This window comes from Pipistrellus kuhlii, unplaced genomic scaffold (genome assembly GCF_014108245.1).
Source record: "Pipistrellus kuhlii isolate mPipKuh1 unplaced genomic scaffold, mPipKuh1.p scaffold_m20_p_13, whole genome shotgun sequence".
Taxonomy (NCBI): Eukaryota; Metazoa; Chordata; class Mammalia; order Chiroptera; family Vespertilionidae; genus Pipistrellus; species Pipistrellus kuhlii.
In genome coordinates, this window is record NW_023425438.1 from 48,265,247 (window position 1) to 48,326,194 (window position 60,948).

General features: G+C 53.0%; 1 protein-coding gene across 6 annotated transcripts; it reads left to right on the forward strand.

The window, feature by feature from the left end:
- The first annotated feature begins 11,076 nt into the window (after positions 1 to 11,076).
- Positions 11,077 to 60,652, forward strand: PAX8 (paired box 8). Of its 6 annotated transcripts, none has more exons than XM_045580974.1 (12): positions 11,077 to 11,192; positions 11,521 to 11,623; positions 37,841 to 38,006; positions 39,526 to 39,726; positions 40,995 to 41,083; positions 41,317 to 41,442; positions 41,712 to 41,887; positions 46,031 to 46,151; positions 46,541 to 46,747; positions 52,973 to 53,074; positions 58,016 to 58,102; positions 59,570 to 60,652. In XM_045580974.1, exons 2-12 carry the CDS (start codon positions 11,599 to 11,601, stop codon positions 59,644 to 59,646), a joined length of 1,377 nt encoding a protein of 458 aa, XP_045436930.1. In that variant the 5' UTR covers positions 11,077 to 11,192; positions 11,521 to 11,598; the 3' UTR covers positions 59,647 to 60,652. The 6 variants fall into 6 exon arrangements, with proteins under 6 accessions (XP_045436930.1, XP_045436931.1, XP_036291870.1 ...); XM_045580975.1 differs by having other exon boundaries at positions 46,620 to 46,747; XM_036435977.2 differs by having other exon boundaries at positions 39,529 to 39,726.
- The last annotated feature ends 296 nt before the right edge of the window (positions 60,653 to 60,948 follow it).

The following is a 60,948-nucleotide window of genomic DNA, read 5'->3' on the forward strand; positions in this document are numbered from 1 at the left end:
GCCCTGCGCCTGGACCCTAACTTCCTGACTCCCAGACAAGACTCTGTAAGGGGCCTGTACAGACAGAGGGGCAGACATGTCCTGTGTGACTTTCCACCCTCCTTCCTCCTGCCAACCTTGCTCTGTCAGGGCTAAGATGGGTTGGGATTTGATATCCAAACTCAGGGCAATGTTAGGCCCAATCTCCCCATCCTGTCAGCCCACCTGTGCACTAGGTCCAGGTCAACACCTGCCTCCTCTTTCGCCTGATCTGACTGCAATGAGACAGGTTTCATGGCCACAGGAGGAATGGGGGAAGATCCAGATCACCCACCCGCAGTGGCTACCACTTTGGGGGACCGAGCTCTGTTGTCAGAGGACAGGAAGCTAGGCAGGGCCAGAGCTTAAACTGAGCCTGGTCTTCACACCACTGCATCCCCAATCCCGACCCAGGGGGACAGTGAAGGCCATCACTGACTCTGACATTTCCATCACGCCATCACCATCATGGCTCTCCCACCCCCAACGCTCCCATAGGCCCTCAGGGGATTATGGGAACATCGCCTCCCAGCTGCAACCTATTCTCCACACTGCAGCCAGGGAAACTGTCTAAAACATAAGGCTGCCCCTTCCTTTCCCTCTGATAAAACACCCTTTACACACTCCCTTTTGCTTTTCAGGGTAAAGCTCACATTCATTAACTTGCCTACAAGGAATTCATTAGCTAACCCTGCATACTTACCCAATCCATCTCTCCAATCCCACCATACCTTATCATATGGGATAATTTAATACACCATATAATATCTGTATATTACCGTATTTTTCGGACCATAAGACGCTCCGGACCATAAGACGCACCAGTTTCTAGAGAAGGGAAATGAAGAAAAAAAGATTCTGAAACAAATAGTGTCCTAAAATATTTTATGTGCATTAAAACCCAACATCACAGTCATAAACACATGTAATCAACCCTGTAAAGTAAACAGCAGCATTTAGAACCATTTTAGAGCCGGGCAAGCACACAGAGACCACACAGAGCTGGGCAAGTAAAAAACTTTTTTTTTAAAGTATATGTGTAGGCTATATTTGGACCATAAGACGCAGGGACTTTTTCCCCTCACTTCTGGGGGGAAAAAAGTGCGTCTTATGGTCCGAAAAATACGGTATATTATATTATAATATACCAGCATGCACACGTGCACGTGCACACACACACACACACACACACACACACACATATATATACTCACACACATACCCTGTAACATCACTACAGTGAATTCATTCCCTAAATGTGCCTGATTCCCTGGCCGCTGGACCCTCACACATGCTTGGTTTTCTTTCCATACCACAGTGTTCTATCTTCACTCCCTCCCGGCTCTACTTGCCCAGTGGGTTCCACCTCTCCCTTCTGGCCTCTGCTTTGAACAGCCCTGTGTGAGGTGCCTGCTCTTTGAGGTGGGGAGCACTCCCACTGTCCACTTCCACCCCATCACTGCTTGCAGCACACCCCCTGCAAGTCCTTGTCTGTTTGTTCCATGAGGACATGGCTCTTGTTTTGGTCACCGTGTTCTGAGGTTCTAACAGAGGGCCCAGCACTTAGTAAATGTTCAATAAATATGTGTACAATGACATCCATGGAAAAGAAGGCAGGGAAGGAGAGAGGGAGTGAGGAGGAAGGAGAGAGGAAAGAGAAAGGACTCCTCTGGCATTATATTCATAGTCATAATGGCTCCAAATTCATCATCCCTCACATTTCTTACCAGTTTATAATCCAAATTCACACCACCCTGCTGAAAGGACGTGATATATGCCCTTTTCTAAAACCTGAGAAACCTGGGAATCAGAGCAGGTGAGTGACTTTCCCCAGGACCCACAGCTGGGGCATGGCAGGGCAGGGCTGTGCCACAACCTGGTCTCTCTGACTTCAAGTTCATGGCTTCTCAGGTTCGGGAATAAAGATTACTGAGCCCCAAGCATGGGGTTCCAGCTCTCTCTCCTGAATCTTCAAGGAGAGACTATAATGCTGAACTCAGACACGCAAATTGACCTGTGGGGGTGGCTTTATTTTGGGATCCCAGACACTGAGGTCACCCCTCCTTCCCCTGCTAGCTCAGGGCAGTCAAGGATGATCTGGGGGAAGGGCATTCCCTGCCAGGTCACCTGCCCTCAGCATATGCACCATGGTCACTGCCTGGAGGAGTAGGGAACCTCACCAGCCCCTCTTCTTACACCTAGCCTGTTCATCTTCAATCTCCAAAGGGATGTTCCAGAGCTGCAGCTTCATCCTATTTTAAAGGTGCCCAACCTGTGCTCCTACAATCCCATTTCTTATTTCCAAGTTCTCCAAGAAAATACTCATTCTTATGCACAAAGAACTCATTGCAGAATATTTCTAAGAAAAAGATGAGAGAAATACCCGTGGGAAGGGGGACAGTTACTGAGAACACATTACATCCACGTTTGGTACTCCGATGGAGAAGCTGGAAAGAACAGGGCAGCTCTGTGCTCTGAGTGGAAAGATGCTCAGGACATTGGCTAAGGGAGTTCCCATTGGCTAAGGGAAGCACCTGGCAGAGCCAGACTTCCATGCAGTTTGCTACTGTGCATGCCAAATGCACACCCTGAAAACAAAGTCCTCATTTCCAGGGGCACCGACATAAGATATGAACGGGAGAGGTCTGCAAGGACAAATACAAACAATAATAGGGCCACCTCAGGCTAAGGCTGGGGAAGGGAGACATTTATCACTACCGTGTGAATTATTTATGATATATTATGTGCATAAGCTAACAATAAAGAAATAAAAATAGGAAGAAAACTGCAGAAGACTGGTTTCTGAATGAATCAGAAGGTGGCAGTAAGGTCAGACATCTGTCACCAGGAGCCTGCCCACTCCTGTCCTCCCGGGAAGGATGTTACTTTCTGACCCCACCTCTTCAGCCACAGGAATGCAGTCCAAGAGGAGAGATCTGAGGCTGAAGATCTTGGTGGTCCCTCTGAAGAGAAAGCAGGTTCCGTTCCATGGTGTAGTCTTGGGCATACAGAGAACCACTGGGTGAGTGCACACCCAGAGGTGGGCCAGGGGAGTGCACACCCAGAGCTGGGCACAGGGGAGTGCACACCCAGAGCTGGGCCTGGGGAGTGCACACCCAGAACTGGGCACAGAGGAGTGCACACCCAGAGCTGGGCCAGGGGAGTGCACACCCAGAGCTGGGCCTGGGGAGTGCACACCCAGAGCTGGGCCAGGGGAGTGCACACCCAGAGCTGGGCCTGGGGAGTGCACACCCAGAGCTGAGCCAGGGGAGTGCACACCCAGAGCTGGGCACAGAGGAGTGCACACCCAGAGCTGGGCCAGGGGAGTGCACACCCAGAGCTGGGCACAGGGGAGTGCACACCCAGAGCTGGGCCAGGGGAGTGCACACCCAGAGCTGGGCCAGGGGAGTGCACACCCAGAGCTGGGCACAGGGGAGTGCTCACCCAGAGCTGGGCCAGGGGAGTGCACACCCAGAGCTGGGCACAGGGGAGTGCTCACCCAGAGCTGGGCCTGGGGAGTGCACACCCAGAGCTGGGCACAGGGGAGTGCACACCCAGAGCTGGGCCAGAGGAGTGCACACCCAGAGCTGGGCCAGGGGAGTGCACACCCAGAGCTGGGCCTGGGGAGTGCACACCCAGAGCTGGCCTGGGGAGTGCACACCCAGAGCTGGGCACAGGGGAGTGCACACCCAGAGCTGGGCACAGAGGAGTGCACACCCAGAGCTGGGCCTGGGAAGTGCACACCCAGAGCTGGGCCAGGGGAGTGCACACCCAGAGCTGGGCCAGGGGAGTGCACACCTAGAGCTGGGCCTGGGGAGTGCACACCCAGAGCTGGGCCTGGGGAGTGCACACCAAGAGCTGGGCCAGGGGAGTGCACACCCAGAGCTGGGCCTGGGGAGTGCACACCAAGAGCTGGGCCTGGGAAGTGCACACCCAGAGCTGGGCCAGGGGAGTGCACACCCAGAGTTTGACACAGAGGATTGAACACCCAGAGCTGGGCACATGGAAATGCACACTCAGAGCTGAGAGTGGAATGAGGACTCAGCTCCCAGGCCTGGGATCTTGTGCTCTGTTTTTGGAGCAACCTGCAAGTTCAGCTCTCCTCCCCATCTGCCCCGTCTCCTCGTGTCCTGAGCATGGTGACAGTGATGCCACCTTAGGTCTGTGAGCAGCACTCCATCCTCTTTATCAAGGTTAGTTTAACTGTCAGTCACTAACATTTACTGAGCACCCAAGTGCTCCAAGCATTTTGTCTGATTAATCATCCCACTTAGTCCCACTGCTCAGATTCAGACAAGGCAGATGACTGCACAAAGTCACACAGCAGGGGAGACTGTGCCAAGATTTTAGCTTTGGTGCCAGATTCCCAGCCCCTGGGTCAGTAGTTATCAGTTGTGACTCCTGCACTCTCTGTGTTATGGAAGGACAGATGTGCCAGGACTCAGGTGGGAAAAGACCCCTCTCCCACCCTTTGGGCCCCTCCACCCCCCACAGGAGTGAGCCCAAGGGAAGTGACTGCATGGAAACAGAAGTCATGGAGCCTATGGCACCAAAGTCCACCAAGTGACTGGGAACGTGGGTGAAGCAAACAGAAGCCATCATGGCACAGCACACTCAAGAGGCTCAGGGAGATGAATTTAGGACCAAAATAAGGAAATTCTCCTGCATAGAGGATATGCCTAAAGATGAAGAGTTCTAAAACAAAGTTTAGAAAAATGTATAGGCAAGAGTGGGGAACCTTATTTCTGCCGAGGACCATTCAGATGTTTATAACATCATTTGCTAGCCATACAAAATTATCAAATTAAAAAGTAGCCTACTACATTAGTTCAAACTTTCAATTAACCCACCCCTCATGCTTTGGCAGGGCCAGACCAAATTTTTTTGCCCCCTGGTTTAAGGTCTGAGGAGCTGATGTAAAACAAGTTGGTAAGACTGTGTTATATTATTAAAATTTGCTAGGAAATTAAAACTTAAATGTTCTCACCATTAAAAAAAAAAAAACAATAAAAAATGCAGTGACAGAGGTGTCAATGAACTAGAGGGGGACTCTTCCACAGACCATGCTTTAAATATCCTACAATTTTATCAATTTTACCTCAATGAAGCTGGAAAACAAGAAGAAGAAGAAGAAGAAGAAGAAGAAGAAGAAGAAGAAGAAGAAGAAGAAGAAGAAGAAGGAGGAGGAGGAGGAGGAGGAGGAGGAGGAGGAGGAGGAGGAGGAGGAGGAGGAGGAGGAGAAGGAGAAGAAGGAGAAGAAGAAGGAGGAGGAGGAGGAGGAGGAGGAGGATGAGGAGGAGGAGGAAGAGGAAAGAGGAGTAGAAAAGAAAGAAAAGAGGGAATGTACAGGTATACAATTCACTCATTCTTGCCACCAGGGTGCCCAGTGTCTAAGCTTTGCCAAGTGCATGGGAATTCATTTGGGGTAAGTGGCCTCAATTTTCTTCTGTCCTTCTATCCATCTGTCCTCCCTTATGGCCTGGGAAACCTAAGTCTCCTCACCAAGGATCAAGCTTCCTCCAACAGGCCAAGGCAACTCCTGAAACTAACAGAAGACTTTCTAGTTTGCTTTCCAGTTTGTTCCGATGGTTTTCTTGGAGCATTTATTGGGTCTTTGCCCTGGAAGCCTGGGTGGTGGAGAGAATGCTGGCTTGGGGTTCAGATGAGCCTGAGTTCAGATTCTGACTCTGCAGCACTGGAATGACCCAGAGCAACCTCTACGTCCCAGCTGTCTCCAAACTCAGCTTCATTGAGTGCCATGGAAAATAAATGGGTTGTGGGTAAGGCATGCCACAGTACTCAGCATTTAGTGATACCAGTAAGTAATAGTAGAGGTGGCTGCTGTTGTAGAAGGAAGCCAGAACCATGCCCTGAGTTCCCTCAAGATGAGGGTGTGTCCATCCTCATGTGTGGGCCATGCAACACCAAGGATGGCCCTCTCGCTGGGCACTGGGCCTGGAGACCAAAGCGGGCACAACGCCCTAACTCCTCCCAAGCAGAATGCAAGCCACCTGCTTGGGAGGAGAGCCCAGGCCCAGGATCACTGAGCGCCCATGTGCGCCTGCCTTCCTTCCTTCCTTCCTTCCTTCCTTCCTTCCTTCCTTCCTCCCTCCCTCCCTCCCTCCCTCCCTTCCTCCCTCCTTCCTCCCTTCCTCCCCCCTTCCTTCCTCCCTCCCTCCATCCTTCCCTTCCTTCCCTTTCTCCCTTCTTCCCTTCCTTTCTTTCTTCCTTTTTTCCTTCCAGGGCAGGAGCCATCCCACCTCCCTGCCACCAGAGGCCTGGTTCTTTCCTCAGGCCCCTAGGCACTGCCCAGAGCCAGGGGAGGGCAGGCTCTACTCCATGGTTGGTGCCAAGAACAGGAGCCTCTGGCATTCCATGGAGAACAAAGCCAGCCAGGAGTCTGATGAAGGCCTGGGCCTGGGTTTTTTCCATGGCACCTCCCCGCGAACAGTGCCAGGAAGGCCACCACTCAGGTGCCCAGCGCTGACCTGGAAGGATTCCTGTGGCCTGACTAGGCTGCTCTGGCTGGAGGCAGGGGCCTGGCTGAGGAGAGGGCATTCCTGCAGAGTGAGCTGCACCCTCTCCTGGCACAGGAAAGTTTTCTAGCCACAGGGTCAGACCTCACCTCACTCCTGGCCACTCCCTGGGTTCCAGAACCTTCCTCCTGAAGGGAGGAGTTCGAGTGCTGTGGGGGAAGGGGAAGTAATTAGGCTGGGAGAGCAGAATTCCCATCATTTTTAGGGACGGCCTGGGCCACCAGTGCGCCCTGACCTTGTGTCATCCGCCCACGGCTAACTTTCCTGGGGCTTTGTCTTCCCGACTGCAACACAGGTCGCAAAAGGGCCTTGCTCATTGCTTATAATTTTTAAAGATCCTCTCCTGAGGATATGTTTATTGATTTTTTTAAATATATTTTATTGATTTTTTACAGAGAGGAAGGGAGAGAGATAGAGAGCTAGAAACGTCGATGAGAGAGAAACATCGACCAGCTGCCTCTTGCACACCCCCTACCAGGGATGTGCCAGCAACCAACGTACATGCCCCTGACCGGAATCGAACCTGGGACCTTTCAGTCAGCAGACCGATGCTCTACCACTGAGCCAAACCAGTTTTGGCTGTTTATTGATTTTTAGAGCGAGAGAAGGAGAAAGGGAAACATTAAGTGGTTTGCCTCCTCTGCGAACCCAAACTGGGGATCGAACCCATAGCTTAGGTTTGTGCCCTGACCAGAAATTGAACCTGCAACATTTGTTGGCTCCAACCAACTTAGACAGGAGTCTGAGTCTTTTTAACTTTTTAAAAAACGACTATTACCAGAAAAAAACTGACCCGTGTTATCCCCTCTACACGGGCCCTTGCCTCTCTCTCCCCAGTAAGGCTCCTCCGCAGCCTGCAGACAGCAACCTCCCAGCAGACTGGGGGCAGCCGCCTGCTCAGGGGCTGCCAGGGGGCGAGGAGCCCCGGAGAGATGTGCCCAGAACACCTTTCCAACCTGACACCACTGGACCTCTGCCACCGGTGGCTTTTTCCAAAGTGCTTTCCACAACCGGTGGCCCTTTCCTTTCTCCTGCCAGGACCTGCATTTCTATTTCTGGGTTTTGAAAGCCTGAGTGGAGGAGGGGAGGAGCACAAGACAATTAATGATTGATTGTCTGGCACAACCACCCTGAGGCCTCAGGGCCTGCCCTGGCCATGTCCTGAGGTGTGGGGACAGGGTACCCTCCTGTGTGGCCCTGGCAGCGGTGGGCAAGTCTGAGGGGAGGAGAGACCCTGAGCACTGTGGAGTCATCCAGGCTGGAGGCTCTGCCCACCTGGGGCCTCCTCTGCCTTTGGCTGTGCTCCCTCCTTCCGGGTCCCCTCATGGACACCCCAGCCCCCATGCAGCCCACAACCACCTCCACCCACAGCGCACTCCCGGCCCTGGCCCTTTCCTGCCAACAGGAAATCACCTGTCCATCACCTCAGGGCTCAGGTGGCTGTTTGAAACTCACAGTGCTTTGGGGAAAGGATTAAAGGAACCGACTTCTACAGCAAAATTTTAGAGCAGTTCCACTCTGCCCTCTGGAAGTGCTGCCCTGCCTTTGTTGTCTAATAATTAACTCTGTGCAGAGCTGCGGCTTTCAAAGGGCATTCACATCCATAACTCTATTCACCTCACAACAAAGCCGGGACAGGGCGTCTTCCCCTTCCCCCCTCCCCCCGCCCCACTCCCCACCTGCACCCACACCCCAAAGCAGAGGAAACCGAGGCTCAGAGAAAGGAAGGGCCCATCCCAGGGAGCCAGGGCAGAACAAAGGGTGTACATGAGTCCCGGGAGGTATTTATCACACAGTGGAGGGCAGGTAGCCAAGGAGGGTTCTTGGGGGACAAAAACCTTCCCCCAAGGCTGGCCTTTCCTGGAGTACATGGGCAGAGGGAGAGGCCCATGGACCACGGGGAATTCCAGGGCTAAGCAGGTAGGCCAGGAGGTAGGATTCCAGCTGCACAATGACCGGCCCCCAAACCATCAGCTTCCCATCAGCTAGATGGCCACCTCATCCTGGTTTGCCAGGGACAGTGGTCTAGCCCCCAAATCCCACATCCAGGGAACAAGCGCCCTGCCAAGCCGTGCCACCAGCTCAGAGGATTTCAGCTGGGTCCCGCGGGAAAAAGACCTTCTTGGGAAGGCTCAGCGGATCAACCTGAACTTTAAAAACCACAGAATACTCACTGGACCTGGATGTAGGCAGTTGCCTGGGGTGGATGTAAACTCTTTGAATGTTAAACCTGAAAGAATCTTCATATCCACAATGAAACACGCAGGCCTGTGGCCAGGTCTGTCAAAACCATAAAGACAAGTCAGAGTTACTTTCTCTCCTCTATGTATTTTCAAATTGGCAACTAAATCATTTTTCCTGGGTTAAAAAAAAAAAATTATAAGAGGTTTCAACCACAGGTTGCTGCAGGCACCGAATCTGAAAAGAAGCGCTGGGGAAGAAGGTGTTGGTTCTGAATTTCCCATTGATCCGAGAGTCTCTCACTCATGATGCTAAAATTAGTTAGAAATTTGAAGAACCATCGAAGAAAAGTTTGGGATTTTCATTCTTAACTAAGAGAATCATGGATTCTTAAAAGTCTGAGAAAAAACTGTGATAAAAGACATTTAAAAAATATATATATATATATATATATATATATATATATATATATATATATTCAACCTCTTCATTTTGCAGAGAAAGAGGCCGGCCTCAATGAGTCGGGATGCTATTAAACCATTTCCTTGGCCTTGGCTGAGGAGAAGTGGGAAATGGCAAGGCCCCTGGCCTGCTTCCCACGGGCATCAGAAAGCAGGGCCAGAGCAGGAGGCAGGCTCAGTCCCTCCTGCCTGCAGCCTGTGGGCTCCAGAACTTCTCCGCAGAGTGGCCTCCTGTCCCCTCACAGATGACACAAGGACGTTTTGATCACTTACCAGTGGTTTTTGTCCTTTGACAACTTTTCTCTGAAGAGTTTGTTTTGTTGAGCCAGAGAACAGCATAGGCGGTGCCTGAGTTCCATGGCCGCTGGTATCTCTCAGCCCCGTAGTTGGGTGGTCCCTCTGAGGGCTGCACAGCTGTAGGGATGAGGGCTTGCCAGACTCACCCTGGAGCACAGCCTCATGGGTGGGAGGGGAGCCTCTTGGTGGCTTTCAGGCTCCCCTAGAAGTGGCGGGGGGGGGGGGGGGGGGGGGGGAAGAGTAAGGGGGAATTGCCAGTGGTGGTGGGACCTATGCTGAGGCCCATTTCCATCTCAACACCCTACGAGGGAGCATCTCTCCAGGCTCTGAGCAGAGAAGTGAGTGTCCAGACATCTGGAAACCACAGAGCAACTGTAAACTACAATTTTAGAGGAACTTTTAAAATCATAAAGCACCTACTGTTTTTGTTTAGAGACATTAAGAAATGGAAAGGATCAGTTTGAGGTCATATATATTCTTTCACAAAATAATTAATTTTTGATAAACTGAGAACCAAGAAGGGAGGAGGAAGTGGGTTAGCCTGGAAAATAGAACTATTTTTTTAATTAAGAAAAATATTGTGAATTCTCTCTCTCCCTTTCTGTCCCCCACACACATACACCCTGAATACACCGTCTCCTCTGCCCTTTCGCTGCTCTCTCACCCAGCAACTCCACCCTCTGTTCCAGAGCCTTCCCAGGCAGCACAGCCCTGGGGGACCAGGGAGCACATTGTCCTCTGGGCTGTTACCTCGAGTCCCAGAGCCTCGTCTGAGATTGAAGAAGCATCAAGGCCTTGCCCCACCCCTCACAGCGTAGCCTGTACCCCACTTTTGCCACACTAAGACTCCTCAGCCCCCCACCCAGGCCCTCACTTTCCAAAGCTGCTGACCTCTGCAGACAAGAGCACAGGTGGGCTCTGTCCTGTCCCTTTCTAACACCCTCCTACGGTGAGATCTAGGCTCTCAGCGCCAGGCCTGTGGACTCTTCTCCCAAGTTCAAAATCCTCCAGGAGCAAGCAAGAGGGCTGGCGATGAGTGTGTGTGTGTGTTGGGGGAGAGAGAGAGCCTGTGAAATGGGTTTTGTAACCATTGTCATTAACCTAGTAGTGTGAGGGTGAGGACCCTGTCTGGTGGTGAGGAGGGCATGGGCTCAGGGGCTATTCCGGGTTCTGTCCTGGAAGAGGCCCATACCAGTGCTGAGAAGGCGGCATATAAACAAGATCCTCCTGCACAAGAAAGGCTGCTTGCCCAAGAGCAGACCAGGAGCGAGAGGGTATGCCCAGCAGCTGTGTCTCTCACTTCTGGTGGCCAGTGACCTGGGAGGACCCAGAGACCCTCACCTCCAGGCCTGAGGTCTCCATCGCACTCCTTGAATGTCTCCAGGCCTGCTGAGGTAGGGCTCAGCTGCCTCCCTCTCCTCTCTGCTGGAAACAGAAGCTCCAGAGAATGTTTCTAACTCCTGAGTCCACTCAGCCATGTCCCCCTTGCAAAATCCTCCCCTTCCCGCACCCCCCTGCACCCAGCCAGCCAATCCGCGGGCTGCGAGCCTCTCCAGACCCTTGTCTCAGGGCCCTGGCGGGATAAAACCGGTAGCGATGCCTGGTGGATAGGAACAAACTTGGGACCAAGGAGAGACGCAGGCACAGGGCACCCTCGCAGCAGCGGACAGGGCACTGAGGGCCAGAGGCCGCAGGCCAGGTAAGCTGCACTGAAAGCTTCCTGCGGAGAAGGATGACGACTGGGGAAGGGAGAGGGTCCCAAGAAGCGTTTTTTCCTCCCAAGTTAAACTGGATGGGGTCGGCGAGGCAGAGGAAGGGGGCCCCCCAGGCTGGAGTTGGGAGCTTGTTGGCAGACCCCCTATCCCGGACCCTCCCGTCCCACATGTGCTTGCTAGGCCAGGCTGAGCTTGGCCACACTTTACTAAACCCTCAGACTCCTGTCACGAAGCGAAAGTCAGGGGGACAGGGCCTGGGTGAAGGACTAAGGCGGCAGACGCGCTCTCACGCCCTTTCCCTTGGGCCTGCAGGGCAGCGGCGCGGCGGATGCGGCAGGGACCTGCGTGAGGACTCCCTGAGCCTCGCACGGGCCACGAGTGATCCTCAGGATGCCTCACAACTCCATCCGATCCGGTAAGGACGCGAGTGGCCGGACCCCAGCCCTGGATCGCCTTGTGTCCCTGCGTGCGCTGGGGGCAGCGGGGCTGGGGGCGTGCGCGCCGGACTCGCGGGACCCCCCTTCCTGAGGACTCGCAAGGGGTGCCTTGGGGCCTGGCTCTCCGCGGCGGCCGCCTCGCTGTTTTCTCCAGCTCTGAGGTCCCCTCACCCCGCGGTGCTGCCAGTGCAGGCCTGGGTTTCTGCGGGCCACACGGAGGGGTGAAGAGCTCTCCGCGGGTCGGAGAGGTGTTCCTCGCACCCACCCTGGCTGGCATGGCGGTGAGGGTGGGCCGGCCGTGCGCTGCTGGACTTGCAGTTCCCTTGTCCCGACCACCAAGCGCTTGTCCGGATGCGCGCAGCTCTCTTGGATCCCCGGGCGCGACTGGGAGCCAGCACACCTCTCCAGTCCTTCTGAAAGGAGGCCGTGTTTAGGGGCCTGGGGATTCTGAGTGAGCTCGGGGTGCAGACTCCTGGCCGAGCACGGGGCAGGAGGGGAGCAGCGGGGGCGCGGGGCGCCTGGGCTTCTGGGACTGAGCTCCCGCGGAGGGAACCTCTTCCCGGATAGCGCCTGGCCTAGGGCCTTCAAAGGCGCTCAGTGTCCCTAGCCTCCGCACCTGCTCTCTCTTTCTCCTGGGCCGAGCTAGGCCGGGGCGGAGTGAGGGATGAGGGTCTCTGCTGGGCAGGTGCCCTAGGATCGGGCTGGTGGGCTCACTGGGCACGGCCTCGGGGCGCGCAGCAAGTGCGGGCAGCGGCCTGGGCCGGCCGCGGTGATGGATGGAGCCGGGTTGGCCCCCCGGGAAGGCGATTTATGGGGCCAGGGCGCAGCGCTATCGATTTGGGCCGGCGAAGTGAGAGGAAATCAATATTTCAGATGAATTCTCAGCGAATATGAAGTCCGCTCGGCAAACGGGACATTTGTTATAATAAGGAGGTCGGGTCCGAGCAGCGCGGGGCTGAGATCTCTATTTAGCGGAGCGCTCTGCGCGCAGCCTCCAATCCGCCGGCCCAGGCTCCGGGGTGTGGGGCTCGGGGAGACTAGGGGTGGGAGCGCAGGTATCTTACTCTGGTTGGCTGCCTGGCGGAGACGAGTCAGCAGGACCCCACCCCCACACTGCTGTCAGTCCTGGGGCGCAGGTCCAAAACCTCGAGACCCTTCCGGAGCCCGGGTCCGAGCGGGTCTGCCCAGCACCGCTTGCCCAGCGGCGCCCGGGAGCCACGCGCGCTCCTGGGCCACTTTCGGGGGCCAGAGAGGTATTTGGCCCTTTAGCCTTCAGCCAAAACAGGTACAATCCTGGGTGTCGCCCCGCGAGAGCAGGACCGGCTCTCAGGCCCAGCGCCAGGGTGCGGGATCTCGCCCCAGGCTGGTCCAGCCTTTTCAGCTGGGCTCCGAGTCATTCTCCAGTCCGAAGCCAGCCCGCCCGCCCCACTCTGCCCCGACCTTTCTGGAGGCGGCAGGAGTGGGTGTTCTCGGACCCCGAATTTACTGCGCCGGACCAGACCCTTTGGGAAATAAGGCAACATTGCCATTCCCTGGGCTGGCTTGATTTTGTTTTCGCTACTTATTTCCATTCTAGAAGCAATCATTAGACTAAATGGAAATAAAGGAAAGAAAAAAGGACACAATTTGTTTTCATTGTAAATCATCAAGGAGCCCAGATGCTGCTCGGATTCCCGAGAGCTTAGAAGCAACTCGCCCTCGGTCTGGGGAGGGAGCGGAGCACCGGCGGGGGAGGGTCCGGAGTTTTCCCTCTGGGGGGGTGGGCGAGAGGGACTTCTTTTCTCTTTCCCCCCCCCCCCCCACACACACATACACCAAAAACAAAGAAAGAAAGCCGAGCGGAAAGGAGAAGGAGACTTTTCCCTTCCGTTTAATGCAATAGTAACACAACAGAAGAGAACTGCCTAAAATGCGGCTCAGAGGGTCTGGCCACCCTGCTTCTCTTATAAATTCTCTGTTGACTTAGCATCGAGGATCCTGTCTTTCTCATCAGTTTACCGGACGGTGTTGCCTTGTCTGTGGAGCTCACTCAGTTCATACTCTGCCATTCCTGGTTTTGTACGCCTATTTCTGGCTTCGGTGTTAGGTGTTATCGGCTTCTGTCTCCCTGCACTTCCATTTCTGAGGGGCTTCACCTGGAGACTCCCACCTAGGTTTCCTCTGGGGAAGACAGAGCTCAGGCCTCCGGCAGCCCCTGGAGCGGGGAGCCAGGCGGGCTCCCCTTTCCAGCGACACTGGCGCACGCGCAGGTTTCTGCGTGTCCTGTGCGCCTCTGCCCTGGGCCACCAGCCCACCCTCGGCTTTCTCTGGGCTGGTCTTACTTTCTGTAAATATCTATGTACATGTTTTTCACAGCTTTATGCTGAAGGGATGTGGAGAGCGATAGCGAATTATTCTGGTGTGCACTGCTTAGCAATGGGCTGAACCTTCCCTATAACCTAGTGGGAATTTTGTAGCATCGGGGACCAAAGATCCTCTCAAGCAAAAATATTTTTTAAATATTCAAGACGGGTGGGAAATGATAAATGCCACATAAATATTAAAAGGCAAACAATACTGTACCTTTGAAGAAGAGAGTTTATCAAGCAGGCCGTCATTAAAAGTTATGTGGAACTACTCTGGCAACCTTGTGTGCAGGGCTCCTGAAAACGGGATATTCAAGCGATGAAATGAGACCAGATGCTGGAGGAGCATGCCTCTAACGCCCCAGATTTGAGGTGGGAAACCCCGGGTTTTAGAAAGGAGCAAATTGCATTTGGGGAGGGTGCGTTTTCTTCCCAAGTTTCTAGCCTGGGATGAAAATAAGGCCTTCTGGGATGGACGCTCTCTGGAAGAGCATAAAGAGGTATTGGGGTTCCCCAATTCATCTTTGTTTCAAGGCGGTCCATCCTCCCACCCTCCTCAATGCAAGTTAATTAGGAGATAATTTAGCTACCTTGCGAATTAGTTTTAAGATAAGTATCTTTTCAAGCTTTGTCACTTTAATTGCCCCACTGATGGATAAGAAGTAATTATTTCTAATTGACACTTTTTTGATGTCATTGGAAGCATTTATTTGGGACCTTTTTGGGGGGCTGGGAGGAAAGTTAATTAAATTTATCGGTCTGTACCCAAAAGGACTCTGCCCAGTTTTGCTAAAGAGGACAAAGGAAGGGAAGGAACACAGCACAAAAGTCAATCTCGTGGAATTTTAATTATGAAGAGATATTTCTGTTCAAAGGAGAGCATCTGCCAATATAACAGTGTGTCAGAACTTTGTATTAGGTCTCCGATCTCCAGTTTTAACGGGTGCACTTTTTGCGGGGTTATGTTTCCCCTCGGCTATGCAGTCCTCACGATCCCTTTATGTGCTGACTTCATCCTGGCAATTACTCTGCTTTGTAACTAAATTTTATAAAAAGTAAAGTCAACAGAACTCAGGGTGCTTTGAACAAATGGCATTATTTTTGTAAGAGCGAATTGCAAAAAGGATATACCAATGGTCCTCCTTGTTCTGTAATTATTGATAGGGTTGAGTATAAAGGTGAAACTTTACTTATGGTGTGACATGCCTTTTCACATCCAAACCTCGGAGCAAACAGCTTAATCATTCACATCCTCCAGAATATGTTACTGAGAAAGGCAAAGAATTTGAAAAAGAAAGAAAGACTCTGGAAGGAGACCAGGGGAGAGGACTCAGGAGAAGGTGGCCGGAAAATAAAAATGAAAGAACTTATTTGAGAAGCAAAGGTAGCCAGGTGCGAGGAACCATGGCTATTCTAAGAAAATTGAAATGCTACCTCAGAGCACATCCTTTTGAATAGGATTCCTACTGCCGCCCCTAAGTAACCCCCAACCACCACTGGAACCCCCCACCTCCTGGGCATAAAAAGAGGCAGCATCTTGGGGAGCCAGCTGGTCTGGATCTCTGGTGTCTAGATTGCAGAATCCTGATTTGTGTCCGTGAAAAGGAGCAGGAGCTGTGCACTGAGCTGGGGGGAGCGGGGGCTTATAAACAGATTTGCGTGTTTTATTATTAAAGCCCCTTCGGTCTTCTTTCCTACTTGTGTACCCACAATCTTTTTGTGGATAGACTTGTGACTCGCTGACATAGAAGGGTATTTCCACACTAGCCCAGAGCACACACCTGGACTGAGAGCGGACTGAGAGCAGTACAATCAGACAAGGTTTCCCCCACCCCACCCCACCCCCGCCACACACACACACACACACACACACACACACACACACACACCCTAGTCAGGCTAATTGCAGCCCATGCCTTTTTCAATCATTTATGTGTAAAGTCTTGTCTGCTTTTAATGCCGTTTCTCCTGGATTACGTGGAGCTGCAAGAATGAGGAAACATTTTAGATGAAAAAGAAATTTAAGACATACAAACAGCAGATAAAAATCACATACCAACCTCACTGTTAGTGAAACTGAAAAATATATAAATAATGCCCCCAAAAAAATCAGCAAGGGAGAGTTTAGTAATGGAAAATTCCCCTGCAATGAAAACAGTAATTCAGTGTAGATATGCCTGAATGAATTAGCATTTATTAATTGGTTCTCATAAAAACAATGTATGTGTGTGTGGTTGCAGGTGTGTTTAGAGTATCGATTTTTCATAGGAAAAGTTTTTCAAATCTTCATATTAAATGATGCAGTGATCACATTCTATTTTGCAAAATGTCCCGGTTCTCTCACTGGTGACTTTCACCTGCACACAAGGAATCTGGGGGTAAGGAGAGGAGTCCCCTTTAGAAGAGAAGAATAAAGCTTCCCCTCTTATCTTAGGACATTTCCCAGTGGCATCAGTAAGGGACATACTGGTAGAGAGTCTACTATGCTTAGAGACACCCAGACTTGTCCTAGGTGGCTTATCTGCTGTGGGGCACACCTTCTTGAGGCAGAGGGCTGCTCCGCAAGTGCCCCACCCCCAGCCTGCACCGGTCTCCTCCCAGCTCAGGCAGCAAGTGCCCTTTGTAATCTCCGGAGGAGCTTGCTGGGCTTGACTGTGAGGGATGTGTTTCCTCTCTCGCCACAGTTGGCCTGTCTTCAGTTCTAAGCATTTAAAGCTGCTGTATTTATTGGTCCAAGAGGTACCGAGCTCCCAGTAGCACAGAGGAAGCTTTGAGCTCAGTGCTTCTGAATACACAAGGAACCGAAGGATAAAAGAAACAATTTGTTTACGGAGAAAAAGGTGATTGAAAAAGGAGGGGGCAGGGGGATGCGCCCTCATTCAGGACTGCACTCTGCTTTTGTTGAGACTTGGGGAAAGGCTGAGTCTCCACTCTCTTCAGAGATAGAACTTGAGGATGCAAAACACCCTCTAAAGAGAGGAGAACGCACCCACAGGCAGCCCAGGTTCACAGGACAGGGCGCTTAAGGACATTCCGCTTGGGGATGGGATATGCGCAGTGACTCTTTTCAGCAGAGGGGGTGGGATTCTCTTTGCGGGAAGGGGTACAGAGAACCAAAATCCAAGGGTTTCTATTCCTGAACACTCTCCCAGCCCATGCTCAGTGACGGGGTGGAGGGTCTGGTCAGGGTTGGGCAGAAGCAGCACCCTTCCTTATGAGTCTGTGGCCAGGGCACCTTTAAGGAGATCATTGAAGGTTTGTAATTATTTCCTCACGGCCAGACTGGGGGCCCGCAAGCCAGTTTGGATTTATGAAAGCTCCTTCCCCAGCCGGTGGGGGGACATGATGAGCAGCTGTCCCTTACACAGGCTACGCATCAGAGCAGTCTTCCTGGGGCAGTTTCTGTTTTACATGCACAACTCGCGTGCGTTGCTGAGTCTGGCTTCACAGTGACCGCGGCCCCTCTCCAGGCATCTCCTTCCTGAGGCGGTCAGTCCCCCAGGCATATTTGGGTTCTGTGTCTGTGTTGATTCCTAAGCATCCTCCCATTGCCAGGAACCCCACATAAGATGCCAAGAATGGGGGAGGGCTCAGCAAGCCAGCCCCCACCGCTCCAGCTCTGCCAGCATCACGTATACCTATGGAAAGAGCTCAGTGTGCCCGGCACCAGCGAGCGGCCAGCAAATGGAAGTGGGTATGGGATTCTGCTGGAGAGACGTGCCCACCCTCCTCTCATTCTCCGGACACTCCCAGGCAGGAGGTGTGACTGTCGCTTGAACAGAAGCAGAGGCAGTTGCTGCTCACTGCTCCCTCCCAATGCCCAGCTGGTCACAACTCCCTGCGGTACCAGATGGTTTGCACCTGCAACTCCATTGGGAACTCTGGCCACAGCCCTTGTATGGCAGCAGGTGTGACAGGCAGGGCCTTTGGTCTCTCAGCTTGATTTCCTCATCAATGTCCCCAACTCTCCAGCTCAACCAAAACACCCCCTTTCCAGTGTCGTTCTCAGAGAAATGATCTCTATCTGGGCATAACTCCCAGAGGTCCCTATGAGGAGGAAGGAGAAGATCAACCAGCAGGAAAGGCAGAGAGAGGGGCTTTTTTTCTTTTAAAATATATTTTTAATGATTTCAGAGAAAAAGGGAGAGGCAGAGAGACAGATGGAAACATCAATGAAGAGAATCATTGATCGACTGCCGCCTGCATGTCCCCTACTGAGGGTTGAGCTCACAACTCGAGCATGTGCCCTTGACCAGAATCGAACCTGGGACTCTTCAGTCCATAGGTCGACGCTCTAGTCACTAGGGCGAGAGGGGCTTTCTTTGAATACATCCTCCCAGGGTGCTATGTTCCCACCTGCGCATGCACACATACACACACACACACACACACACACACACACACACATACACCAAAAAACAAACAAACAAACAAAAAAAACTACCCACAAGCACCTTAATAAATCACAGGCCATACTCATGGGGAGTCTTCAAGCCACACTTGGGCTGCCTTTTGGGTCCATTTCACAAATTAATGGTCCAGTGGGTGTGATGAAATCAGCTTCAGAGTTACTGAGAGACCCATCCGTGAAGTCCCGGCTCACCATCAGGCCCCCAGGCAGCGAGTGGTGGCACTCGAGGTGCTGGATCCCAGTTCTCCAAATTCAGGCTCAGCTCTTCTGCTGTTTCCTCAGGGGCCCTCCACGTGAGTCCAAAACCCAGGCCGGAGCTCCTGCGGAGCCTCATGGAACACTGACAGAAAAGAGGTTTCATTTTAATGTTCAGTTTTTTGTTATGTGGAGTGGCCGGGGCATTTCACCAATGAAAACCCTTCTGTAGTTCAAACAATTCCTTTCCTCCCTTATTTTCACTCTGTGCTTTCTCCCACCGTCAGCTACAGGCACATCAGCATTGTCTTCCGCAGGGTTCTCCTAAGTGGCCTTGGAGCGACCTGAGTGCTTAGTGCTGATTAGTCCCCTGGGACATATTGTCGTTGTCAGACCAGCGCAGAAGAGAGGTCAGGGAGCTGGCTGGGTGACGGGTTCCAGAGAGAAACAGCTTAATCTGCTGTCATCATGGGAACTGTGCACCTGCACAAATCCAGGGCCTTCTGTGTGTTTTGACTTTTGGCTTCTCTGGGAGGACAGCAGAATCATTATTCCAGAGTGAATGCAGGTGTTATGAGTAGAGTTTGGAAGTCACTGTGGAGCAGGCCCTGTGGCAGCCTCCCCATCTCTGCAGGGGCTGGCCTGGGAGGCTTTGACCTTGACCTGCCCTTGCTGCTTTCTCCCTGTGTGACCTGAGGCAAGTCAACTGTCTCTCTGGCCTTGAATTTCCTCATCTGTATAAATTAGGAGGATGGTTTGGGCTTCCAGGAAGTAGTGAAAGGTAGACCAGATCCTCACCTGGCACACAGCAGCTCCTCATGTACCTTCCCTCCTCTGTACAGCGGTCACCAGGGAGAAGTCTCCAACAACCCTCCAGGGAAGATGCCCAAACCCTACAGTTTCTGAAGATTTTCTGTGAAACTCCCTGAATAACTTGAAATCCAGTGTTGACCCACTCGCAACTATATTGCCGTTCAATTTTAGGATAGACCTTCTCTTTATAAAAAAAAAATACATTTTTATTGATTTCAGAGAGAAAAAAAGAAGGGAGAGAGAGATAGAAACATCATTGATGCATTGTCTCCTGCACCCCCTCTCCCCTCAACTGGGGATTGAGCCCACAACCCGGGCATGTGCCCTTGACTGGAATCGAACCTGGGACACACACACACACAGACACACACACACACACAGTCCGCAGGCCAATGCTCCATCTACTGAGCCAAACCAGCCAGGGCAGGACAGACACTCTCATATTGCACATAGACAAAATGAAAGACTCCCGCCCAGGGGTTTTGGACTGAATGAAAGGCTATGTATGTGGGAAGAGCTGGTTCGGAGCTGTGACCATGATCAGCGGCTACGCAGCCCCGTCTAGAAAAGCACTTTTTTTTTTTAATTGATTTTTTACAGAGAGGAAGGGAGAGGGATATACAGTTAGAAACATCGATGAGAGAGAAACATCGACCAGCTGCCTCCTGCACACCCCCTATTGGGGATGTGCCCACAACCAATGTACATGCCCTTGACCGGAATCGAACCTGGGACCTTTCAGTCCACAATCCGATGTCTATCCACTGAGCCAAACTGGTTTTGGCTAGAAAAGCACTTCTTGTTTCGTTTTAGGGGAAGATGCAGTGTAGGGGGAGCTCCGGGCTGGTGATAAAACGAGCTGTCCGTGGACTTTACGTTGGAATCCAGGGTATTCTAGGGCTTCAGTAGCGTTGGTCTTGGAGGAAAGATGAGCTGAGGGGGATGGGGGTGTGTGCAGCTCTCTGTGCAGGTGAGGCAGGACCACAGGAAGACCGGGTCTTCACTGACACAGGGCCATACGCTCTTTTTAAATGAGCATTTACTAATCTTCTGTCTTCTCTTCCCTCCACCTCCCTTGCCCTCCATCTCATATTTCTCTATTTTGTGTAATAATAACCCAGCTTTGGCATGACAGCAAACCCTGGGTGACATTTCAAAGCTGTGACTAGCTGAGCACCAGGTCACTGGCCCCAGCTCTGTGTTGCTCTCCAGCACCAAGATTGCTGTCAACATGGAGGTGGCAGGAATGGGGTGACCATCAGACGGCTCCTAGGTGTCTAGCTGTGGCTTTGATGCGGGAACCAGGAGGAGGAAGGAGGCTGCGAGGGACAATGTCTGAGCAGGAGAGGTACAGACTCAGGCTGGTAGGCTCCCTCAGTGTAACGGGCTGCCACTGTGTGCAGGTGCCACGAAGGGTGAGCAGCTCCTTCAGGCTGGAACCTGATTCCCTCACATGGACAGGCCACCAGCAGGAGGGGAGAAGTCAGACCAAACAAGTCAGTGAGGGAACAAGGGCTGGGAACTAAGAGCCTGGTAGGTGGGCACACCAAAGCCATTTGAATGGTCAGCCAGTACAGCCACACCATTGTCCACATCAGGTAAACCTCATTCCACCTGGAGCCTGCCGGAGCCTGGTGCTCCCTGTTGGAGGAAGTAGGGTCAGCAGACTCTGCCTCGGTCTCCCCTAGCTCTTGCCATGGAGACGGGCCCACTTCTGCCAAATCAAACGCTTGCTGGACACTCCAATGCCAAACCCTGGTGCCTTTGGAGGTTTGCAGATGGCAGGATGCCCCTTGGGCCTCTCAGCTCCTTGACAGAGTGACAAGGCCAGGGCCCTTCCAGTCCTCATCTTCTGTGATGACATGGCACTGTGTAATAATAACCCAGAATATACATTATATGTAATAATATTTGCCAGGAGGATCCCATGGCCCCCCTCTGCTGCCACAGAGCCTTCTGGTCAGGTGTCTCTGCCTGGGCCTCAGGCGCACCCTTTAGCAGTGGGCCTGGCTCTCAGGAGTCCTGCTGATAGCAGCTCGTTCACTGTCCTCAGGGCCTGTTGGCTGGAAGCAGTCCATCTCGCTGAGAGACCTGAGGCCAGGAGCACACTGTGCCCCTGCTCACGCCGCTGTCCGTCCCGCCTCTGGAAGTCACTGTCTGTACCTCAGTGTAGATACAATTGTGCACAACCTCCTGTTGTGTGTGCGTGTCCACCATGTCCCCACGCCAATGGTGCCTGTCTTGAGGGGAGGGTGACTGTCTGTCCCCCTTGTTGGCTGGGCCTTTGGATTGGGGAGTTGGATGCACCTGGTTTTGCTCCCCCTTCCACCACTTCCACCTGTGTGACCTCCCCAGGAAAGGAGACTCGTGGCTCTGGCCTCTGCGTCTGCCAAGGACTAAAAGCTCATGTTTATAAAACGCTGAGTCACGGGCTCCCCACATCCTCAGAGCTGAGGCCTCTGCAAACCCTTTCTTTCTCCCACACCCCAAGGCCCCAGCCCTTCACTGTTATGGCCTGATTTGCCCTCTGTTGGTGTAGCGATGTTTACCTCTGTGGCTCTCACCTTGTGCACTTGAGCTACCTGAGTGCCTGGGAGGATGTACCTCACACCTCCCAGGAGTTTCATGGACTCTGGTTACACCCATAGTCCACCTGGACCCACAGTTGGTCCAAGCTAGAAGGGGATCCAAGACAAGGAAACAGAGACCCAGAAAGGCGTGCCTTGCCCAGACCCGACAAGTGTCGAGGCAGAGCAGAGCCTCCACGCTGAGAGCCAGGGCTTCTTCTGAGCCTGCCTTTCAGAGCATGCACAGGGCAGAGTGAGGGCTGGCCTGAGCCTGAGCACTGAGGGCAACCTGTTCCTAGCTGGCACCCACCCCCGGGAATGGAAAGGGGCCTCTGATGATGTGGACTGGTGAGCTGTACACACGGACATGCACACACACACATACGTATCCATAACATGCACACAAAACACACAAAGTCACAAACATACTCATGTATGCACACATAGACACAACACATTCTCATGCATACAACTGTACGTACACACACACACACACACACACACACACACACACACACACACAGCCAAGGCTGGGGCTAGAGTGCGGCACGAAGGAACCCAGGCTGAAAAATGGAGGAGGCTCTCTCTCACCAGCTCACGCAAGGGCAGGGCTGGCCTGAGAGCGGGGCCTCCTTACATTTTGTGCCCTGGGCGTCTGCTGTCCTCCCCCAGGCTCCTGGGTATGACATAACGCACACTCACACACGCAGTATTCATCCTTCAAGCAAGAACACAGGGTGAAGAAGCACTGACAAAAATAGGAATTGCAGAATGCTGTCCTAGGTCTGTGGGTGAAGAAAACGAAGGCCAGGCCAGCCCCTGCTCTCAGAGACGCTGAGAGGCGAGGCCGTGAAGTCAGGGAGCAGTGGATGAGTCCAGGTTGAGTCCGTGCTGCTGAGAAGGCTCCCACAGTGGACATAGTAGGGAAAATGGAGTCCAAGACATGGGGAAATCAGCTCTGGTCAGTAGACCAACTCTGGTCAGCTTAGGCATGAGGTCACTGACCTGTGACCTTTCAGTTCTTCCGGCCTTGGGTTTGAAGCCTGAGCAGAGGAACTGTGGCTGGCAGCCATACCTCCTCTCTGCCCCTCACCTCCCACTTGACTTTCAGGACATGGGTGGTCCTGGGGCCCCAGGTGAGACCCTGGGACAATCATTTGCACAGGTCACTCATCTGCCAGTGACAGGTCAGCAAGCAGTGCTGGTCTCAGGGATTCATGGTGGCTCTGCCCAGGTGGGGACAGGCTGTCATCAGGTGGGTGGGCAGCAGCAGGACTTGCCTGTTCTAGAGTCCGGTCTCCTGTTCCTCTAGGAACGACAACACTGAGGGCAGGTGGCAGCGGGGCTGTCCCCGGCCAGCTCCTCTGCTCAGATCCTGAGAATGTCTCCCCAGCATGCTGTCCTCACGGGGTTCCCGGATCTCTGCCCTGAGCCCCAGCCCAGCCGGCACCCAGTGAATGTGTTCTGTTCCTAAATCCCTCCAGAAGGGCGAGTGTGGGCCTGTCTCAGGGATGCAGGAGCCATGCAGTTGCAGAGCCAAAATGGCCTGATTATTCCACACCATGGCGTCATCACGATGCTTCAGACATTTGATTGACAAGTGTTTGTATACGTTGCCCTAGTCAGCGACTCTCAAATAACGCTTCCTGCAGAGGGGGCATAGGTGCTGGTCCAAGTAATGACACTGAACCATGGGGGCAGGAAAACTGACATTGGTGGATAAACACTTTTGCACTGAAATATAATTCTGTATCACTGATGGCCGCAGCCTCGTATTCCTCAGGGCCTCAGATCTGAAGGAGCAACACAGGGTAGTGGTAGTGCCTGCCTTAGTGAGCTCCTGTTCTTGGTGCTCTTTGCACCAATATCAGAGTACCAGTGTGGTTAAGATCTCTGATTCGCAGTCACCTCCTCACTGGGTATTTCCTCAGTGCATGTGCAGGGAGAGAGGAGAGAAAGAGAGAGAGAGAGAGAGAGAGAGAGAGAGAGAGAGAGAGAGAGAGAGAGAACATTGCTGTCTCTTCCTTCTCTTATAAGGGCACTAATCCCATCATGGGGCCCCACCCTCATGACCCCACCTAACTCTAATTGCCTCCCAAAGGCTCCACCTTCAAACACCATTTATGTTGGAGGTTAAGGGCTTTAACATGTGAATGGGGGGAGGGGCCTGGGGGGGAAGAGAGACACACACATTCAGTCTATAGCACCACCCACAGAAATTATGACTTATTTTTATTCTTTTGGCCCACTTCCAGAGACACTTGTATTCCCAGTCCTCTATGTGGTATGGCAACCTCTTCTCCTCTCCTCTTCTCTCCTCCTGCCTGTTTCTCCCTGAGGGGTGCTCAGTGTGTACCTATGCCTGAACCACCTCGGGCTTCACGGCATCTCCTAAAGAGGCACCCGGTGTCCCGGTCCCTGCCTCTGAGTCCCAGCACACCTGCACTGCCTCAGGGCTCTGTGCCATCGCTCACGGCACCAACTCTCAGGTGCCCAGGTCTTAGGACACATTCCTACCCAGCCAGGCACTCCTGGCCACACAGGCCCTGGGTTCTAACTCCAAATCACTTCAGAGGACATTATTACAGTAATAATGAGTTCAGTATGTAAATATCTAATGAGTCCTTGGGAATGGCAGGCGTGGAGTTAGGCGTGCCTCGGCCTTCGCACTGACGTTCTAGAGAGAGCAGGGAGGCTTCGGTGCAAACGGACATAGATGCTGAGTGAGCAAGAGAGGGTGTGCGCTGGGCTAGGGTCCGGGAGGGAGCCTCCTGAGTCAGGGGCACGTCTCCACCAGGTGCCCTAAGGGGGGAGCAGCAGGAGCAGGGATGTGGAGACCTGAGAGTATGCAGTTCAGGGACTGAGTCAGCTCAGGTGCAGGGGCAGCAGTGGAAAGACAGGTGTGGTTCAAACAAACCATGGGCTTTGGTGAGAGAGGGTGCAGGTGTTAATTCTGACCTGCCAGGGGGAAGCCTGGGTCACGTGCACTGGGTGCCGAACTGCTGTCCTCTGGGCCCGCTGCACACTCAAGGCATCCATTTCCATACCCCTTTCAGCCCTCGTGCCAGGGCCACACAGCGGTCTCCTCTTTCCTGGTGCCCTGTCCTCTGTATTAGGTGGGCCAGTGGGGAGCAATCTGTGGGAGCTGGAGGGTTGGCATTACAAACATGTTCTTGCTTCTTTTCTTTTCCAGCACCATTCCAGAGACTCTCAGCCTGGTGACTTTCCAAAATTATCTTGGAGTCCTGCTTGCACTCCCTGTCAATCCAATCATTAACGAGCACTTGCGGGCAAACCCCTGGTGGATAATCCGTGAAAATCCCTTCCTACTTTCTGACTCTATTTCCCACTATTTCTTCATCCAGCCAACTGGTCTTTGTTTCCTAAACACACCGTGTACACTCCCACTTCCGGCCTTTGCCCATTCAATGGCAGCCGCCCGGAATACCACACCATCCCACCCTGACAATGCTCAGCCAAGTACCACCTCCTTAAACAGGAAAAATGACATTGGTGAATAAACACTTTTGCACTGAAGTATAATTCTGTATCACTGATGGCCGCAGCCTCATATAATTCTGTATCACTGATGGCCGCAGCCCTCTCCAGTACCCTCACTTGCCTTGGCTGTCATCTGACTTCCCTCTGCACCTCTCTGCCCCTCACCAGGCACTCAGGTCCACGGACCCACGGGCATGGCTTACCTTCTCACACCACGGAGCCCACCTGGGAGGCAGACAGAGTAGGAACGGCAGTTCTTGTTCCCCAGCACTTTACACAGATCCTAATGCAGTGAGGGCTCCCTGCTTTCACACAATTCTACAATAGCATGTTTGATTGTTTCGCTAGTTGCCCTGCCTTATACATTCAAGTTTTGCTCATGAAGTGTCCTAACATGAGGCACACTGGTTCTTTCACACGATGTTGCTGTCATGACTCCTCTGTTTTCTCCCTAAGGGGCTACTCTGGGACTGAGGAAGCAAAGTTTCCTTTTAGGGGAACTTGCTGCCACCATCGAGGTCAAAGCTGCCCCAGAAGCTCCCCCTGGTCCTGGGGTGGACATCATGCTGGCTGGGCTCAGATGCAGGGTGGTGAGGCTGGGCAGCAGTGACCTCTGACATGGGCCGGCCTGAGCAGGTCTGACCCAACATGAGACCTTTCTGGGGGACATTGGGCGTAGGCTTGACAGGGTGGTCAGTCAGATTTAGGGCAGAGCATCTGTGAGGACCAGCAGGTTGGAAACAAAACTTCCCAAATAATATCTGGCACAGGTAGACAGATAGCAGGTGCTTATTAAATATTTGTTCAGCCTGGTGTTTCTCAGGGTGGTCTCTAGACCAGCGTCAGACCCTCCTGGGGCTCTGTTAGCAAACGGGGGCCTGGAACCAGCACCTGCACAAGCTCCCGGCCAGTCTGCTGTGGACCAGCACCTGAGAACCACAGACCTAAGTCAGACCCTCCAGGCTGAGCAGAGATGCTTCCTGTGTGGAGCCCTCAGACCGCCCGCTGGTGAGAGAGCCTTCTCCCTGCAGGCACCTGCCTCTTGGGGATTTCCAGGCGTGGAACAGACACAGACCCAGCCTCAGGTCTGCTCCAAACTGGCCATTTAACCATCAAATTGCTGTCTTCACATATAAATTGGGGATTAAAGCGCCAGCCCCATGTGTTACACAGTGTGAAAGCCAAGGCCCAGTCGGCATTTGTTGAATTGAGTCAAATTTAGGAATCGCTTACCTGGCAGCACTTTGAAAGTGTTCTGCAGATACCAGGGGAGTTTAGGGACAAGTTTAGGCTGGGCTTCCGAAAACCTCCTGGAGGGAGGAGAAGCCTGGTGGCGGGGAAACCGGGTGGGTGGAAGGCCACGCTGTGCTGATAGGTTGATACTCTTGCACCTGCAAGGGATGGAGGAGCCTGAGCGGAGACCAGAGGTCGGCTCTCCGGTGGGCGGTGGTGGCAGAGACTCAGGCACCTGCAGAGGGTCATAGGTTAAAAAGATTTGCACTTGGCCTAACTGCCTGAGCCTGCCTTATACTGAAAAGTCACTGGGAGGAGCCAGACACCCCAGGACAGGGCTACAGGGCTCCCCACACCTGCTGTGCCCAGGTCAGAGTTAGACCCTGCTTATCTGCACATTCGTGTCCTAGGGCTGCCATTCAAAACAGCACACACTGAGGGTGTAAACACCAGAAATATCTTATCTCAGGGTTCTGGAGGCTGGAAGTCTGAGATGGAGGTGAGACAGGGATGGTTCCTTCAGGGTGGCTGGGAGAATCTCTCCTCCGCTCCCATGGCATCTGGTGGTTTGCTGGCATCGCTGGTGACCCTCAATTCGTGGCAGCATAACTCCAACCTTCTACCTTCACTTTACATTCCCTCTCTCTCTCTCTCTCTCTCTCTCTCTCTCTCTCTCTCTCTCTCTCTCTCTCGTCTCTTTCATCCCAAGGTCACCTTTATAGAAGGACACAGTCACATGGGATTAGGGTCCACCCCAGTAACCTCAGCTTAACCTGATCATCCACAAGGACCCTATTTTCAGACGAGGTCCCGTTCTGATGTCCTGGAGGTTAGGATTCAACATGAGAGATTTGGGAGGCACAGGACAACCTACAGAAGTCTGAAGGTTGCATGCTCTGGATCTGGCTCTGCCCACCGCCCAGCCCTGAGCCAGAACCAGCGAGCACGGTTGGGTCTGAGTGACACTAGCTACATAAGCCCCGTTTGGAAACGACAGAGAGAGGAGAAGCTGACACTCATGCTCTGGAGCCTTACCTGCTGCACCCACCCCAGGGCTCCCACAGAGGAACCCAGGACCCACAAGAGGAGCCTCATGTTTGTTTACCATGGAAGAACATAACAATGGCAGGCAAACAAGCCGATAAGCAGGCCAGAAAACGCAGGGCATGCTGTGGTCTCAAACCCATCCTGCCCAACCCCCAGCACCTTCCTCTTTCACTACCTGCCCAGGTGGCCCCAGCAGAGAGGGTGCCAGGGACCCAAAGGGTGCCCGGGGCGTGGAATGAGCAGGGACTTAGGTCAGAGAGCATGAGTGCTGTCCTGGCTCTGCCATGACCTGATCTGTGACATCAGGAGGGCGTCTGCCTCCCTGGCCACAGACGCCCTCAGATGTGCCCACCACGCTGGTGCATGTCTGCCTCCGCATTGTGGTAACAAGAGCGTCTCACACACCGCCTACGGGCCCACTGTGTGCTGCTCTCCCTCGCCTTCTACGGCCATTCCTGTCAGGTGTCTGTGTGGAGAGTTGCTGAGATACTCCCAACAGAGCTCTCTGTACCTCCTCTGTTCAAGCCTGAAGGCTATCCTGGTGTTGCAGATGTTAGCACTGGTGCCCCCGGAAGCCAGATGTGGAAACTGACAAGGGAGGTCAGCGTGGGTGGAACCTGCCTTCTGGTTCTCAACCCCAGTTTCCTCTCCTGGGACCACAAGCCTGGGCTGTCTGTTCCCCTGCCCCTCCGGTCTCCTTAGGCATGGGGAGCGGCTGTAGAGAGGATAATCCACTTTGCTTCGGCTCAAGGATTCCGTCGACAGGTGTGGAAAGCACAGATATGCAGTTTTGTCACAGATTTTGCTCAGTATGTCAGGCTTGAAACAGCGGTTCTTCTTCATTTGTCCCTCGTGGCTCCACTCCTAAGACAGCCCACCCCACCCCTGTCCTAGGGCTCTGCACCCCACACACACATACACACATACACACAGACACACGAACACACACACTCACAGACATTCACATGCACACAGATACATACACTCACACACAGACACACAAACACACACAGAGATACACACACTCATAGACATAAACACGAAAAAATAAATATACACAGACACATACATATACAAACATCCACATGCATACAGCACATACTCAGACACACAGAGACATGCACAGATACACACAGACACTCACAGAGAGACTCACTCACAGACATGTGCACATAGGCACATACAGAAAGTCACACACTCATACACGCACACGGCAGGTACCCCCAGGTTGTGGGAAAACTGCAGCAGAGGGCTCATGGGTGGATTAGACACTCAGGTTCTACGATTCGTCAGTCAGGTTTATTAACATGTATATTTCTCAAGGGCAAGGATTGTGTCTTCTGCTCAGAGCCACCTCCCTGCACAGCCTGGAATATTAGTAGACACAGAGTGTGTGCTCACTGAGTTGAAATCTAATGAACTGAAAATTGCTTTGATGTTTCTTTAGGAAAGAGTGTGACTGGCCACAGGCCGCTGACCCCGGAGGCAGGGAGTTCTCAGGCTCCTGGCTCCGAGTGAGTTTGCAGCGGGACTGCCCACCTGCCTCGTGAACCTCTCCGCTCTCACAAACGCAGGGCCCCGGCTTCTGTTCTGGGAACACATAGGCAGAGTGCAGGGTGCAGAGTAGCCACCTGCAAAGCCACATCCAGAGGGGACACCTGCCCTCTTCAGGGAGGGGAGCGAGTGGGTCTTCAGTTTGGGAAACAGGAGAAATGGTGTCTAATCTTAGTCATAAGGAGAAAGTGCCCATCTCCGCTGGACCTGCTGACACAACATATAGGACCTGGAAAGCTGGCCGGGCCTCCAGAGCCTTGGGACAGCCCCCAGTGGGAACCAAATCAAGGGACCTTTGACCTCGGTAACCTCAGGGCTCAGAGCAGCCCATGTGCGCCCCATTTGCCTCGAGTTGCCCAGCCCTGTGTTCCCAAGAGCCTGCAGAAGGCAGGGCCTCTCCCCCGTAGCTTTATTCTAGGGAGCTTGCAGGTCTACTGCCATTTGCAGCAGCTCCATTCCCAGAAATGCACTGGGCACGGGGCATCCTGAGAGGGAGGTGACAGGGTTAATCTAAGGGCTGGGGGAGGCAGGAAAGGCCTTGAAACCATGTAGTGAAGCCAAACCAGATTAATAGAGGAAGAGAGAGGGGGTAGACCATTAGGAAGACAAAGAGAAAATCATGCTGGAGCAATAGAAAGGGAAGTCTAATATCAACTAGGGAAAAATAAATGGAGATTAGGGCAAACAAATTAGCTTTAATGGGTTCGATGCTAATACAAGAATAACAGCGAGCTGTGAATGCCTTTGAGGGGAAGATGGGATAAGGAACCTGAGCAGTCATGCAGGCAATGAAGACGATGCAGGGAGGGGGACAGGCCAAAGGAGCCCTGGCAGAGGGAAGGGAAATCTCGGTGTGAAAGGGTGGTGGTGGGGGCTGCCCTGTTTGACAAGATAGGACTGGGGCAGGGAAGGGGCTGGGAGGGGGTGAGGAGAGGGAGGAGCAGGAAATAAAAGCAAAGCAACTGGAGGAGACTGAAGGCAGAGGAATAAAATCCAGAGCATAAGCTACGGGGGGGGGGAGGGGGTTGAGGGGGGTTGGGGGCTGTGGATGGGAATAAAGAGTGGAGGGGAATAAACAGAAACAGACTTGGAATAGGGGGAGAAATATAACAGAATTAGGTCTGTTCTGACTAAAGAAAATTGTAAAAAGGGAAATTTAGGCCCCCACAAAATGAAAAGCTGGCGGGGATTTTGCAGTGGGTTTTGGAAAGCCTCCCGCGCTTGGTGGTGACAGGAAACCACATGTGCTCATAGTAGAGGGGCCAGCTGTCCTGGACTAGCCAGAGCCCCGGGAGCCTGCAGGGGGCAGCCACAGTCTGCTCTGCTCCTTGGTCATGAAGCAGCCTTCTTTGGGTGGGTTATGGACCATCTCTGCTTCTCATCTCCTCACCTGCAAAATGGGATAACGTGCTGCCTCTTTAAGGGCTGTTATGCGAAGTAGAGGGAAAGATGTGTTTCTGGTGCTCACCGGGTTGGAGAGTCAGCTCCTCCGGCCACCTGGCTACAGGTGTCACACGAAGCACTGACTCATGGGGATGGGGGCTGAATACTGACAATCACCTTGCTCCTTCCTCCTTCCCCTCTTTCCTCTTCTTTTAAGCCCAAGGCTTGTAAATTGCCAGCAGTTTGTTTTTTCCCAGTTAGAGGCTAATCCAGGGAGCGTCTCTGTGCACCTGTGTCTGCCTACCTTTGCCCCCCTCCAGCTCTCTCTTTCTCTCTCCTGCTGGGAAAGGACAGTGCTAACTGCCCACCCTCTGGGCGGGTCTAAGGAAGAGCATTCAAGGAGCCAGACTTCTTCTCCTATTGTTCCCAGGGGCAGGGAGGTGGGGAGCCCTCCCATTGGCCGGGCATGCAGTGTACACAGCAGAACATGGCCAGCATAAATACACACTTACACTGAGTGGCCAGATTATTATGATCTCTGAAAGCATAATAATCTGGTCACTCAGTGTGTGTGTGTGTGTGTGTGTGTGTGTGTGTGTGTATGGCCCAGTGCATGAATTCATGCATGCCATGGGGGGGGGGGGGGGAGTGTCTGGCCAGCCTGGCCAGGGGGAGGGACATGGGCAGTTGGCCAGCCTGCCTGCTGGTCAAACTCCTGGTTGAGGAGACAATTTGCATATTATGCTTTTATTATAAAGGATATACACTGAGTGGCCAGATTATTATGCATTCAGAAATTATAATAAACTGGCCACTCAGTGTATATTCTGTACATGTAGTGGTAGAGATGATTTCCTGGAATTTTTAAAAGAAAGGACAAGAGCCCTGGCCGGTGTGGCTCAGTTGGTTGTGTGTTATCCCATGCACCATGTGGTCACTGGTTGAATTCCCAGTAAGGATACATATCCAGGTTGCAGGTTTGATCCCCGGTTGGGGTGCGTACAGGAAGCAAATGATTGATGTTTCTCTCTCATATCAATTTTCCTCTATCTTCCTCTCCCTTCCTCTCGCTCTCTAAAATCAACAAAAACATTTTTTTTAATTAAAAAATAAAAGAAAGGACCAGATCAGAAAGCAGGCGGTAGTTACCTGTAGGTAGCAGCTCCCTGAACTACTTCAGGTCTGAGTGTGAATCGATCAGCAGAAGGTAAGGACGGGGCCCTCCAGCAGAGGACGGCACAGACAAGGACCGGGAGGCTTCCAATGCTATGTAAGAAGAGCAGTGAGTCAGCCTGTGGCTAGGGCATCAGATTCAGTTCTCAGACAGGTAGGAACGAGGTAAGCCAGGGTCCCTCCTCTGGCACAGTCCTCCAGATTCGTAGCCTAGACTTCACCATGCGGGTGGTGGAGCTGGGCCCCACAAGTTTTCTTAAACGTGGGTGTGACGGTCAGGCTTGGGCTTTAGATGTCCCGCTCCCCAGCTAAGGGTGGCAAGTGCAAGGCTGGGCGCAGAGACCAGTGAGTCCAGGTGACTGGGTAACCTTACTCCCCGCTGTCCCACAACACTTCGATTTTCTTTGGTCGCCTGGAACCAGCTCCATACCTTGCCTCCCCCCTCATTCTTTAACACTGCACTCTGCCGTGTGCGTCTTAGCACCTCTCCAAGCAATGACTGTACATCTACTCGTGTGTTTCCTGATCCCTACCCTGGAAGCTTCACGAGGCACCATCAGCTCCATGTCATCTGTTCTAGTAAAGAGCTTGGCAAGTGGTAGATGTGCTGTAACCATGTATTGAGTGGATAAGCGAACGTGTGCTGCTGGGGATGGCTGGATAGCGCTGGTTAGGTAGCTGTTAGGAGGTAATAGCTCCATGGTTTGGAGAGTATACGGCATGGGGAGGATAGAGGCTAAAGGCAGTTAGTTCATGTGGCAGGTACTTACTGAACACCCAGTCTAATTAGTGATGAAAAGAGCAGACGTGGTCCTGCCTTCACAGAGCATTCAGTGTGGTGGGAGTAGAGGTACCTGTACTATGATCATGCAAATAAAATAAAATGAGGATGTGAATGATGCCACTCAAGAACAGCAGTGGGCACTCCAAGAACATCTGTTCAGAAGCCTCAATGGCTGCTGTCTCCTGTAGGTCCCCTTCAGAGGAGGACAAGCACAGAGACACTGAGGGCCACCTGGCCAGCTGGGGATGAAGCCAGATGCAGGTGCCCAGCCCCTGGGGCCTGGTCCACCCCAGGCCTGAGTGCCCTGGTAGCCCATACCTCAGAGATGTGGGAGTGATCCAGGGCGCAGACACGGAATGGAAGGTGGAACAAGAGGTTGGAACACTGGGTGTGTTCCAGATAGGCACCAGGCCAAGGGGAGCAGCTGGCAGGCCACAGTGGCAGATTGCAGCCTGCAAGTGAGTGTGCTGGAGAGACCACCACCACTACCACCAAGCTAAAACTCCAGAGCCGGTCAGACTGACACAGACTGTGCCTTTGTGAAGAGGTGTGGGCACAGCATGATTTAAAGAAAACCCCCACCCAGCTGGTGTGGCTCAGTGGTTGAGCATCAACCCATGTGCTGGTTTGTTCCTTGGTCAGGGCACATGCCCAGGTTGTGGGCTTGATCCCCAGTGGGTGGTGTGCAGGAGGCAGCTGATCAATATTTCTCTATCATCATTGATATTTCTATCTCTCTCCCCCTCCCTTCTTCTCTGTCTAAAATAAAGAAAAACTTTTTTTTTTAAAAAGAGAAAGAAATAAAGAACATCCCACTTCTGTGATGGTAGTCCTGCAAGCCTCAAACTCTTGCCATAAAACTCTTTGAGGGCCAAAAGCAAAAATCCCAAGGTAGCTAAACGGAAATTGCCACAGAACAAGATATTGAACCACTGGTGTTTCAGGACTAGGCAGAGGTGGGAGAAACCACGGGTACAAGAGGCAAGTACCTGAGTTTGGGACTCAGGGATCCAGGGTGGAGAATCGACTCGACAGCCATTCCAGCACCCCTTGCATCTACGAAGCATTTGTCTGTCACATATATGGTACTGGAGTATTAGCTAAACTTTTGTGAAAGGGGTATGTATGTAAGAGGAGACACATAAAGCAGAATGAACAGGCGCGGTGCCGTCGTTGCTGTGACAGAGATGTGTACAAAGAACTGTGAGGCCCAGGAAACCATCCCCACATCTTCAGAGTTTGGGTGTTGGTGATGGTATGCGAATTTGAGGCAATGAGCCTTCCTGATCCTTCTACCATCCCTAGACCTCAGCACCTGTAAAGGGTGAGGAAATTATCAAAGGGAGTTCCAAGGTGTGCTTCTTAATCTCCAAATTGGTGGTTATAGAATAGTCACAGAGATGTAAACTACAACATAAAGAATACAGTCAGTAATATTGTAATAACTATGTATGGGGCCAAGTGGTTTCTTAAAATATCAGGGGCCACTATGTAGAGTACTAATACAGAATAATACTTAATGTAAACGGTCATTGAAAAAAAAAATTTTAAAGATAGAATCATGGGATAGACTATGGAATCTCAGAGAGAAGTGGGGGTTGGGTGGGTAAGTGGGTGGGAAGAGATTAACCAAAGAACTTGCATGCATATATGCATAATCCATAGACACAGACAATAGTGGGGTGATGGCCTAAGGGGGTAGAGGAGACTAAAAAAGGTCAATGGGGAAAAAGGGGACATCTGTAATACTTTCAACAATAAAGATAAAAAAAGAAAGAAAAATAAAAAAAGAAGAAAGTCCTAAGACCCGACCAGATGGTCACTTTTCCGAAGTCTACGTTTTTGAACAGCAGGCTTCCCTAGGGCTTTGCAGACTTGCAAATGCTTTTGCTTGTAGGATAAATCCTCTCTGACCCAGGAAAGTTAGCACCCAGAACCTGCTGTGTCCAGCCAGGCATCTTGTCTTCCTCCTTCACACCCGCCATTCTGCACCCACAACCCTCCAGACCATGCAAAGGGCCTTTGTTTAGGAAGCTCTACGCCTTTTCCTGGTCCACACCTTCCCCCTGGTCCAATAAGGGGTTCCCACTTGTTTCTGGCTTGCAGTCTCAAAGTCCTCCCGTCCACAGCCACATGGAAGGTGGTCAGCACAGTGGGTGTGGGCCCTCAGTGCAGGAAGACTGCACCCACCTCTGGGCATTTGGTGTGACTCACCCAAAGGAGTCCACTCCCCCACACCGGACACAGGAAGGACAAACATCCTTCCACTACAAGGACTCAGTTCCAAACCTCAAACCAGAGGGGCCATCTCCCTCTGCAGCCAGCAGGCCTCTCCTGGCCTCCTTCCCGCCATCCCACAGTTGCCACAAGTCTTTCATGTCTTGAGAGCACCATGACCTTGTGCGTGAACTTTTTCCTATGAAAACTTCTTCACCTGGAGACCTCCAGATCATCCCTCCCTACAACTTCCTTCCGACCACTTATGGGCCCCCAGCATCGGGGCTTACCTCTCTCAAAACACTTCTTCCTGAACAATTGCACCCCCAAAAATTTTTTTTGGGTCTTCAAGGGCCTGGTTTCTCATCTTGTTCAAGGCAGCACCCCCAGGGCAATGTACCTGCTTCATGGTGGGCTCTCCGTATGTAGGTGTTGAGAAAAAAAAATAAATGAAAACTGTAATATACAAACAATAGGAAATACAATTCTAGAGTAAGGTGGGGAAAGGTAGAAGGTGCACAAGTAGTTAATTAATCTCTTACATTTTCTTTACCAGCCATTGCTCAATGGTTCTCAACATGTAGCCCCAGGCCAGCAAGCACCCCCACCAGGAAACTTCTTAGAAACTTGGGTTCTTGGTTCCATCCCTGACCTGCTGATGCAGAAATTCAGGACCCTGGGCTCAGAAGCCTGTGTTTTGGGGTGTTTTTGTGTTTGTTTGTTTTTTTATTTTGTTTTGTTTTGTTTTTTGGGTTTTTTGGTTTTTATTTCTTTTCTCTCTCTTTTATTTTTTTCATTTTTTAGGAGCCTGTGTTTTAACAAGCCCCCACAGTGATTCTGATGCACCTCAAGTTTGAGAACCACTGACCCAGTGTCAGGGCCACACCTGGGCCAGAACACGTAAATATTAAAAATCAGAAAAACATGACACTTAAAATCAAGATTTTCAACTAGCCAAACACTTCTCCACTCTCACCACCCTCCTCCCCTCCATCTTCTTACAGTAGCTCTTACAGGTCAGCAGCAGACGCAGTTAAGAGGTGCTACTTAACTCCATTTGATGGATGAAAACACTAAGGTTGAAGCAAAACCCAACTTCCTCAAATGATAAAATTAAAGCAGGCAAAGTCAGTGTAGGAATCTGACCCAACACTCTGTGTAGCAACACAGTCACTCAGAAGCCAGTACAATAGAATAAAGCACCAGAGAATTCCCATTTGGAGGTTGAACTTATCTTCCCCTTCGCAGCCATACTGGCTGGTGGAGTATGAATCTTCAGGAGAGTCCTGGGGGCCTCCAGTCTCCAAGGTCAGCCCTTCAGGATGACTGAGGACAATTACCCACACAGCTTCGGGGAAACAGGGTAGATTTTTTTTTTTTTTTCAGTCAAAGTACCAAATTCGTGCCACCCAAAAATGGCTTTTGGTGTTTTAAATCTTCTGCCTGTCAGGGATGAACAACCCCACCCGCAGGAAGCCTGGCTGCCAGATACAGAGGTCTGGTGCCAACACCTAAGCCTGGGGCGGGAAGCAGGAGCGGGGAGGGGGGACGGGGACAACGGACAGATGGACTTGGAGCCCAAGTTCTGGGAAATGGGGACAAAGCTGGACCCCCAGGGCTTGCCTGGGTTTGAGTGACTGTCTGGCGCCCCCTGGTGTTCAATGTCTGGACCTCAAAGAGCCAAAGGCAGCCAGGAGGGAATGAGGGTCCAATGGCTGCAGCCATTCTGCTGGGAAAGGCTCTGGCCCAGGAGGAGCCAATGGAATGGGCCCAGGATTGGGCACAAGCCACTCCTGGCCTTCTGGTGGCCCTGATGCCCTCCAGGCTTCTTCCCAGTCCTGGTGGAAAAGCACTCGAGGGACAGGCTGTCGAGAACTGAAAGGTGGGAAATTGTGAATTGTGCCCAAGCTCACCAGGAAGATGGGTCACCGTGTCCCCTCCTGCGGGTGTTTGGCCAGCGGGCTTTTCTTCCTGACTTACTGCCGTGGCCTGAGGCTTTTGGTCTTCTTCTTCTTCTTTTTTTTTTTTTTAAGAGAAATTGACGGTCGTGCTGAAGACAGCTTGGGCCCCGAGGTGACACAGCAGTTCTGAATGTGCTAAGTCGGTGGGCAGGAATGGGCACGATGTGCCCCAGCCATAAATAGTCCTTCATGGGCTCATGCAGAAGCCTGGCTCTGCTCTTCCTCCTCCCTGCCTGGTCCCCTGACATCCCCTCGTGCCCCCCATCAACCCAGACTCCACCAAAACAGCTGGTCAGCACACCCTGCCCCGTGAGAAAAGATGCCTCATGTCCATGCTGTGGCCCCTCAGCACAGGACTCAGGGCCAATGCCCAGCTCCTGAGTCAGTTCTGGGCCGCGAAAGGAAAAGCAGGGCCCACACAGGACGCTGCGTGGACCTTACCCTGGGTCATGTCTTGACTCCCTCTCATAGAAGCTGAGTCACAAACGTCCTGTGAATCAAGCCACTAGAACTCCCCAGCCCCCGTGTCCTCATCAGAGTAAGGGAGCTCTCAGCCTGAAATTAGCCCGCCCAGCTCCAGGCAGCGGATCAGTCCAAGGATGAACCCCTTCTCGCCTCTCAGCTTTGCCTGGAGTCCCATGGCCCAGAATGGCTTTGTCCTTTCTCTCTTTGCACTCCATGCACAGCTTAGACTTCTCTGGAGCCTTCTTGATGCCCTGAGCCTGAGGTTGGTCCCCCCATACCTTCTGCATGTCCCAGCAGTGATCATGAGGTATGTTGAGGGGCCATGGGCAGTCTCGGCCCCACTTTAATAAGCCTCGCGAGGCAAGAGCAGAGGCCACATCTGCCTCATTCCCCCTGGCATCCCAGGTCCTGGTACAGTGCCTGCCATGTCATAGGCACGCAGTCCATGTGTGTTTGAATAGGGGGGGTGGGGGACGTAGGCTCGGAGTGAACCGGGGTGCCGCTTGGCCCTGACAACTGTGTTGGGACTATTTATTGTCTTCCTAGGCCACGGAGGGCTGAACCAGCTGGGAGGGGCCTTCGTGAACGGCAGACCCCTGCCCGAAGTGGTGCGTCAGCGCATAGTGGACCTGGCCCATCAGGGCGTGAGGCCCTGTGACATCTCCCGCCAGCTTCGTGTCAGCCATGGCTGTGTCAGCAAGATTCTTGGCAGGTAAGCACGAAATTCACCACCCTCCACCCTCCGGCAGGGAGGCCTCTGCACCCTACAGGCTCGCAGCCACCTCCTTCCCAGGGACCAGGGCTGCATGCTCCCTTTTTCTCCTGGCTGTGTGTCTCATTTTCCAAAGGCTTCTCACTCCTACAGCAGGAGACTCTTCCCCAAAGGGCCTTGCCTGCTGAGACCCAGGGAGTTGGAGCCACGAGGGAAGGGGCACACCCTCAGAGATGGCTTCCACAGTCAAACCCCTGGGCCTCCACCCTCTCTGGCAGCCAGGCCTGGATGCTGTGAGCTTTTGAGATGACCAGGTGACCTGCCTGGGGAACCTTTAATTTAAAAAGTATTCAAGGCCTAGGCCCAGCCCATGCCTGTTAGGGCAGAATTTTATGGGTAAGGCCCAAGTTTGGAATTATTCTGGGCCTCACATGATCCTAAGGCCAGAGTTGAAATCACCACCCAGAGGTTCAGGTGGAGCCAGGACAGCAAAGCTCTGATCCAGGCTGACTCTGCCTGGAGGACCACTCCTGCCCAAGTGCCTGAGGCAGAGGGTGGGAGCTTCCAGTCCCCGGGGAGCTGCCTCTCTTCCCTCACCCCACACAAGTAGACTTGGGAGGAGCTCTGGTTTAGAGGCAAAGGACCTGTCACCAAATGGCGAGAAGCTCTGACCTCCCAGCTAATGTTGTCAGGAAAGAGTGCGGCCCCTTCAGGGTCAGGAGAGGGGACCTCAGGATGGGCCAACCACCACAGAGAGGAGGTGGTGCCTAGATGGTGGCAACAGAGTTTAAAGGGCAGATGCTATTTCATGGCAGAGGAAACCAAAGAGTTTCCAGAACAAGGACGTGGCAGTATCCTGACATAGGTCATTGACCTGCTAAAAAGCAGCTGGTTGGGTGAAGGGAAAGGAGGAAAGGGGTGCAGGCTCAATGTAAGGAGGGGATATGGCCAGACATCCAGGCAAGGCTGGGATTCTAGAGATTGTGAGAACGGCTTCTACCTGACCCCTGAAACCTGGTAGAAAACAGTGCCCAAAGGGGGATGGGGGTGGGGGTGGGATGGGAACAAAGATGAACCAGCAGATGGGACAGAGCTGCCCTCCTGGGGAGGGCCAAACCAGGGTGGACAGGGAGAAGAGTGAGTCATGCTGCAGCCAGCAGAGATGGACGAGGACGTGCCACTGTGAGCTGTGACTCACAGGGAGCCTATGAGCCAGCATTCCTGTTCTTAGAAAGGAATCTGTAGGCCCCAGGGTGGCCCAGAAGGCACTCATACCAGCCAAAGGGAAAGGCAAAGGAAGAGCCAGGGGTCCGGGGGATGGGGTCCTCAGCAGAGTGGCCAGCACAAACCTGCCCATGCAGGGAAACAGCACTGGGGGGCAGCGTTTGAGGCCAGCCTTGGGGGCACGTGTGACCCTGGGCCTCTCCCCAGAAGCCTCAGAAAGGACAAGGGTCTCTGGTTAAGTCCACGCCCAGAGACTCACCTGCCTACTGGGTAATCTTTGGGTTGTCTATTGGAGTAGGTACTACGAGACTGGCAGCATCCGGCCTGGGGTGATAGGTGGCTCCAAGCCCAAGGTGGCTACCCCCAAGGTGGTGGAGAAGATCGGGGACTACAAGCGACAGAACCCCACCATGTTTGCCTGGGAGATCCGAGACCGGCTCCTGGCTGAGGGCGTCTGTGACAACGACACTGTGCCTAGTGTCAGCTCCATCAACAGGTGAGAGGCCGACGGCAATCAGGGGTCTCAGAGGTCATGCGAGAGGAAGGCCCTGGCTCGTGGACCAGAGGGGGGAGGGGGCCTGGAGCCAGATAGGAAGCACAGGCTGGCATCTCACCTCCTCATCTCCTCAGGGCCACAGGCATCCCACTCCCTTCCTGGCTGTAATTCCTGCAGTTTCCTTCCTAACACACCACCTCATGTTTCATTGAATAAAACAATCTTCTTCTTGAATTGACCCTTTCTTAAGCCACAAGAACCCTAACTTGGCCCTCATTCAGATAGTCACTCATTTGTTTAGCTATTCAGTTAGTTATTCACTCACTACCTTAATCAATCATTGGCTCACTCGCTCATTGATTCATTCATACACACATAACTCATGGTTATGTGCTAGGCCCTGGAGGCACAAAATCCTCGTTCTGGTAGAGCTTATAGTCTAGTGGGAAGACACCCACTATTCAAGTAACCACAGGAACAATTGTACAAGTGCAGCTATAACATGGAGGTCCGTGAGCTATCACGGGGTGACTTGGTTTAGGATGGTTATGAGAAGATGCCCCTGAGTAAGAAGCAGTGAATACGAGTTCACTAACTAAGAAACGGAGCCAGCAGAGCTCTGTGACAGCACATGCAAAGGCCCCGTGACTAGCAGGACCTCATACAAGAAGCTGAAAGAAACCCAGTAGGTAGGAGGGGAGCAGGAAGCAGGCTGAGGGGGAGCTGTCAGCAAAGGCTGCCCTTTAGAGGGTAGGGGTCAGGCTCCATGTTCCTGCCTCTGACCCTTGAGCAACGAGGAGCCCTTGGCAGTGCTAAGCAGCAGGCGGACTTGCTTTTCAGAAAGTCCAGCCTGCCTGCAATAAGGAGAAGAGACTAGAAAGGTCAAGAGCAAATGGGTGGCCAGGGAATGGGTGGAGAGGCACATGGGCACAGTGCACACTGAGACATTGGCTGTGAGATGCAGAGAGGGATCAAGTCAGGGGCAGTTCCCAGGTAAGACCACAGACCTGAGGATGGCGTGATAGCAGGGGGAGTGGGGAGGCAGGGCTATACCCACCGGTACTTAGTGAGTGACTGACCACCACCCATGAAATGGGGACACTGGGAAGGGCCCAGGGTGAGGAGTACAGTCATGGGTTCGATGTGGACAGGTTTCGTGTGATATGCTTTTTAAGTCACCAAGTGGGATTTCAGAAAGGGAACTGGACCTGGGGCAGCCGCTGGTCATGTCTCCTCCTCTTCTACCAGTCTTTCTTCCCTTCCTTCAGAATCATCCGGACCAAAGTGCAGCAACCATTCAACCTCCCCATGGACAGCTGCGTGGCCACCAAGTCCCTGAGCCCAGGACACACGCTGAGTGAGTGTGGAGGGGCCGCAGGCACACTCCTCTGCACACACATGCCCATCTGCATACACACGGCTCACCTGCTCCGTGTGGCCCCAGCCCTTCCAGGAGACAAAGCCTGTGGGCTCCCAGGAACCAACCAGGAGATATTTAGGAAGCACAGCATGAGGCCGGACTGTGGTGGGGCAGGGGCTCTCAGGGGTGTCCTTCCCCCATCCTGACCCTGTCCCTCTCATGCTCTGTAGTCCCCAGCTCGGCCGTGACACCCCCGGAGTCACCCCAGTCTGACTCTCTGGGCTCCACTTACTCCATCAATGGGCTACTGGGGATCGCCCAGCCTGGCAGCGAGAACAAGAGGAAGATGGATGACAGTGAGTATGGGGGGCATGGAGGGCAGGTTGGGGTACAGGAGGGCTCAAGCTCTGATGGGCCAGAAGCCCCCTTGGGCCCAGGAATGTGTTGTCTTGGCAATTACTTCCCTGTAGCCAGTGGCCTGTCTCTGAGCGACCACAGCCCTAAGGCCTGGAGGCCAGGGACCTGGGTCCTTCCCCCCCTCGGTAGCTCAGTCTGCTCCTCCACTCTGGCCTGAAGATGGGGAGATAGGCCCCCTGAGAGCTTTCTTTCTGCTCGGGGACTCCAGGTGACCAAGACAGCTGCCGGCTGAGCATCGACTCCCAGAGCAGCAGCAGCGGGCCCCGCAAGCACCTCCGCACGGACGCCTTCAGCCAGCACCACCTCGAGCCCCTTGAGTGCCCCTTCGAGCGGCAGCACTACCCTGAGGCCTACACCTCCCCCGGCCACACCAAAGGCGAGCAGGTGAGATGGGGAGGTGGAAGGGCCTGGGTGGGCTGGGGTCCAGCAGGTGCGTCTCTGCAGACCCATGATCTGCCTGCAGTCCTGCCACCAGAGCAGCCAGAAGTTGCTTTGATTGGGTGGGGCAGGAGCTTCATGCAGCTTCAAGCCCCAAACCTTTACTGTTTCACCAGTGCTAGCTCTTTCTCCGCCTCCTCCCAGCCCTCTTGCCTTCTTCCCTCATCCACACTGAGCTCAGCCCTCTCCCAGGGAGCCACGGCCAGGCCGTGCCACAACCCTGCCCGCAGTGCCCCCCAGACCGCAGGGTCGGGTCCCACAGCTCTAGAGCTGCAGCCTGAAGCCTTCCCACTATGGCCTCAAGCAGCACTTCCAGTCCCACCTCCGGCCACTCACGCCTGCACACCCCATGACCCTACATTACTCACGCCCCCAAGCATGCACTCTCGTTCACACCTCTCTGCTCTGGCACACCCTGTGCCTCCCTGCGAATGCCTTTCCTCCCACGTCTCTGCCTGGAAAAATACCGCCCGCCATTAGGACTCAGCTCAAGCATCACTTTACCCATGAGTCCTCTCCTCTCCACGGTGTGTGTCCTCTCTCCCTCCTGGGCTTCTGCACCTCACTGGCCACTCCTCGTCACTTCTCACGCAGGGTCAAAGTTGTCCAGCGGACAGAGGTGTAAGGCACAGTGGGCAGCATCTTGGAGCACCTTATAAAATCTCCACACCGAACATGTGCCTTTGTTATAATAGATGCTCAGTAAAGGATGGTTGAGTGAATGAACTGAGAAGTGCAGCCAGTGGCATCTCTTTCCCGGTGCCCAGGAAGGGGACCATTGATAGGGGCAGTTTCTGTGAAGGTGGCAGTCACAGCCCAGTCTCCCGGGGCCAGCAACATTCCACACTCTGCCTCAGCTTCCAGGCGCTGCCTCTGACCACTTCTGTCTGTCAACAGTCCATGTCTCCCCACCGCCCAGGTAGTTAGCCAGCTGAGGGGTTTCGGGGTGATGTCTTCCCCCACTCTTTGCCCACGCTATCATTGTCTAGGAGTGAAGCAAAGGCTTATACCTTTAAGATCTGAGCAGGACAATGGTGAGGATGCCACCCATGAGCTGAACCATTGCCAGTGGCCATCTAGGCATCTGGGCCCGTGCCAGCACCTGCAGCTGGGCAGGCAATCTGCGTCAGCGATTTTATCAGCCTGGGCCATGGTAGCCACGAGGGGTGCAGAGAAAGCTGGCTGTCAGCAGACCTGGGGACAGGCTGGGTGCTCATCAAATCAGCACACGGCTCTGGAGGGAGTAGGGTGCAGCAGTGGTAGCTCGCCCTGGTCACAGGAGCCTGCACAGCCCAGAGTGCACACATCAGCCATCCCGGCAGAAGGAAAGAGCCCTGTCACTGAGATGCAGAACCTCACTTACCCCCACACCCCAAGTCCCATTCCTGAGCCCCCAAGGAACCCTGCTCAGTCACAAGGAGTCCAAGTCTCCGCACCAGGCTGGCATCTGCACAGGGACTCGTGGGCTGGGAGAGTCAAAGCCAGAGGGCCCTTGGGACCACAGAGCCCAGTGTCTTCATTTGGGTGGAGATGAGCCAGGGCCAGGGACGGTAGAGAGGGCCTGGGGATAAAGCAGCTGTGGAGCCTAGGACTGAGGCCCTGGTGCCACTCAGATTGGCCCAAATAAGAACCTACTTAGAGGCCCTGCTTCTAGGTAGGCTCATATTTGAAGACGGACAAGCGAGTTGGAAAGCCATGGAGCTGCTCCATCACCTTGTCCTCCATACGGGGAGGCTGAGGCCCACCAAGCATGTTCACCAGTGACCCCTCCCTCCCCAGCCAGTTGGCAGCTGGTTCTCATCCACCCAGTTCTGGAGCAGGGCGAGCCCAGGCTGGTGAGGGGCCTTTCTTGGTGACTGACGGTGCTGCCAGAGGAACAGCCCTGCTGTTTGTCCTCACACCTGGCCTCAGGGTGGGGCAAACACGCTGTCTTTTCTGTAAATGCAAATGGGGAAGCGTGTTGGACAGAAGCATTGTGCTTCGGTGCCAGGCCTGATTAGGAGTCTCAGCGGCTCTGTTCCTCTGTCTTCCAAGTGCACTGATAACAGATCAACAGAAGGGAGTGGTGAGATGACAGGGACTGAGAACTTGGTAGCTCCTACTCTCCGATGACTGAAATGACACTACCTGTGGCAAGTCTGCACAGAGCACGTGCTGTCCCCACTTCTGCTAAGTGCTCCATCTGTGTCTGTAACACCTCGATGCTGACACCAGCCTCAATCCTGCTGCCCCCCCGCACAGGTGATACAAATCAAGGCTCCAAAAGGCCGGGACACCATAGCTGCCCTGCTGGTGGTGCAGAAGCAGGGAAGCAGGGCTCCCCGCATTCTAAAGCATTGTGCTGCTCTGCACCCCAGTCCAAGTTCACTCCGCGTGAGAAAGCCAGTCATTGCTGGGATGTGGAAGCCATCCTGGGCAACAGCACCTGAGTAGCTGGCTAGATATGTTTGGGTTTCATTTTTTTGTTTGTTTCTTGGGGGTGGGGTGTGTGTGGGGGGGGGTGTTCCACTAAATTTCCTGGATTTTAGAGCTGCTACAGATTTCAATAGGTATTTTGGTATGGAACCAACACATTCACAGGCATTTTAAACTTCCCTCACCTGCTCTAGAAATTAGGTATTTTGTTCAGTTTTGCTAAGCCGTGCCAAGCATCTCCACCCTCAGAGGCATGGGCCCCCCTCAGAGGCTGGGACCAGAGCACCCCTGAGTCAGTAATTGCTCTGCACGGTGATGGTGCACTCTCGGCCTCCAGAGGGAATTGTGGGCTGGGAGAGTCAGTCAACACGCACCCTGAAAGTGCTGCGGCCTCTGGGAGAGCCAGCTCCATGGAAGTCACTGGAAGTGACTGCCTCAGTGGACTAGTATGTAACCAGAAAGTAATCCTTGAGTTCTGCTTTTTTAAGATTATCTTTTTTTTTTTTTTTAATAAAGATTTTTAAATGGATTTTTTTTTTTTAACAGAGAGAGAAAGTGAGAGAGAGAAAAGGAGAGGGTGAGAGAGAAACATAGATGTGAGAGACGAACATGGATCAGCTGCCTCCCACACACTCCCTATTTGGGGTCAAGCCTGCAACCTGGTTGTGTGCCCAGACCTGGAATCGAACCAGCAACCCTTTGGTGCATGGGGCAACACCCAACCAGCAGCCACACCAGCTAGAGCTTGAGCTCAGCTTTCATAGCATGCTTGTGATGTGTGTGGGGAACAGTGTGCACTGTGTGTGCTGCCTTGGCCTCTGGTGGGAGGGGTCTCAGTGGGGGAGGCATGTGCAGCTTTGAAGTGAACAACTTCTTTCTGGAGAGAGTGCCTTAGGAGAGGGGGAGTCTAACCGGAGCTCTTAATAAAGAAATCCAGGTACTGATAAAGAGTTCTTTAAACAAAATGAACCCCAATATCATCTTCAGGCTGAACCCAAACATTTCTATTTGCCTGGATATGGAGAGGAGAAAGGAGACACACCTGTTCTGGTGGGGACCACAGCTGCCCAGTGACTGCAGGAGACAGCACCTGGGTCGGGGCCATGTCTCCAGTGTGGTCCCTGTTTTCCCAAGGGCCTCTGGCAAGCTCTCCACATAGAAAGCAGGCCCAGTGTTGCTTGCCCACATCACAAGGCTTCCAGGGAAATTGTGATCCAGATGTGGCAATGCTGTTAACCAGTTCAGGGCAGCGGCTGGGGGCATGGCATGGCAGCCCGGCCCCTTGAGTTTAATCCTGGCTTGGGCCCCTGTGGGAGAGTGACCTTTCATGCCTGCATTTTCTCTCTGGAAGGAATAAATGGTCCTACATGGTCCAGTGGGTTAAAGCTCCACCCGGCATCTTGTCCTTGGTGGGTTCACATCCTGTGAGCCCGCAAGGAGAGGGACTCACCAGCCTGTGGGAGGTCCTGGGAAGGAGACGCTTCATCCTGTGCCTGCTCACAGGCCACGAACCACTGCCGAGGGGCAGCCGGGAGCCTGGGAGTAAAAGAAGAGCAGGACTGTGCGTCAGGAATAAGAAGCCGTTAAACACGCTCCATGGAGTCAAGGATCAGTGACAGCTGCAGGAAAGGCTTGTCCCAGGGGCCTATATGCAGACTCTTCTTTGTTCCCCAGGGCCTTTACCCGCTGCCCCTGCTCAACAGCGCCCTGGACGACGGGAAGGCCACCCTGACCCCTTCCAACACACCCTTGGGGCGCAACCTCTCGACTCACCAGACCTACCCCGTGGTGACAGGTAGGATACCCAGAATCTCTGAGCCATGTGGCCTTGGCTGCCAGGTTGGGCTGGAGGGCAGGCAAAAGCAGGGCAAGGCTGGTGTGAGGAGAAAGGTGTTAGGGCCCTAGATGTGGAGAGGAGAGGGGCTCTGCTGGCTGGGCCCCCTGGTGGGTCAGGAGGGTCCTACCCTCTCTGCTCAGCCCCTCCTCTGCCTGCTGTGCACTGTGGAGAGGCGGGCACTCCAGGTCTCTGCACACTGGCAGGGGCACAGCAGAGCAGAGCTGCTCCCATCTCTCAGCTCCAGGAGCACCAGCCCAGCCACCCCGAGCCCGCACCCCCATTTCATGGCTTGTTGTGCATGCTCCCACCATCATCTCACCCTCTCTCCTTGTCTCCCTCCCCAGCAGATCCTCACTCACCCTTCGCCATAAAGCAGGAAAGCCCCGAGGTGTCCAGTTCTAGCTCCACCCCTTCCTCTTTATCTAGCTCGGCCTTTTTGGACCTGCAGCAAGTCGGCTCTGGGGTCCCCGCGGGAGCCTCGGTCCCGCCCTTCAATGCCTTTCCCCACGCTGCCTCAGTGTACGGGCAGCTCGCGGGCCAGGTCCTCCTCTCAGGTACGACAGGGAGGGCCGGGCCTGCAGCCTTCGTGGGGGCGGGAGGGGTCCCAGGGCCAGTCCCCTGGTTCCAAAGGGTCCAGTCCCCTCACTGGTCCTCAGTCCTGTCCACCATCAGCCTCTTCCTGAATTCCTCTGGCAACTACTGGAGGTACCAGTATGTGGGTCTCCATGCAGCAGTCAGGCCATGGGAGGGGAGCACTCCGCAGGTGCCTGGAATGGGTGCCTCAAGGCCTCGTGGAAGAGCAGGGATCCTCAGGCCAGGAACCAGGTGCTCTGCTGAACACTTGGTCTGGGTTAAAAAAATTGATAAAACTTTGAAGAAAAAGTCATTGGATTTTGGGGCCAAATTTCTAAAGACAAAGAACCGGTCACAGTCTGGTATTCGCAGTGGAGTTCCTGTCGTGCGTGCCTCATAATGTCGCTCACCATCGGAGGACTCACACCTGAGTCTCCTCTCCTGGAAACCAGAGTACCGGGGACCCGGGCGGCTGGAGCGGTCCTGACACTGAGGGAGGGAGGCCTAGAGGAGGGCAGGTGGGGGCCCTGAATAGGAGTGTGGTGCTGGCAGGTGAGGGCTTGCCCCATGTGCCCCTGCTCAGACCCCCGCAGGGCGGGATCTCCCTGGCGGAAGGGAGAGCAAGGCAGTTGGCTTGGGCAGAAGAAGCCTGTGGTGGAGTGCAGATGGCAGATCCTGTAACAGTGCTCAGACACAGAAGGGCGACCGCAGCCAAGGGCTGTCCTTGGCTAGGTGTGGGTCCAGGCGTTGAACCAGAGCGCATGGGGGAACAGACGGGGGCAGCCCTTCTAACCAGCAGTTTCCAAACATGCTGGGGACCTTGAAACTCTCTCTCGAAATGAAAGCTTCTCCAGAAGTCAGGTCCCAGCCAGATCCCTGCGAAGTGGCCCTGTTTGCAGCCTCGCTCTGCCCCGAGCGCCCTTGGACTTGGGAACCTCTGCTCTGGAGGAGAAGAGCAGCCTCCACCCTCCCTTCTAAGGACTCTCCCCTCTGCATGGGGCATGGGGAGTTTCCGCCCAGCACCTCTGAGGTGGGAGGTCATCTCAGAGGAGGTGGGCACAGAGGTGAAGGGTTAATAAAGGAAGCCAGTGCGTGGGAAGCAAGGGAGAAAATGTTGACTCAGACTTCAGAATTTCAAAAGAGGGTGAAGTCAGCGGAGATGGGTCATTTGTTTTGACCAAAGTGATGAAAGGAGAAAAGTCGTGAGCTGGGTGGAATGATGTCAGCGGGAGAAAATGGGGTGGGAGGGAGGAGAGAGGGGGAGCAGAAGAGGCTCCCTTTCCAGCCTGCCCGTCTCATGTGAACGGCAGGCCAGGGCTAGAAGCCAGTGAGGCAGGTGAGGGATGAGAGTGTGGACGAGGCCTGTGAGGATGAGGAGCAGAACCAGCAAGCGAGGGAAGAGCAGATGTCTCAGAAAACAGTGAGTGTTGGTACAGAGTGTAGCTGGACAGCCCAGGGAAGCAAACTCTGTGCTCCATAGCCCCACACTTTCTCCCTTCCCCGTCACCCTATTGGGGCTTCAAGCAGCCCTATCAACACACAATCAGATCAGGGACCTTCCAACTTCTTTCAGCTCTTAGTTTAGTGGCATGCCCGCTCCCAGACCAGCTGTGGGACATGCACCCGGGGTGGAGCAGCTGGTGGCAGAGACCTGGGTCCATCCAGGCAACCAATGCACAACTCCACTGTGTCCTTCAGGCTGGTGGCCCCGGGCCAGGGCCAGGTGATGCTGGGGTGCAGGGTGTGAATCCTGGGAAGGCTGATGGGTGACTGAAGGGTCCAGCCCACCCACCCGGGAGCTTGGAGAAGAGCTGGCAGTACCCAACCTCAAAGGACTGGGTCCAGGCAGGCTGTCAAGAGTAGGGGAGCTTAGAGCCCTGAGCCAGCCTGTGGCCTGGGCACAAGGCCGTTGATGGCTGGTGTCCATGCCAGACCCAGGGTGTTGGAGCTCCTGAGGGAATGTCCACAAGTGGCCCCTGGTCTAGATTGGACCTAAACGTCTACCATGTGACTGAACCATGGTGAAAAGACAGAGAGAGGAAGGATAGGAGGTCAGCAGAAGGTTCTTGAGGCTGGGGAGACTACAAACCTATTCAAGGGAAGAAGAGGTGGATTTGAAAGGAAGAAAGACCAAGGGGCCAGGAGGGAGGCTCAGCTCCCACCCACATGGGCCCTCCCCCTCTGAGGCTTCCTGAGGACTTCCTGCTGCATCCTGCAGCCTTTGCCTGCTTCACAGTCTCCCCAGGTCACTCCCTACCCAGTCCAGAGGCTCTCGATGTCCTGGCTCTCAGCTTCTCTCTAGCCCAGCCAAGATTGAAGCACCACCAGGGTTTGGGGGACATAGGATTTCCCCTTACTCCCCCAGTGCTGTCAGGTGCCCCAGCTGGGGTCCCGGCACACTAGCCAGGCCCGGTGTGGAGGCGCCTGGTCCTGGCTGCTCCATGGCTCGCTCACTCCAGCTCCGCTGGTCAGAAGGCTCTGAGTTTGGTTTTATCATCAAAGAGTCCATTACCCGCCTCCATCCTTTTGTACAAAATCATATTTAGTCCTGCCAGAGAGATTTCTGGATTGCCATAAATTCTCCTTGCTATCAGAACAAGATAAGGAACTAAAAGGGTCACAGAGAGGGCAGACATCAAAGGGGCAAATAAAATGGTCTGAAACTGCCTCTGCCCTCTGAATTCTTCCACACCATGGTTCTGATCCTGATCCTACCCATATTTACAATATTCACCAATATATCTGGGGTGCTGGTGTTTTCTTATAGAACCCCACTTCACAGCAAGTCAATGTGAGCCCGTGCCTAAGCCAACTTCTTAAAAATAAGACCAAGTTGGAAGGATGTGTGAGTTCAGAGAAGATAAAATTACAAAACAAAGAAAAACTTATAATGAAGAGCCTTAAAAGTCAATAGTGAATGAAAGGGTGTGGTGAGATTATGATGGAGGGCCCAGTCTCAGGGCTTCCCCAGTTTCATCTCTAAGAAGGTTGCAAGGTTCTTGGCTTTGGGGGAAGAATCCATGAGTTTAAGGAATTAAGCCAAAGAGTTTTGTGGGACTGCTAGAAAAGTTTATGCGACCACTGTCTGGGAAATGGTCTCTCCAAAGAGAGTCTTACTGGTCTGTCCAGGAGGCCAAGGGCATGAGAGGAGGCCATAGGGGTCTGCTCCAGCATTTGGTGCAGAAATCTCTGCCCCGCTGGGAGGAAATTAGGTGACTAAGGAGCAACAAAGATTAAAATCTTGAAATGTATGAATTCAGTTTCCAAGAGCAATTTGGGGGCTAGTTTCATGGGATGGAATGCAGGGAGCAATTATGAGTGAATTAAGTTATGGCTTAAGAGGAATATGTGCCCTGGTGCTCTGCTCACTGAGCTGCTCAAGAAGCAGCAGGGTGGGGAGATAGAAGGGATAGGACAAGGGAGGGAGGAAGGAGCATTCCTGGAGAGTAGCTAGGCCAGCCCTGCAAATAGGTGGCCTGAGAACCAAGACTGAGACTCCTCAGAATCCTTCTCAACACAGTGCACCAAGAAGCCCCAGGCAGTCAATCAAAAAGTGAGTTGAATCCACTTCACCATGTCTCATCCAACACAGCTCCTCATTGGACATACGGGAAGATACAATTCAGAGAAATTAAATAATGTGCTCCTCAGCCACAACCTGGCCTAGACCTAGGCCCCATCCCTTCCCCCTTGAGAGAATGAAGTAAGGGAAATAGGAAGAAAGAAGGTATCAGGTCTAAACCAGCCACCACTCATCCATCACTCTCTCACTCAGACCACCTGCCCACTCTGTACTCTTCCTACCCTTACAGATGGCACATCTCTCCTTCTCTCTCCTGGGTCCCTGGCCAGGCACTTGGTCCCAGCGCTGAGACCTGAGTCTGTTTGAAGAAAGATAAGACTATACCTCCATATAGCTTCTGCATCCTTCTCTTGCTAACTGTAAATATGTTAAAATTTCTTTTTTCTCACCAACCTTTCCAACCCCTCATTTATTCAGACCCTGAGTCAGTGCTCTGGCCCCATCTGTGGAATCCCAGTGGGTTCCATTCTGTTTGGCCCAGCACCAATCACAACCGGATATTGTACTAAAGGTCAAACAAATTATGGACAGTGCTTATTTTTATCAACACATTCACGATATCACGGATAACTCATTTCAAATGGGATTTATTCTATTCATGTTCCTTTTACATGTAACAATTTGTAGAATGTGTTCATTTGCACTAACCAGTATTTACCTATTGCACGAGATCCTGGTTCTGGATTACACGGATAACATTATAGCAATAGTGATAAGATGATGATAGTGATGAGGTCCATAAAGCTTCTCTTCTTTCCCTCCCATTTTGCATGTGAAGGAACTGAGGCTTGGGGCACATGGGCAGCTAGTCTAAGGACCCTTGGAATTTGAGCCACTGAAGCAGGATAGGAAGCAAGGTCCTCGGACTCCTGACATCCAGTAGGCCTGGTACTGTTTGTTGACCCCTTAGGTTTGGCTCCCGGTGCCCGTCCTAGTCTATGCCCCATCTTGGCCTTGCTAATTGAGCATTCTTGTTTTCTGCTGTATCCTCAAGTAGTTAGAAAGCTGCCTATCCCATCAGACTCATCCATAAGTATTTGTTGAATGAAAAACTTGTCTTCACGGACTCTCCAGAAAGAGAGGAGAGGAGTTAGTCACTGTGGTTTTGACAATTTGTAGAGTTCCGTGGATGTACCTTCCTTCCATCAGTACCAGGCACCCCCTGAAGGGTTGAGGTATGAAGGTCCCATAGGGACCAATGGGAGGGAAGTTGGATGGGCAGTGTTGTAGAGGATATGACTTAGCATTTTAGTTGACAGGGCCTCATAGGGGCCATATAAGTTGTAGGAGAAAAATCCACCTCTGTGTGAAGAGGCAGAGGCATTGGGTAAAATGGTCACAGTCTAACATAATGGCTTTCAGCCAGAGGCAATCTTGCAACCAGGGGACATATTGCAATGTTTGGAGACATTTCTGGTTGTCACACTGGGAGGGAACTGCTACTGGCATCCAGTGGGATGGTCCCAAATATCCTATAAGGCAGAGGATGGCCCCACACAAAGATTAACCAATCCTAGATGTCAGCAGTGCTGAGGCTGAAGAACCCCGAAGCATTAGGAAGAGCCTCGATGACCAAGTAATTCATCTTGCTGGGCATTTTGAAAGTGAGATAGGCATTACTAATAAGTATGCTGGGATAGTAGTCCTAACTGGGCAAGCAAGCATGTATCGTCACCTTGTCAGGAATCCCTGATGGGGTCTGATTTTGGCCTGCAGGTCATAAAAAGGGGTGATGGTTGGAGGGGCATGTGACTGTGGACACAGGTGCAGATGGAAAGAAACTCAGAGGTCAGGCGGGGTCCCCCAAAAGGGGAGGTTTGACTTCCTGTTATATAGGACAGGGGGAGCCAGGGAAATCAAGGCTGAGCTGTCTCGGTGTCACCAGGGCAAAGGCACTACTCACAAATATAGACTAACAAAGAGATGGGTGTCTGTTTTGCTGAAAATGTCTTTTCAGGAATGGGAGTTACAGATGTGGGGTTGGTGGTCATGTGTAAATGTTTAATATATCTCAGCCCACGTCCCCTTCGTGGGTTGGGGATAGCCAGAAGATCTCCTGTCCCTTGTTACTCTGATAGGCTTTGTCTATCTGTCAGGCAGGAAGAGGAAGAGGACCTTCCTCTGGCCCAGTGGAAAAAGATTGCAGTAATTGATTAGTAATGTCTGCACGGCTCCAAAAATAGATAGTAATGGGCCAGCAGGCCACGCTTATGCCACCCTAGGAAGGGCCTTGTTCTTGGTTGTGCTCAGAACTGGGGCTGACAGGGTGTGAGCTCTAAGTCCAGTGACCTCTAATGTTTTCATTTAGGCCAGCTGTAGGGGAAAACAGGGCCCAGAAGACATAGCCTTAGCCTCCCTCCAATACATGACAGTGAGGAATTAGATTCACTGAAACAAAATCTCTGGAAAGCAGGGAATGATGCAGGACAGCCACAGCGGTGCACCCTTCCTGATGGGGCCTGGGGTCTGCAGAGGACAGAGGAGGGAGGAAGTGGGTTGGAGAATGGCCTGACAGCAAGAGGGCGCGGCAGGAGGGAAGCCTCACTGATCCTCCAGGAAGCAAGATGGTAAGTACAGTTGCCTCCTGTGGCCCAACTGAGGACTCCTTCCTGTGTTTTTCCAGGGCGAGAGATGGTGGGGCCCACGCTGCCTGGATACCCACCCCACATCCCCACCAGTGGACAGGGCAGCTATGCCTCCTCTGCCATCGCAGGCATGGTTGCAGGTAAGGGGGCACACACAGGAGGGGGAGCATTGCCTAGAGGAAGTGTTGGCCAAAGATGGAGCAAGAGGAAGGGAGTGTCCCATGCATAGACTCCCCAAAGGGCACTGGAGGAGGGACCGAACGGTGCATCTCTTAAAAGTCTGGAGGAGAGACTTCAGTACAGTCCTGGCTTCTTACTGATCCCCAGCTCTGCCTCCTTCTTCCCAGATGCTCCTACATCACCCATGGTGATGAAAAGGGAGGTGCTGAGGTAGACTGGTATTGCAGTGGAGCTCTACCACTTGGTCCTTCCATTCAGGGAGCCTAGGAGGCTGCAAACCACGGCATCTAAACATAAACCTAGCCTTCAAGTAACCCCTGGTCTCCCAGTGATTTAACTGGTGAACCACAGTTTACCTTTCTGTAACACCTGAATATGAGTGGTGTAGGTGATGACGATGATGGTGATGAGGGTGATGATATGATTGAAATATAGCCATCTTCATATACCACACCTACTCAACCCTGTATGGGTGGGACCCGAGTTCTAGCTATTCTGAAGGTATTGCAGAGTATGAGATGAGCTGGGAGCATTTCTCCATCACCATTTTAATGGCCTGGAATCCTGCCTGCCAGTCATTTGGTTTCTTTGTCTACAAGCACTGCTGTCACCCAACGGTGACCCAGGGTGTCAAGGCAGGGACATGTGAGGAGGACAAGGAGAGTCTCTTTTGGCAGGTGTCTCTCTTAGGGGCCATAGGAGAGAATAGGACGTTTCCACTGCCCAGATGCCTGAGGACCTAGAGCTTCTGGAAGGGGCTGAGTCAGGGTCTCTGTGATCCCTATGCCACCACTGGACCAGATGCCCTAGCCTGACCCCAGAGACAGTGCCTTCACCAGGCCTGCTTTCCTGCCCCCTGGCAAAGTTGTCTTTGCCAGCACTCACTCTGGTGCCCTGTGTGAGGCAGGGGCTGGGCTCTCCTGGGCAGAGGGAACAGAAGGAGAAGTGAGGGAGGGAAGCAGGCTCTATGCTCCCTGGGAACCTGCTGAGCTGGCACTTGTTGCTGCCTGGTTACCGTGGCGATGTGCTTAATGCAGCGTTGAAAATACAGAATACTCACTCCTCTCTCCCTCCTGGTCCCAGACTCCCTCCCTCCCTTCCTTCCTCTTCTGGAGCGTGAAATGAGATTGGTCAAGATAAAAAAGGAAAAGATTCGGTTATTTTTTTAAGAGTGTGGATAATGGGGCCTCTCAATCAAAATCCCAGGCTCCAGTCAGCTCCCCCAACCCCCATCCAACCTCTCCACCTTCTCCAGCCGCCTGCTTAGAGGAAGAAACATAAAGCCCAGGCTTTTCTCTTAATTATGAATCATCCAGGGGGCATGGCCAGGGCAAGGGGCTCCTGGGGCCCAGAGTCTGACCTGGGAGGTAGTTGGAAAGCTTAGGTCTCTCATCAAAGGTTCCAGTTGTCTCCAGAAAGACCTCATTTCATGTGGGTGTTATGGACACAAAGAAAAGAAAGAAAAAAAAATAGCACAACCACAGCATCCACTGCAAGTGAACTGGAAAGGAGGGGCCTTGCCTTGTGCAGTGGACAGTGGATTGGCTTCCAATAAGTTACATGCAAATCTGATTTTCAGAAAATGCAGTGCTATTTGATTGTTTCACCTGGTTCCTAGGAACTCTGTGGTGAATTCTTTTGTAGGAAAATTATTTGCTCATCTCTTACCAGAGGCTAAATCTCGTAGGGACAATGAGGATCCCTTCCATTAAAATTAATAAACCTTCATTAAGTACCTACTATGTGCTTTGTAAACAGCAATGTTTCAAGCAAGGCATGTTAATGACAGTCTTCAATCAGTTGTGGAAGAAAGGAAGAGATCACTTACTCTGTACTTCTGTGTGCCTAGCCATTCATATATATCTTTATTTCTCACTTATCCTTACCATAAGCCTGGGAAGTTGGTGTTGTCTTAGTTTTATAAAGATAAGAAACAGGCTTAGAAAAGCAAAGTGTTGTGGTCAGGGTTATAACCATACTATGTGACTGAGTTGTTCAAAAACGTATTTTGATTTCAAAAGTAGGGCTCTGTCAGACATATCACACTGCCTCCCACCATCCTAGAAATCATGACACCATGTCAGAGAGCAACATCAAAACAGGACAGGACTCAGCCTTCTCCTATTTTGCCTCCTAATTGTTGTTGTTGACCCTGCCCCATTAACACAGTTAATGATGCTCACACCAGTTCTGGAGCTGAATCAACAGCTCTAGAGATAGTTTGATCCATCCATCCATTCATCCATCCATCTTTCCTTCTGTTCCCCTTTACACACATTTTCCCATATATCCACAAATCTTCTCATTCATTCCTCTATCTTCCTATCCATTTTCCTTCCATTCATCCATCTATTCTTTCATTCTTCTATCCATCTACTCTTTCATCTTTCCACCTATTTATCCATCCATCCATCCATCTATCCATTCATCCATGCTTTCATCCCTCCATCCTTCCATTCTTCCAGTCATTCTTGCATACATTCATCCTTTCATCTTTCCATCTTTCCATTATCTATTATTCTTCCATCATCTATCATTTCAACCATATATCCATCCACTGCTTTTTCACTGAACAAATACTAGTTGAGGATCTATGGCATATGATGCTAGGGATATAGCAGTGAATAAGACCAGTCTCTTTATTTATGGAGTTTACAACCTAATAGTGAAGAAAAAAAGCATGGAAAACAAGCCAACAAATGAATAGACAGTAAGTGCTGTAAAAGGAACAAAATGGGATGGTGTGATACAAAGCCACAAGGAAAAAATATGCTACTTTAGGAGGGGAGATCAGGAAAGCCTCTCTGAGATGTTCAAAGTGCAAAGATCCAAGGCAGGAACTGTGGTCGCACACAGTTAGAGGGTGTGAGTGAGCGGGAAAGGACTCTACCATGAGATGTTGGCAGTGGCTTGGGTCAAATTTTAAAAGTACTCTGGCTGCTGGGAAACTGGTGTGGGCATTCAAAAAAGGCAGCAAAGAGACCAGGGGCAATTGTAGTTCATGCAGCAGCCTTGGGTTGGGGAGACAGCAGTGAAGGAGGAGAATAGAGATACTCAAGATATATGCTGTGGCAGAGCCAGCAACACTTGCAGGTGAATTGGTTGGAGTGGTTCAGTGTCTCTAGGCTTGGGGCTTGGGAAACTTAATGGATGGCGGTGGCATGTATGCATGGTGGAGACTAGGAGAGGAAGAGGTAGAGCATGTGGCAGGTGGAAATCAAGAGTACTGTTAGGCCAGATTAGGATTGAGACACCACCTACATACCAGTTTAGTAAGTCAGTAGGTGCAACATATGTTTGAAGTCAGCAAGCCATCCTGTCGAGGGCATACATTTCAGCCATTGCTCAGAGCTGTGATATAATGACAAGGCTAAGACAAGATCATGGAAAAGAGAAGGTGGATGGAAATTCACAGAAGGTTCACACGTCATGCCATAGAGCTCTTTAGAGTTCTCACAGAGAAGGAACCAGAAGGAGACTGTGGTGGAGAGGCCAGTGGGTCAGGACACACACCCCTAGAGAGGGGTTGGTGGATGAGAGTAAAGGAGTGATAGACAGAAGTGACCACTGGGATGATTGGGTAGAGGCAGTGAGGATATGAAGGGTCAGCCTGATTGGAGGGGAATGCAGCGGTGAAGGCAAAGACCAGGGAGCAGGGGAGGGGCTGGGAGCTGGAGAGGGATATGGAGTAAGAAGAGGATTTTTAAAGAAAAGATAACAGAGCATGTTTGCTGGCTGAAGGGGGTGATGAATTAGAAAGGGAGAACCGATGAAGCAGAAAGGAGGAGGGATCCATTGTAGGGATCAAGTCCTTGCGGTGATGAGTGGGGTGGGTTGCAGAGCAAAGAGGACAGCTGGCTTTTCGTGGGTGCAGGGACATTGACAGTCCTGGCAGAGGGAGGACACTGCACTACCTTCCAAGGCTTGTCCCTACTGAGCAGGGACTGAAGTAGGTGGTGCCCTGCAGACATGAGTTAAGTGAGTACATGCATGTGCGAGTGTGAATGCCTGAGTAAGTGACAAGAAGAGAGGGCAAGCACATTGCATTTTCCACTTCTCTTCCTTGTTCCTCTGCGCCAGCAGTGTTGGCACTGGGGGAAGCTGGGGGGGGGGGGGGGGGGGGAGAGGCATGGGGCCCTTGTTGTGTAGCCAGGGTTGAATCGGCTTCCTCGCTGGGTGTAGTGAAGCCAGCGGTATTTCAGCTACAGCAGCAGTAAACAGAGAGTTCACATTGTGGGGTGCAAGAAAGAGCTGGAGTAGTGCCTGGGTCTGGTTCTGGTGCTGGCCTTCACTACACATGTGGCCGAGGGCTAATGTCTTTCCCTCTCTGCATAGCAGTTTTTTCATTGGGGAAATGATGGTTGGATTAGATACTTTCTTAGGGTTGTTTTTTTTTTTTTTAATTTGAATATTCCCTCCCTCCCTTTCTCCTTCCCTTACTCCCTCCCTTTCTCCCTCTTTTCCTCCCTCCCTCCCTCTCCCCATTGACTTGCCTGGAAAAGCCCCTCACAGGAAAGCAGTAAGTAGAGGTGGCTGGAAGCTGGGCCCGGGAGTCACAGCTCCCAAACTCCACCCGCAGCTCCCAACCCCTCTGGCTGTGTGAGCATATGCAAATCCCTAGGCCTTGGTTCTTCACCTGGAAAATGGGCAAAATAAGAACAACTGCCTATGCAGTTCCTGTGAGGGAGAGCTTGTCAGGGTGGGGCCCAGTGTCTGGGGAAAGGACACGGCTCCAAACGGCACTGAGTGAGGGCCCCCAAGGGAAGGGCCTATTGAGCTGCCACTGTTCTGCCCTGGCTCCCCATCCCAGGGCTCACCCAGTGCCAGCCCTGCACACCCTTCTCCCCTACCCCAGCCCCATGTGGGTGCTCCACCCACCTCTCACTGTGTGTCTCCAACAGGAAGTGAATACTCTGGCAATGCCTACGGCCACACCCCCTACTCCTCCTACAGCGAGGCCTGGCGCTTCCCCAACTCCAGCTTGCTGAGTAAGTCCCCGGGGGCTGCCCAGACCCTCTGCGTGCAGGGCAGGTGGGGTACAAGGCTGGGCCAAAGTCGCCTCAAACCTGGGAGGCCCAGGTTAGACCAGGGCCTGGGAGACAGGTGTTACTCATAACTCGCATGAAAGCAGTGTGCCAGGCTGTGGCCAGGTCGTTGGAGGAAGAAGAGGAGTGGAGAGAGACTTCCCTGCCCATCTCTCTCCTGCTGCCCAAGGCCATGTCTCTGAGATCTTTCTTTTGAGGAGGATCCAGGGCTCAGGGAGGGCCAGGATGGATTAAGAAACCACAGAGTGGATGCCCCATCTTCGGGGGCTCACAGTCCAGCAGCACTAACCCTGATGGGCTGCCACGCAGAGTGCCCGCTGCCCCTGCCTGGGAGCATGCCGATGGCACCGAGTGCTGTCCCGTTGCCCACATTAGGCATTGAGGAGGCTCCCAGCTCTCAGTAGGCCCTGCACAGGAGTCCTCTGTTCCACCCGGTCCTGGAAGTTGGCTGGAGATGTGGAGCCTTAGAATTCAGGTCCAGAGAGTGACCTGCGGGCTGCTCGGCACCCCTCTTGCCCTCGGGCCTAGGCTGCGTGGAGAAGCTTTTCAGGAAATCATGCCTCATAAGTGGGAACTTGAGGAAACTCACTCAGTCTCCCTGAGTGATGACCTTGGACCAACCTGGGTCAGAGAGAGGAGTGGTGGGAGCGTGGCTGACCCCATGGCATCATCACAGGCCTGGCAGGGCTATCTTTCTCAAGACCTCCCTCTCCTCCTACCACCTTGCCACTCGCTGCTCAGTTTAGCCAGGGGGACTAAGGGTCAGTCACCGTCCCACAGAATCTCCCAGTGGAGGTCCCCAAAAACTCACAGCCCTCATTACCTGTCAGAAGTTGTGTTGTTGTTAATCCTCATCGAGGATCTTCTTGCCATTCATTTTTGGTGTGAGAGAGACAATTTGATATGACGAGGTCAGGGAATCATACCTGCAACCCAGGTACATGCCCTTGCCCAGGAAATGAACCCACGGCTCTTTGGTGTGTGAACCAACGCTCTAACCACTGAGAAACATTGGCCTGGACAACCAGTCAAATGTTTAATCCCTCTGATTTGGAAGAGGAAGATTCTATGACCTCGCACAGTTTGGGCAGAGCTGGGGAGGCCCTGATGGTGCCCCTGTGTGCGTACCTGTTCTCTGTTGCTCTCTCTCCCTAAAACAAGGGCGCTGAAGGTCACAGCAATCGTGGGGGGAGGGACAAGGAGCCACCTTCTCCTTCTGGCCAGAAACTCAAAGGTGAGGTCAGAGAAGGAGGAAACAGGCCGGAGAGGAGTTAATCTTTGATGATCAGATAGGCCAGGGGGTGAATGATTAACCTGAGCTGTCTTAAAGGTTAGCTGATGCCAGGGCGGCTGTGGTGCAATTCCCCCCTCTGACCAGCGCTGTTGTTGTTATTCTTCTGACGTGTCCAGGTTCCCCATATTATTACAGTTCCACATCGAGGCCGAGCGCACCGCCCACCACCGCCACGGCCTTTGACCACCTGTAGTCGCCATGGGGACAGTGGGAGCGACGGAGCAGCAGGAGGACCCGGGCCCGAAAGGAATCTTTATTTATTACACGAAAATAATCACAAGTCCGGCACACGGGTCGCACTCCTGTGTGGTTGACTTAATGAACCGTGAAAGACAGGATGACTTTGCAGAAGGCCAGACTGTCCTCCGGGATTCCTCAGTGAGACGGAGTCCCAGGGAGGGACGCCGCACCCTGAAACACGCAAAACTGGAGGGGTGCGGGGAGCAGAGGAGCTGCGAGCTTTAGGGGATGGCAGGCAGCCCACAGGGGGCTGAGGAGCCCACGGCACCTCTGAGGCTCCACCATCAACATGCACTAGCGGTCGATCAATCGGTCCTGGGCTCTTAGCAGTTCCGTCTGGCCCAGGAGTCACAGCCATAGGAAGGCTGTTCCCCAGCCACCCTGGGGGTCACTCACTGAGCTGCCCCAGAATTGAGGCTCCTGCCCTCCACCTCCCCGACCCAGCCGGCTTGGCTCCGCCTGCACCTCCCCCTTGGCCACGGGCTGAGAGCCTAAGAGCCCCGCCAGTCAACCAAAAGCTCCACTGGCGGGCAAGGGCCCTCCTCTGCCTGCTCTGTGATGCCCCACCACCCCAGCTTCTCCTCCTGCAGCTTGTCCCAGAGACCAGCCTCTGACAGCTGCACACAGACTTCCCCAGGGGCCCAGCGCAGGGCAGGCAGAGCTGCCAGGAACTCGTGTCCCTCCCATCGGCCCTGCCTCGGCCCACGCCCCCCACACCTGAGGAGGCTGCTGCCACTCAGCCAGCCACGCAGGCTCCCTCTGCGCCTGCCGCTCCCGCCCCAGGCCTGACTGTAAATACTGTAAATGCAGCTCTGATGGGTACGCTCCCTCTGTCCACCCAGACTGTGGCCTCTCTGAAGTGTCTCCCTGCCATGTTGGGCTTCTCTCCCCGATGCTTCTTTCTTTTTTAAAGACGCCACTACTGCCACTCAACTCAATAAACCATTACTCCATTCCAAGCTTTGGGGCTGCCTGGGAGGTATTGGGTGGGGCGGGGGCGGGGGGGGGGGACTTTATCCAGAGAACCTCAGGCCCAGTGGACACTCGCTTTGGGGTCTGGAGTACCCAGGAGGCCTGACTTATGTTCTCCCTCTGCCCTAACATGTTTCAGGCCAGGCACACCACCCATCCCGCGCTTTCACTTCCCCAGCTCCGAGTACCCGCGAGAATAAAATAAGCGCAGGCGTTCCAGGCCAGTGGCGGGCTCTCCATAGTGGCTGCTGTGGTTGCTGTTGTTAACAGAGTCCACTGTCTG

What these genes read in the sequence shown, in the direction of transcription:
- PAX8 (XM_045580974.1), top strand. Translation starts at nt 11,599, where the DNA reads ATGCCTCACAACTCCATCCGATCCG. An exon ending in AGTGTCAGCTCCATCAACAG is followed by an intron (nt 39,727 to 40,994) that starts GTGAGAGGCCGA and finishes CCCTTCCTTCAG; the next exon opens with AATCATCCGGACCAAAGTGC. An exon ending in CATCGCAGGCATGGTTGCAG is followed by an intron (nt 53,075 to 58,015) that starts GTAAGGGGGCAC and finishes TGTCTCCAACAG; the next exon opens with GAAGTGAATACTCTGGCAAT.